Consider the following 70,539-nt stretch of genomic DNA (forward strand, 5'->3'; position numbering starts at 1 on the left):
CAAGCTCTATTATAAAGCTGTAGTCATTAAGACAGTATGGTACTGTCCCCAAAATAGACACATAGATCAATGGAAGAGAATTGAAAACCAAGAAATGGACCCACAACTATAGGGTCAACTAATCTTTGACAAAGTAGGAAAGAATGCCCAGTGGAAAAAACACAGTCTTTTCAACAAATGGTGTTGAGAAAACCAGACAGCAACATGCAGAAGAATAAAATTGGACCACTTTCTTATACCATACACAAAAAATAAATTCAAAATGGATGAAAGACCTAAATGTGAGACAGGAAACCATCAAAAATCCTAAACCTCTTTGACCTCAGCCGTAACAACTTCTTACTCGACACGTTGCCAGAGGCAAGGGAAACAAAAGCAAAAATAAACCATTGGGACTTCATCAAGATAAAAAGCTTTTACACAGAGAAGAAAACAATCAACAAAACTAAAAGGCAGACTATGGAATGGGAGAAGATAGTTGCAAATGACATATCTGATATGGGGCTAGTATCCAAAATCTACAAAGAACTTATTAAAGTCAACACCCCCCCAAAAACAAATAATCCAGTTAAGAAATGAGCCAAAGACATGAACAGACATGTTTCCAAAGAAGACATCCAGATGGCCAACAGACACATGGAAAGATGCTCAATGCCACTCATCATCAGGGAAATGCAAATCAAGACCACGATGAGATACCATCTCATACCTGTCAGAATGGCTAAGATCAACGACACAAGAAACAACAGGTGTTGGCAAGGACGCAGAGGAAGGGGAATCCTCTTGTACTGTTGGTGGGAATGCAAGCTGGTTCAGCCACTCTGGAAAACAGTATGGAGGTTCCTCAATAAGTTAAAAATAGTGCTACCCTATGATCCAGCAATTGTACTATTAGGTATTGACCCGAAGGATACAAACACACAGATTTTAAAGGGTACATGCACCCCACTGTTTATAACAGCATTATCAACAATAACCAAACTATGGAGAGAACCCAGTCCATAGACTGATGAATGGCTAAAGAAGATGTGGCATGTATCTGTGTATATATATATATATATATATGCATACACACACACACACACACACACACACACACACACACAATATTACTCAGCCATCAAAAGAATCTTGTTTGCAAGGACATGGATGGAGCTAGAGTGAATTACGCTAAGTGGAATAAGACAGTCAGAGAAAGACAAATACTGTATGGTTTCACTCATATGTGGAATTTAAGAAACAAAACAGGTGAACATATGGGAGGGGAGTAAAAGTAAAAGAGAGAGAGAGAGAAAGAAACCATAATAGAATCCTAAAGACAGAACAAACTGAGGGGTGATGGAGGGAGGTGGGTGGGGGATGGGCTACACGGGGGATGGGCACTAAGGAGGGCACTTGTGATGAGCACTGGGTGTTGTATGTAGGTGATGAATCATTGAATTCTACTCCTGAAACCAATATTTCACTGTATGCTAACTAAATAGAATTTAAATAAAAATTAGAGAGAAAAAACTCCATGTATACAAAAGTCTTTAACACAATATTTACAAGTTGAATCCAATAATATATATGAATATGTAGAAAACATATTAAAATATTTTCAAGTTGAATCTAACAATATATAAAATATATCTGACTATATGAGGTTTGTCCACTTCATATTTGCAAATCAATTATTATAATCTGCCTCATTTACAGACTAGAGGAGAAAATTCATGATTATTTCAATAAATAATGCACAAAAAATATTTGACAAAATCCCACCTCTTCATGATAAAAACTCTCGGTAAACTAGGAAAATAAGAGACTTTCTCAATCTGATAAACGGCATGACATGAAACCTACGGCTAATATCATCCTTACTGGCAAAAGACTGAACACTTTCTCCACAAGGTCAGGATGTCTACTTTTACTAGTTCTATTCAACACTGTACTACAGATCATAGTCACTGCAAAAGGGTAAGAAAAATAAATTTAAAAATATAAATATTGGAAAAGAAGAAGTAAAACAGCGTGTTTTCATAGATGACATAACAGTTTATACGGAAAAAACCTTCCTAGAACTAATAAGTGAATTTTGTAAAGCTGTAGGATATGAGGACAATTTAAACATGCACAGGGGCGCCTGGGTGGCTCAGTGGTTTAAGCCTCTGCCTTTGGCTCGGGTCATGATCTCAGGGTCCTGGGATCGAGCCCCACATTGGGCTCTCTGCTCAGTGGGGAGCCTGTTTCTCCCTCTCTCTCTGCCTGCCTCTCTGCCTACTTGTGACCTCTCTCTCTGTCAAATAAATAAATAAAATATTTTAAAAAATATTTAAACATGCACATTGTGGGGTGACTGTGTGGCTCAGTGGGTTAAAGCCTCTGTCTTTGGCTCAGGCCATGATCCCAGGGTCCTGGGATCGAGCCCCACATCGGACTCTGTGCTCAGCGGGGAGACTGCTTCCCTTCCTCTCTCTCTGCCTGCCTCACTGCCTACTTGTGATCTTTCTCTGTCAAATAAATAAATAAAATCTTTTAAAAAAACCACGCACATTGTAATTCTGCATACTAGCAGCAGAAAACTAGAAAAGAAAAAATTCCATTTATTATAAATAACAAAATGTTAGAAAACTCTTTAATGGAACATAGGCAAGAAAGTGCACTGAGAATTACAGAACATTGTTGAATGAAATGAAAGATGACCTGTGTGTGCCTGGGCAGCTCAGTCAGGTAAATGTCTGCCTCTTGGTTTCAGCTCAGGTAATGATCTCATGGGTCTTGGGATAGAGCTGGGAGTTGGGCTCCATGCTCAGCAGAGAGTCTGCTTGAAGATTCTCTCCCTTTGTCCCTGTCCCACTCATGAGCCAGTGAGCGTGCATGTGCACTCTCTCTCAAATAAATAAGTCTTAAAAAAGAAGACCTAAATAAATGAAGAGATACATAACATTTATAAAGACTCAACATTGATAAGATGTGATTTTTGTCCAATTAATCTGTAGATTTAATATAATTCCCATCATAATCCTAGAAGGCTTTGCTTGTAGCATTTTATAGGATTATTCTGAGGTTTATGTGGAAGTTCAAAAGAACCAAAATAACCCTGAAAAAGAAAAACAAAGCTCAGGAATTTATAGTAGATCACTGTACAACTTACTATAAAGCTGTAGCAATCAAAGCCATGCTGTATTGGCATAAGGATAGACAAATAGATCAATGGAACACAATAGAGATTCTAGAAATAGACTTGGACTTACTCAGTTAATTGATTTTGGATGGAGGTATCAAAGCAATTCTATAGAGCAAAGAAAACCTTCCAACAAGTGGTGTTGAGACAACTGCCCATCTTTATTTAGGAAAAAAAAATAAGCCTTGACCGCTGAACCTTATACCACCTATATTAAAAATTAGAGTCTGTTGGATCATAGACCTACATATAGCAATTAGAACTATCAAGCTGTTTTTAACACAAGCATAAGAGAGAATATTTTTGAAATCTGAAGGTAGGCAAAGAAGCCTTGAACAGGACCCACAAGTCAATAACTGTAGAAGAAAAAATAATAAATTAACTTTCATTAAATAACAACAACAAATAAAACTGTGTTTATCAATAGACACTTCTGCTTTCAGCATGGCGGAGTAACAGAGACCAGATCTACCCCAACACCTTAACCACCTGGAGAACTGGACAAGATAGATAATTAAAAGTTTTTCCAGATATTAGACAACAGTCAGCACAGGGCCATGATCCTTGAGAGAAGGGGAACAAATGAAGCGAAACTTACAAACACCTTGGTTTATTTCTTGGAGGCAGCTTCCAGATTACAGAACAGGGAATGAGAGGTCAAACAGAGCTTTGTGTCCTCACTGAATTGAGGAGAAAGTGACTGGTGTTTAGGGGAGTCAAGGTGGTGGACTTGGAGGCGGGTGCTCAAGGGGAGGAAGCTACAGAGAAAGAGAGAGCTCTGGAGATTGGTGGGAGGGTCCTTTCAGTGTTTGGCTACTGAACTATAATATGTGAAGGGAAATGGCCTCCAACTAGGGAAAAGATCATCAGAAAGGAGTGAGCAGAACAATTTCTGGAGCCCACACAGAACTTGGAACTTGTGCTCCCTCTTAATGACATTGGCTAGAATGCTCAGGGTATTGCTTTAGGAGTGGGGCTAAATTAGCCCTGGTCTAAAGGCTGCTGTGGGTCCACTTTAATGAAGCTTAAACACAAGGCTTAAAAGGCTCCAACTGCTTACAAGTCACTTTACTGTGCACCAGGATAAAGTGCAACACTACTTAAAAACGAGCAACAAAAACCACCACCCAACACATAAAATTAACAATGCCTAGCACTTAATAAAAATCTCTAAGCATAAAATGAATTAGGAAAATACAACCCATAATCAGGAGATAAATCAACTAACAGAAAAACATATACAATAAAATTAGCAAATAAGAATGTTCAAAGAGGTATTATAAAGATGCTGCCCAGGTTCCAGAAGATAGAGGAAGACATAAACATGGTGTGAGAGAAAGAGATAATATAAAAAGACCCGAATGGACTTCCAGAGATGAAAATGTAAAATCTGAAATAAAAAATACACTGGAAGGAATCACTAGAAGGTTAGGTACTGCAGAAAAAAGGATCAATGAACTTGAAGACCCAGCAGTATCAATTATTTAAAATAAAGCCCAGTGAGAAAAACACTGGGAAAATATGAATAGTGCATCAGCAATCGATGCAACAATGGTGAACAATCTAACGTGCATGTAATTTGAGTCTCATAAGAGGACAGGAAAAAGGTGTTTGAAAAATTCATGACTGAAATGTTTCCAGATATGATGAAAAGCATAAGACCACAGATCAAAAACACCCCAATGAACCCAAGTAGAATAAAAATAAGAAAAACGACACCAAGGCATATTAGAAAACTACAAATAGAAGACAATTTACACAATCTCAAAAAAGGACATCCACAAAAAACCTACGGCTGACATCATACTTGGTGAGAGATTGTTTTCCCTCTCAGATCAGGAAGAGGCAAGGATATCTGTTATAACTATTCCTTCCACTCCCATTTTATTGAGATACAACTGACATATAACATTGTATTAGTTTAAGGTATACAAAATAATGAATTGATAGATATAAATATTGCAAAATAATTACCACAATAAGTCTAGTTGACATCCATCACCTCACATAGTTATAATATTTTTTTTCCTGGGATGAGAGTTTTTAAGATCTACTCTCTTAGCAATTTTCAAATATGTAATATGGTATTATTAACTATGGTCACCATGCTGTGCATTACTTTTCCAGAACTTATTCATACTATAACTGGAAGTTTGTATCTTTAGACCACTTTCACCCATCCTCCCTGCCCCCTACCATTATAAGTTTTCCATTCAACAGTGTACTAGAAGTCCTAGCTAATGTAAAGAAATAAAGGATATGTTGTTTTGAAGGGAAGATCCAAAATGGTCTTTATTTATAGCCAACATGATTTTTTTTTTGTTTAGAAAATCTTAAGGAGCCCATAAAAAACCTAGGGTACTAGAACTAATAAGTGAGTTCAGAAAGGCAGTATCCAAATTCAATTTAGAAAAATTAGTTGTATTTCTTTATATTAGAAATTAACAACTGGAAAATTTAAATTGAAAATAGCATTTAAAATAGCATAAAAAATACGAAGTACTTAGGGACAAATTAGCAAACTGTATACAGACTGCTGAAAACTACAGACTACTGGTTGCAGAAATTAAAGAAGATCTAAATAGAGAGATATGCCATGTATGTGGACAGAATACTTGATATTGGTAAGATGTCCATTCTTCCAAACTGACCTACAGATTTAATGTACTCCTAGCCAAACTCCCAGCAGGTGTTCTGAGAAACTAACAAGTCGATTCTAAAATTCATATGGAAATGCAAAGGATTATAATAGTTAAAATATATATATATAAAGCAAAGAACAAGTTTGGAGGAATTATTACCTGGTTTCAAGACTTATGGTGAAATTATAGTAATCAAGATAGTGTAGTATGGTAGAGAGGAGACATTTAGATCAGTGGAACAGAATAGAGAGTTCAGAAACAGACTTACACATAAATTGTTAATTGATTTTTCACAAAGGTAATTCAGTGGGGGAAATGACAGTCTTTTCAACAAACAGTGTTGCAGGAATAGCTAAATGTCCAAAAAAAAAAAAAAAACCCAAACAAACAAACAAACAAACAAAACCCACCTTGTCTTATACCATAAACAACAATGAACTTGAAATGGAGGGTCAAAGACCTAAAATCTTTGTGATTTAGATAGCACACAGAAAGCCCAAACCTTACAAGAAAAAAAAAAACAAAACACCAATATGTTGGATTTATCAAAATGAAAACCTTTTGCTTTTTAAAAGGCACATTTAAAAAATCGTAAGACGTGGGGGAGAAGCAAGATGGCGGAGGAGCAGGAGATGTAAATATCGGGTCCCAGGAGTTCAGCTAGAGAGTTATCAAACCATTCTGAACACCGACAAACCCAACAGGAGATCGAAGAGAAGAAGAGCAGCAATTCTAGGAACAGCAAAGCGACTGCTTTCTGGAAGGTAGAACGTGCAGAGTAATGAATCCAAGGTGATATATGGGAAGATAGACCATGGGGGGAGGGGCCGGCTCCCTGCAAGCGGTGGAGCCATGGAGCACAAAATCGGAACTTTTAGAACTCTGCTCCTATGAGGGATATCGCTCCAGAGGCTAAGCAGGGGTGGAGTCGTCGCGGGGACAGTGTGGTCTCAGGACCTGCGGGGTCACAGAAAGCCCGGAGGTGTCTGAGTGCAGCCGAGCTGCCAGGAATCGGAGCGGGGAAGCCAACTACAGAGATGGAGCCAAGGAGGGGCTCTCAGCTCAGTGTTACCTTAAACTATGATCCGAGTCACAGTCAAACCACTGTTCTTCAAGCAGGGACCCCACAAGTGGCAGGTCTGGGAAGACAACCTCCTTCCTCCTCTGGGAAGAGTGGCATGGGAGTGCGTGGTGGGAATCTGCTGGGTTTTGAGACTCCAAATGGGACCGTTTGGATAGAAATAACAGACAGAAACACTCGGTCACCGGCCGGGTGAACTCAGAGTGTGTCGGGAGACCAGGGAGATGGGAAGAATTGACTGTTTTTCTCTGAGGGCTCACTGAGGAGTGGGGCCCGAGCTCTCAGCACCTCCGGGGTGGAAGACTGGGAGACCGCCATCTTCATTCCCGACCCGGAACTCGATGGAAAGAGTTCAGGGAACAAAAGCTCCCGAGCGAACCCCAGCAGATTACTTAGCCTGGCCCCTGGCAAGGGCGGTGCAATTCTGCCTCCAGCAAAGACAATTGAGAATCACTGCAACAGGCCCCTCTCCCAGAAGATCAGCAAGGACATCCAGCCAAGACCAAGTTCAATGAGATCAATGAGAACCGCTGAACTCCTGAGACAGAGGAAAGCAACACATAGAATTCATAGGTTTTTTTCCCCCATGATTCATTAGTCTTTCAAAGTTAGATTTTATAAATTTTATTTTTTTCTTATTCTATTTTTAAAAATTTTTCCTCTTTCCTGTTTTAACCTTTTAAAACTATTTTATCTTATCAATACCTTTTTAAAAAATCTTTTTAAATTTTCATTGTTATAGTCATATTCTATCCCTTAATTGTATTTAACTTTATTTCTTGTGTGCGCATAGGTTTTTCTTTCTTTAAAATTTTGGGATACAATTTCTTCTAACAGATCAAAATATACCCTAAATCTAGTGCATGGCTTTGTTCTAGTCTCCAGCCTGATCACATTCTTTTCTCTTTTTTTTCCCCCCTTTTTTTCCCAACCAACTTCTTATCAATTCCCTTTTTAGAATCTTTTTAAATCTTAATCTTTACAGTCATATTCCATCCCTTCATCGTGTTTACCCTTATTTTTGTATATATATGTTTTTCTTTCATTAAAATTTTGGGAGGCAGTTTCTTCTAATGACCAAAATACACCCCATATCAAGTGTGGCTCTGTTCTACTCACCAGTCTAATATACATATATGTTTTTATTTCTCCTTTTTTCTCTCTCTGGTTTCAGATTTGGGGCTCTTCAAATTTGGTTAGTGTATACTTTTCTGGGGTCATTGCTACCCTTTTAGTATTTTGTTCTCTCATTCATCTATTCTTATCTGGATAAAATGACAAGGCACAAAAACTCACCTCAAAAAAAGAACAAGAGGCAATACCGACAGCTAGGGACCCAATCAATATGGACATTAATAAGATGTCAGAACTAGAATTTGGAATGGCAGTTATCAAGGTGCTAGCTGGGCTTGAAAAAAGCATAGAAGATATTAGAGAATCCCTTTCTGGAAAAACAAAATCTCTTTCTGGAGAAATAAAATAGCTAAAATCTAACTAAGTTGAAATAAAAAAATCTATTAATGAGGTGCAATTAAAGAAAAAACGGAGGCTCTTACTGCTAGGATAAATGAGATAGAAGAGAGGATTAGTGATATAGAAGACCAAATGATGGAGAATAAAGAAGCTGAGAAAAAGAGAGATAAACAACTACTGGACCATGAGGGGAGAATTCGAGAGATAAGTGATACGTAAGAAGAAACGATATTAGAATAATTGGGATCCCAGAAGAAGAAGAAAGAGGGGGGCAGGAGGTATATTGGAGCAAATTATAGCACAGAATTTCCCTAATTTGGTGAAGGGAACAAGCACCAAAATCCAGGAGGCACAGAGAACCCCCCTCAAAATCAATAAAAATAGGTCAACACCCCATCATCTAATAGTTGAACTTACAAGTCTCCGTGACAAAGAGAAAATCCTGAAGGCAGCTCGGGGTAAGAGGTGTGTAACGTATAACAGTAGAAATATTAGATTGGCAGCAGACCTATCCACAGAGACCTGGCAGGCCTCAAAGGACTGGCATGTTATATTCAGAGCACTAATGAGAAAAATATGTAGCCTATGAAAATGACAGAAAAAAGACGACAGCCTAGCTTGATGTAGCATATTACATCCAGCTAGGCTGTCATTGAAAATAGAAAGAAAGATAAACAGCTTCCAGGACAAACGAAAACTAAAAGAATTTGCAAACACCAAACCAGCCCTACAGGAAATATTGAAAGGGATCCTCTAAGTAAATAGAGAGCCTAAAAGTAACAGACCAGAAAGGAACAGAGACAATATACAGTAACAGTCACCTTACAGGCAATACAATGACACTAAATTTATATCTTTTAACAGTTACTCTGGGCTAAATGCCCTAATCAAAAGACACAGGGTATCGAAATGGATGAAAAAAACAAGACACATTGATATACTGTCTGCAAGAAGCTCATTTTAGACCCAAAGATTTAAAGTGATTAAAGATTAAAGTGATTTAAAGATTTAGACCTCCAGATTTAAAGTGAGGGGGTGGAAAACAATTTACCATGCTAATGGACATCAAAAGAAAGCTGGGGTGGCAATCCTTATATCAGATAAATTAGATTTTAAGCCAAAGACTATAAGAAGAGATGAGGAAGGACCCTATGTCATAAAGGGTCTGTCCAACAATAAGATCTAGAAGTCCTAGTCTCAGCAATCAGACAACAAAAGAAATAAAAGGCAACAAAAAGAAATAAATCAGCAATCAGACAACAAAAGAAATAAAAGGCAACAAAAAGAAATAAAAGGCATCCGAGTTGGCAAAGAAGAAATCAAACTTAGACTCTTTGCAAGATGATATGATACTTTATGTGGAAAACCCAAAAGCCTCCACTCCAAAAGATACAGGAATTCAGTAAAGTGTCGGGATATAAAATCAATGCACAGAAATCAGTTGCATTTCTAAACACCAACAACAAGACAGAAGAAAGAGAAATTAAGGAGTCAATTCTATTTACAATTGCACCCAAAACCATAAGACAACTAAGAATAAACCTAACCAAAGAGACAAAGAATCTGTACATTCAGAAAACTATAAAGTACTCAGGAAAGAAATTAAGGAAGACACAAAGAAAGGGAAAAACGTTCCATGCTCATGAATTGGAAGAGAAAATATTGCAAAAATGTCTATGCTATCTAAAGCAATCTACCTACACATTTAGTGCAATCTCTATCAAAATACTATCAACTTTTTTTCAAAGAAATGGAACAAACACTCCTAAAATTTAGATGGAAACAGAAAATACCCATATAGCCAGAGGAATGTTGAAAATGTTGAAAAAGAAAACCGAAGTTGGCGGCATCACAATTCCAGACTTCAGGCTCTATTACCAAGCTGTAATCATCAAGACAGCATGGTACTGGCACAAAAACAGACACATAGATCAATGGAAGAGAATAGAGAACCCAGAAATGGACCCTCAACTCTATGGTCAGCTAATCTTCAACAAAGCAGGTAAGAATGTTCAAGGGAAAAAGACAGTATGTTCAGCAAATGGTGCTGGGAAAATTGGACAGCCACACGCAGAAGAATGAAAGTGGACCATTTCCTTACACCACACACAAAAATAGACTCAAAATGGATGAAAGACTTCAATGTGAGACAGGAGTCCATCAAAATCCTTGAGGAGAACACAGGCAGCAACCTCTTTGACCTTAGCTGCAGCAACTTCTTCCTAGAAACATTGCCAAAGGCAAGGGAAGCAAGGGCAAAAAGGAACTATTGGGAGTTCATCAAGATCAAAAGCTTTTGCACAGCAAAGGAAACAGTCAACCAAATCAAAAGACAACTGACAGAATGGGAGAAGATATTTGCAAAAGACACATCAGATAAAGGGCTAGTATCAAAAATCTATAAAGAACTTATCAAACTCAACACCCAAAGAAGAAATAATCCAATCCAGAAATGGGCAGAAGACATGAACAGACATTTCTGCAAAGAAGACATGCAAATGGCCAACAGACACAGGAAAAAGTGCTCCACATCACTCAGCATCAGGGAAATACAAAACAAAACCACAGTGAGATACCACCTCACACCAGTCAGAATGGCTAAAACTAACAAGTCAGGAAACGACAGATGCTGGCGAGGTTTCGGAGAAAGGGGAACCCTCCTACACTGTTGGTGGGAATGCAAGCTGGTGCAGCCACTCTGGAAAACAGCATGGAGGTTCCTCAAAAAGTTGAAAATAAAAAAAAATAAAAAAAAAAAGTTGAAAATAGAGCTACCCTATGACCTAGCAATTGCACTACTGGGTTTTTACCCTAAAGATACAAATGCAGTGATCTGAAGGGACATGTGTGCCCCAATGTTTATAGCAGCAATGTCCACAATAGCCAAACTATTGTGGAAAGAACCTAGATGTCCATCAGCAGATGAATGGATAAAGAAGATGTGGTGTATATCTACAATGGAATACTATGCAGCCATCAAAAAACCCCCAAAATCTTGTCATTTACAATGATGTGGATGGAACTAGAAGGTATTATGCTAAGTAAAATAAGTTGATCAGAGAAGACAATTATCATATGATCTCTCTGATATGAGGAATTTGAGAGGCAGGGTGGGGGCAGGTCATGGGGGGAAGGAAGGAAAAAAATGAAACAAGATGGGACTGGGGAGGGGGAGAAACTGTAAGAGACTCTTAATCTCAGGAAACAAACTGTGGGTTTCTGGAGGTGGTGGGGAAGGGATAGGGTGGCTGGGTTATGGACATTGGGGAGGGTATGTCCTATGGTGAGTGCTGTGAATTATGTAAGGCTGATGGTTCATAGACCTGTACCCCTGAAGCAAATAATACATTATGTGTTAATAAAATTTTTAAAAATGGTAAGGCAAGGGGCAGTGGGGTAATAACTATTTGCAACATGTACCTGATAAAGGACTTGTCTCCAGAGTATTTAAAAAAAAATTCTCTCCACTTAATAAGAAGATAAACTACCTGATTAAAAACTGGGCAAAGGATTTAGAAAAACATTTCATCGATAGATGTAAACAAATGACAAATAAGCACATGAAAAGACACTCAATGTCACTCATCCCTGGATAGACATATATTAAAATTAAACTGAGATATCACTACACCACCACTAGAATAGCTAAAATTTAAAAAGACTGATTCTACCATGTGTTGGCAGGATGAGGAGCAACTGGAAGTTGTATAAGTTTATGGCAATGCAAAATGGCATAGCCACTTTGGAAACAAGTTTGCTAGTTACTTAGAAAGTTAAATATACTCTTCTCTCTCACGACCCTGAGATTAAGACCTGAGCTGAGATCAAGAGTCAGGGGCTTAACCAACTGAGCCACCCAGGGGCTCCTGAAGTTAAACATTCTTATTATATAACCCAAAGAACCCACTCCTAGGTATTTCCCCAGGGGAAAAAAAATAAACACATGAAGGAATTTGTGTAAATATTCACAGCAGCTTTATCTATATTAGCTGCAAACGCAAATACCTAGATGTCCATCAGGTGGTGAGGGATAAATAAATCGTGGGTTATCCATGCAATGGCATACTATTCATGAATAAAAAAGAACTTCTTATATAGGCAACATGAACGAGTCTCAAAAACATTATACTGAATGAAAGAATCACACCTAAATGCTTATATAGTGCAAGATTCTATTTATACGATATTCTAGAAAAGTTAGGACTATAGTGTGGCAAAGTCGATTGATGGATCGCAGGGGCTGGGTTGTGGGATTCACCACAAAGGAACACAAGGGAGCTTTTTAGAGTTCTACATCTTGCTTTTTATGGTGGTTCCAGAACGTCACACTTTTGTTAAAAACTCATTGAATTGTTCCCTTAAAATCAGCGAATCTTATGTGAATTATGCCTTACTAAATCTGATAAGAGGATGCCATTGAGAAAATTAATAGGCAAGACACAGATTTGGAGAAAATCATCAGAAAACATGTATCTGATAAAGGACTTATTGCCAGAATAAAGGAAGAACTCCTATAATTCAATAATAAAAAGGCAAGCAACTCTATTAAAAATAGACAACAAACTTGGACAGATCCTTCGGAAAAGAAGATGCATGAATGCAATAAGCACACAAACCATTGCCTGACATCCTTAATCATCAGAGGGACGCACATTACGACCTCTGCACGTGTTCCTCCAACTGAGCCAGCTGGGCGCCGCTAGAACGGCTAAGTTTTAAAAGCCTGACAACAACCAAATGTTGACAAAGCTGTAGAGCCACTAGAATGCACACATATTGCTGGTGGGAGTGCAAAACAGGGCAACCGCTTTGGAAAAGGTTTGACAGTTCCTCATGAAGGTCAACATACACCTACTCTTTGGGTAATTCTTCTCTTAAAAATTCATCTGCTTGTCTGATCCCTCCTGAGGCTGAGCAGGGGGGCTTAGTCAATGCTGGCCTCCAGCTAATACCATCATTGGGTTCGTCAAACAAGAGGAAATGAACATCAACTTCCAGCAGTAAGAAATGTACGAGGTTGGACCTGAAGACCTCAAGTTGCGTGCTTTTTCCCCGTTGTCTGGATAACTAGAACTATCTGGGATGTCTGTGCAGCATGGGGTTTTTATTATGTTTATCTAAAGATGTCTCTTTTTAGTAATTAACAAGTGTGTGTGTGTGTGTGCATGTTTAAAGTCTGGTTTTTCTCAATACATCTTTAAAGGTTTTTTAAAAAATCATTTTATATCTGGTCAAGTTGAGATTTTTTTTAAGAACCTCATTTCTAATTTGTAATAAAAGTTACAGTTGATTCAAAAAAAAGTCAACAAACAGCAAGCACCTGTTAATAAAGGTCTTAAGTAATAATAATAATAATGATTAAAAAAAGAGATTCGTTTGGGCTGGAGGTGGGTAGTGGGATTGACCGGGAAGGAACACGAGAGAATTTTCCAGTGAGCTAGTAGTGTACATATTATGATAGGGATGTGGGTTACTTAGATGAAAGATTTATCAACATTTCACAGCTAATATTTGTACATTTTAATGTATGCAAGTTTTTCTAAAAAATAGCAATGTCAATAATAAAAACTGAGTGGGTGAAAATGTAGTGGAAATGCAGAGAATGGCACAGCTTGATCATTGTTGAAGTGGGGTGATGGGTACCTAGGGATCTCAATTAGACTATTGTATTTACATTGTGCATTTTTGAAGTTTTCCATAATAAAAAGTGAAATAAAAGGAAAGGATAATTGTGCCTTTCGGGGCTATTGTGTGTTCATGGGAGACAATGCTGGGGGAAGGGTTTTATAGGCTAGTGAGTACATTTTTTTTAAGTTTTTTTTTTTTTTAAAGATTTTATTTATTTACTTGACAGAGATCACAAGTAGGCAGAGAGGCAGGCAGAGAGAGAGGAGGAAGCAGGCCTCCTGCTAAGCAGAGAGCCCGATGCGGGACTCCATCCCAGGACCCTGAGATCATGACCTGAGCTGAAGGCAGAGGGTTTAACCCACTGAGCCACACAGGCGCCCCTGGGAAGTACATTTTCACATGAGTTTTCCTGAGCTTTCTCCCATTGATCTGCCCCCCCACCCCACGCGCCTCATTTCTGCACTGGGGTTCTTGCTATCTGCTGCATTCCTGTTCTGCTTCATCATTCCTCCTCCCTCCGTTTCCCTTTCTCACCTGCCTGGCTAACCCCCCTTTCTCTGCCCCTGGCTCCCATTGGCTGCGGTCTGGGTCTGGGCGTTGTCCTGATGGGGACAAGTGCCCAGCTTTGGGGAGATTATGGAACACGCTGCTGCTTTCTCCTCTCTTGCCTTCACGGCCCTGTCACCTCCCGCCTACCCTGGGAAGAGGCAGGCCGTCCTTGCTGCACGCTGCCCTCTGTGAGCTGGCACTCCGTAACAGGGCAGACAGGCTGCCTTTGCCCAGACATGTCTCCTCACCTGGACTCCCTGAAAACTGTCAGATTTGAGGGGAATTCGAGCCAGGTTCCCAGCCCTGCGCCCCAGTCCACCTCCTTCCCGGAGCCACCGCACCCCACCCCCGTCTCTCATCGGGGTAACTGCCTTATGCTTGTGGTCAGCGTTGTTCCCCGACTGTTCCTGCCCCCGACCAGCTGAGTGCCTGGCACGGCTCTGGAACCCCTGCGCTTTAGGGCAGGACCTAAGAGGCCTGCAGTCGGCTCTCTCTTTTCTTCTGTTCCTACCATCCATGAACTCAACAGGACTTAACTGAGCACCCACTGCGTACGGAGCACTGACTTAGACTCTGGTGGCCATAGACATGGCCCGGAGTGGGTGGAGTGGCAAAGCAGCAGCAGGTGAAACAGCCGCAGGGTGAGTCCTCAGTGGCAGGGCCTTCTGGAAACTTCCGTCTGGTTAGACTTTGAGAGTGAAGGGTGGGCCTGGCAAGGAGAGGAGGACTGTTCCCCCTCAGGAGCAGCCATAGCCAGCCTGCCCTGCGTCCCCTTTCCCCTGGGCCCTGCTGCTGCTGCCCAGACTGGAAGGACTCCCAGGTGGGCCGGCTCCCCTGGAACAGCACAGCTCTGGAGCGGGAGGGTGCTGAGCCGGTGCCTGGTGCTCCCCGTTTGTTCCTCATCCTCCTCCCGCTGGTCCTCCCTCCAGACAGCCCCCGGGCTGGGCTGTGATTCAGGTGGGACCTGAGCTCAACTTCTTCCCTGTGACTTACACCTCTGCCTCTGGGGGTCGGGTGGCCTCCTCTGCCCCCCTTGCCTTTCAGGGGGTGCTCTGGCTTTGGCTCCGGGTCTGGGTCTGCTTGGGGCTCTGTGTCTGGTTCTAGTCCCAGTTCTGATCCCGGATGTGGCTCTGGTTCTGGGTCTGGGTCTAGTTCTGGTGGTGGCTGTAGCTATGGGTCTGACTGTGCTGTGGGAGGGGGGTCTGGCTCTGGTTCCCATTGTGGGCTCAGTTATGCCCACAGGTGAGGCCATCCCCAGGAAGCCAACCTTGCCAGGGCCGGGAGGGCCCATCTGAGCTCACAGTCTCCTCCTGGGGAGGGACCTCCCCCAACCCTGAGCCAGGAGGGCGGCAGGGGTAGCCAGGGAGTGGAATAGAGACTGAAAAAACATGGAAGACATGGAAGGGATTTTGGGACTCCACAGAGGGAGCCGTGCGACTCTAAAATCAGTATTCTGCAGAGTTCAAAACCCACTTCTGTTATTTATTAACCTTGTGGCCTTTGGCAAGTGACTTAACTTCTCTGTCTCAGTTTCCTCTTCCGGAACACGGGGAGAATGAAAGTCCCCGTGTTGTGAGATTATGGGAGTACTGAGTGAGCTGATCCATGTTCAGAGCTGAACACAGTGCCTACTACATAGTAAATGTTTAATAAACAATGATAGGAATACTATTTATTTATATTACTCTGTCCAATGGACAGGTGAGTGACCTTTGTCTGCCATGCACTGGGGAGTTTTTACAGATTGATTGCCTCCCTCTGTGGGGATGAGAGACCCTGCAGACTGAGGGGGGAGGTGTCCTCCATCATCCTCAGGTTTTTTGGGGGGAAATGTTCAGATTTGGCAGCTGGGGTGTCTTCATGACCACTTCTCAGTCTTAATTTTCTTGTTGGTAAGATCGAGATAATGCTATCTCACTGGTTAGTAGGCAAATTTGGTGTGGCAGGGATGGATGGCACAGGACTGAGTCCCAGCTCTGCTGTGTGACTGTAGGCAAATTGCTTCACCTCTCTGGGCCTCTGTTTCTTGTGTCCTCAGCTTCACCATGTGCCATATACCTGGGACAGTTGTGAAATTGGGGATAATTGCGTAACGTGCGGAGCAGAGAGTCTGCCCTCAGAAATAGTAGCTGGTATCATCACTGATACTGGAGATCGGGAAGAAGCTCGGGGGTCTGGGAGGGGACTGGGCATATCTGCATGCTCCTTGGAAGAGAGAGCCACCTCCCACAGCCTCAGGATGAAAAGTGCATTTTATTTTCCTTAATGTCTTTTTGAGATGTTCGCACTGCCGGGACCTGGGCAGGTTCGGGTTGAATGTGTGTGGGAGGGGGATGAGGAAGGCAGGTACCTTCTGAGGTCTTGGGAGCAGCTCAGGGCACAGACTTCTTTTGATCACTGTCCCTGCTCCATGGGGCTTGAACTGATTGACCCGCTCCTAACCTCTGGGCCGGCCTCACCACACCTGTTCAGTCTGCTCTCAGGTTTTTCTTTTCCTTCTAGCTTTCACAGTTCTGGGGAAATTAGTTTCCAGAAATCAAACAACAGGGAGGAAACCCAGAGGTCACCCAATCCATGGCCAACCACAAGGCGGGTGTGCAAATCACCCTCCCAGCCGCCCCCTCCCCCAACTTCTAAAGGAGTAGATGTTAGCATAGGGGAGACCGACACCCCGCTGTCTGACTGCAGTCCCTTTAGCTGTGCTGTGCGTCTGGTCCCTCTTGTTTGCCCTCTGGAGAAGGGGTGAGAAGCTGGCCAGCCAGCGCCCACATCCAAATAACCCTCCCTGGTTATGAAGGGTGTTATTAAGCCACCCATCTCCAGGCTAAATAATCCCAGCGCCTTCACCCTTTCCTCTCCGGTTGTGTTTTCCAAGTCTTTAATTATTTTCACTGCCCTTCTCTGTGGGGTGCAACCCTATAATCATAGAATTTCAGAGCTGGAAGGTACCTGGGAGATGCACGGGGCAGAGCCAGGCGCAGAGGCTTAAAGACCTCACCCCACCCAGGCTGGGGGGAGAGGGGAAGGGAGCCCAGGGTCCCCTAGACAGCTACCCACCCCCCATTCCTCCTCCAGCAGAGGAAAGCCCTCCCTGCTTACGTTTCCTTAAACAGAAACTCGTCGAGCCGTTCTTGTGAACTGTGCATCATCTGGGCATTTTCACAACTCTTACCTCCTTAATCGCTCAGCAGTCCTGCCAAGGAGCTGTGATTGGCCTCATTTTGTAGGCCAGGAAATTAAGAGATTAAGTAACTCGCCCAAATTCACACACCGAGAGAGTCCCAGGGCTCCTCCACCCAAACCCTGCCCCCCATCCCACATGCTACTTTCACCCCAGCCCGGCTGCACCCCCAGACAGCCGACACCCTCAGGCCCTGATGGAGGGGCCCTTCTCGTGAGAAGCCTCTCGAAGCCCCCAGGAGACCAGAGCCGGGCTAAGGCCGGGATTTCATAGAGAAACAGAACCTACAGGATAATATATTTATATAAAGAGATTCATTCAAGCAGTTGGCTCATTTAATTGTGGAAGCTGGTTAAATCCCAAATCCAGACGGCTGGCTGGCAGGTTGGAGAGGCAGGCCCGAGCTGCTGATACGGTTTTGAGGCAGAATTTCTTCTCCTCCAGGAAACCTCAGTTTTGACTCTTAAGGCCTGTCAACTGATACAATGAGGCCCAACCACTTTATAGAGGATAATCTTCACTTAAAGTCAACTGACTATAGGTATTAACCACGTCGACAAAATCCCTTCACAGCAACACCTGGATTAGTGTTTGATTAAATAACTGGGTATTAGAGCTCTGCCAGACTGACACATAAAGCTAATGGTCACACCCTCCTTTATGGGTGTCGGTGGGGAGCCTCGGGGAGAAGTCGGCCTGATCCAAGGGGCCTTTTCCAGAGTCTGGGCGAGTGTTGGGTAGGTGCCAAGCCAGGGGACATGGGGATGGCGGATCCCTCTGTGCACCTCCCCATTCTGAAGGGGTCCTCGGTCAAGGTTATGTCACCAGACCCAGGCCTGACCACCTGCCCCTGGAGAGTCCCCTCCTTGCTTCTGCTAACTTGAGAGCTACAGTGAAGACCCCGTGTCTTTTCAGGGGGCAAAAGGCCTGGAAGGAGCAAAGGAGGGGCCCTTGGAGTAGGAAGAAGGGTAAGCAGACTGTTGCTTGCATCCCGAAGACCCAGGAGGCCAAGAGCCCTTGAAGGTGGGGACAGTGGCTCATTTCTTCTGCACCCCAGGCTGGTACCTGTTCCTTCCCCTTCCATTGTCCCCTCCCCCACAGGTGGAGGCCTGGAACCATGTACGCAGGTAGAAATCAGTCTTGTTCTTAAAGTTCTTCTAAGGAGAGAGATTGAAAGCGAGAGTAGTACTACCCAATCTAGAGAATTCTTCTTAATGTACAGTCTACCCTTTGATTTCAGGATAAACCCCACACTATGAGGATAGCAGAAATGAGAAAGTGAGACCTCCGAAGTTTTCTTACAGCTGCCTTCTTGCTGCTCTTTGCAACTAGAAGTCCTCTAGGACAGAGAGGCCAGGAAGTCAAAAGAACCAGAGAAGCACTCAGACTGGACTAGATTCCCCTCCTGGATACAGTTGCCTCTTATCTTGTCCTTTGCTGTGCCAGAGGGTCTGTTCCTCATCGCTAACAGCCTTCCTTATAGAATATTTAAGTTAGACTCCAAGAAGAACTTCCAGCAGCGAACAGTCCTCCAGCGAGCCGTGGGTGGCTGAAGGGGGGTGGGGAAGTCTCCTCCCTGGCGAGTCCTTCAGAGGACGTTTCTCGGTAAAGTCTTGTTTAGAGGCAGCGGCTCCCGCCCAACCCTGGGATCCCAGGAAGCCAGAGGAGTTTCTTCCTTGTCAGGGGTTCCTTCTTTCATCTGAAGGTGATTGGTGATGGAGTGAGGCGCTACCTGGCCGCAGCTGTGGGTGGGTGAGGCCGCGGCACCTGCTGAATCAGGGGAGGCTTCTAGGAGGGGAACAGCTTTGAGATGCCTCATGAAAGAAGCCTGGGAAGAAGCTTGGGGCTGGCTGGTAGGTGGGCGTGGGAGAAAGGGACTCCGTGGGGGGTGGCGGGCCTGCCTCTTCTGAAGAGGCCGACTTGACCCCAGCTCCATCAGGACACCTCTCTGGAGGCCACACCTTCCAGCTCTTCTCACCTCTGACACCTGCAAGGGCTAGGGTAGGGGCCACAGCCAGATTCCAGCTGTGCCCCGTGTAGGGAGAAGCATCACAGCTGGAGGGCTTTAGGTGAGGCTGGAGAGTGAGCAGGATAAGATGGGAGATGAGGGACGGAGGGGCTCATGGGATCCCTTCCTTTCAAGGCCTTTAGAAACAAAAACGGTCCTTTGCTCCCAGTCCCCTCTCCCAAGACATGGTGGTGGATCGTCGGCCTCTGGGGGGCTTTTTGTCAGTTTGCACATGACACAGAGACTTGGCACCGTACTGGGAAATGTGTTTTTTGGGTTTGGAGTTGCAGAGGGGTGGGTTAAGTGTACTTAGGTCCGTGGATGGGCGCAAAGGGCAGAGCTGGAGTCTGGAGGAGCCCGGTGTGTGTGTTTTGGGGGGGCAATCACTTCCCATGGATGGTCCTCAGTGCCCATCCCAGACCTGACTACTCCGGCGGGTGGAAGTCCTTGCCTCTCGGGTTCAGCTCCCCTGTGCTGATGGGCTTGGGGTACAGTGCAACGGCTCCAGGGAGTCTGGGAAGGACGTTATTTCTTTGGTTGCTTCCCCTGAGGTCTTTTTCAGCCCCTGGATTCTGGGGACCCCCAGAAGACTATACCATCCAGCAGACATATGCAGGAAGCAGTCACCCAAGGAAAGGAAGGGTCTGGGCTTCCTCCCCCTCTGCACCCCAGGTTCAGGAGGATCCAAAAGCCAGTCCACCAGCCTTGACTGCAGATTGAGTCAAGCAAGTATCTGCTGAGTCAAGTCAAATACTGCCTCCGACTGGTGGGCAGGGTATCTCCGGGCACGGGAAGGGAGCCCTGCTCAGCCTACTGGGAGGGACTGGCCTCTGTCAGCCTGTCCTGGACTTCTCTCCTCTGGGCAGCCCGAACCACTCACACACAGAGGTCTCTCGTTCTCTGTACACGCCAAATTCAAATGACTGACTCATTAGTCTGTTTTCTCACCGGACAAACTATAAAGCTTCCCAATGGCGAGGCCTGGGACTCATTCATGTCTGTGGGATGGGTCCCTGTTTAGCGCCTGGCACGTGGAAGGAGGCTCGGGAAATCTGTGTGTTGAGTGAATCATGGACAGCGTTGTGTGGTCAGCTAAATGCCTCTAGCAGGACGGAGCTCAGAGCCGGGAGCTATCGCTGGGGGACCCGTGCCAGAGGGAAAGCCTCATGGAAGAGATAAAATCAATCAGCTTTGGCTTCCGTCTCCTTGAAATCCCTTGAACCTGTCTTCCTCCATCAGGACAATCGAGAGCGGCGTTGTAGGGCATCTGTCTTTCCGCCTTCCCTCCTGCCGTCGGTTTATCTCCCTCAATCAGCCACCAGTGCTCCGTGATGGGCGGGAGCCCGCTCACCCCCGCTTGGGAGCCCATAGTGTGGCTCTGTTTCCAGAACTCCTCATGTTGGAAGCTTGGAAATGGCCAGGTTGGGAGAAGTGGGCAAATGCTACAAACCGGTGCTTTTTTACCCTGGATGAGCCAGGGCTAAAATTTGTCAGTACCGTCATCTACCTACCCACCTCCTTCCTCCCTCTTCCCGTCTCTTCTCTTCCCTCTCTCCTTCCCACCCAATGATCATATCCAACACGCCAACTGTCTCCTCCTCCCTCCCATTCCCCATCCATACTCCATCCGTCTATCCACAAATGTTTTCTGAGCATCTACTCTGTGTTGCCCTGTTCCCAAGGCTTAAAGTCTTTGCTCAGACTTCTGGAAGACAGGTGCATGGATTCTAAGGAATAGCAGAGACCCCCCCAGAGCAGGATCTCAGGCTCAGCCAGCGTCGCTGTGGATCCAGAACCAGAACCCTCTGGAGTTTCTCTCCTGCTCTTTCATGCCCTCCCTGTTCTTCTCTTTTTTTCGTTTCTTTTCTCTTTTCTTTCTTTCTGGAGATTCCTTTTATTTATTTGAGAGAGATCATGAGAGTGAGCATAAGCAAGGTACAGGGAGAGGGAGAAGCAGGCTCCCCACTGAGCAGGGAATCGGATTCGGGGATCGATCCCAGGACCCTGAAATCGTGACCTGAGCTGAAAGCAGACTCTTAACAGACTGAGCCACCCAAGTACCCCACCCTCCCTTCCTTTTCATAGGCTGTTCTTGTAGGATGGGGGTGGAGGGGGGGTAGGGGAGACACTATCAGGGGAAGAGGGAGGGGCATCTCCCCACCCAACAGACCAGTATCTCTCTTGCTCTCCCTCTCCCTCCACACCTCAAGCAAGAGCCTATGGGAATTGGGCCTGAGTTTTAGAGAACGGGTTCTCCACCCAAGAAGGCCTCACGAGTTCCTAGCCAACTTGCCAGTGTGTACCAACAAGAGGGGGCTTAGTAGGGGTCTGGGGACACCACTGCCGTGAAGCCAGCTCGCTCTGCCTCCAGCACCCCCGACAACTCTTCTTAAAACTCTGGCTGCTCTGTGGAAAGCTTGTCTCTGCTCCTGCTTCCAGGGGCTGTTGTCGCCAAGGCTGAGCGAGTTCAGCCTAGTGAGCCAAAGGGGCAGGGATCCCAGAACTTGACCTGGATGGTAGGGGAGGAAGGGAAACTTCCCACCACACAGCCCAGAGCCTGCCACCCTCGCTGGGCCCCATCCAGCTCTTTCCTTGATGGGGGTGTTGGCTCCCCAGGACCATGGCAGTGGGTTGAAGCAAGAGGCGAGAGCCAAGGGTTCTTGTCTTGGCAAGAGCCAAGGGTTCGGTGTTCCTGCGGTGGTCAAAGGGCGAAAGCAGCGGGAGCGGTTTTTCCCACTTTGCTCCCTGAGGTCTATATGTATATGATTGTCAAAGTCCAACAGCTGGTGATCAGAGTGCCACACTTCACCGGTGGCTTGTAGGAGGAGGGTGTCGCCTGTGGCCTGGCCCAGAGGGGGCAGGCGGATTTTCTCCTGAGTCACACAGCAGAACTGCTGCAGAGACAGACGAGAGGGAAGTGTTTGGGCCCTGGGCCCTGGGGCCTCAGCCACCTGGCCTGCCGCTGCCTGCATTCCCCTCATTACTGTTGCTCTGTCCTTTCGGTCCAAACAGGTTCTGACCTGCTCGGAAGGCAGTAACAGAAAGGCCGACAGATACCATATGATTTCACTCCTGTGTGGAATTTAGGAAACAAAACAGACCAGAGAAGGATAAACAAAAAGAGAGAGAGAGAGAGAGACAAAACAAGAAACGACTCTCAATTACAGAGAACTGCCGCTTCCCCAAAAACGGGCATTGGGGGAGGGAAGGGGGGAAGGAGGGTACTTGTCGCGAGGAGCACAGGGTGTTAGACGGAGGCGTAGAATCACTAAATTCGACACCTGAAACGAATATCACACTGGACGTTAACTAACTGGAATTAAAATTAAAAATGTAGTAAAAAAAAACTATTAAAAAATATGAAAAAAATTTCAATTAAAAAAAAAAAAATGACCTAAGGGTTGCACGCATCTCGTCAGGGCTGCTGGGCCAGACAGGGCTTCCAGAAGTCCTTGACATTTGGGAGACTTCATGACACCCTAGCTAAAGAAGGGACTTTGGTATCTCAAAGGTCTCGGGTTCAAATCTCTGCCCGACCTCTTGACAGGCCCGTGAGGGAGCTGCGTAGAGCTTCAGTTTTCTCGTTTATGAAATAGGATAATTGAACAGGTTGTCGGGGGGGGGGGTGAAAGGAGCCCCCGTAGGTGACAAACCTAGGACAACGCCTGGAAGTTGGGCACTGCCCATCCTCCAGTCCAAAGCCAACCAGACCCCCCTTTCTTGTTACTGGCCCAGGATGCGAAATCTCCTCTCTGAAACCCCGGCCTGCCAGTTATAAGGCTTGTGTGACCCAATTAATAGCCCTCTGTCCCGTGGGCCTCGGCAGACACCTCACCCTTCGCCCCAGGGGTCCTTCGGCTCAGCAAAGCCTGACCCCCCTCCCCCACCCCCCCGTGAGGACAGAGGTCCCCCACTTCCTCAGGAGAAGGTGCGTCAGAAAGAAGGAGGCCGACGGGCTGCTGAGTTGTGGAAAATAATTAAACCAGGGGAGGGAAAAAACCCACGGCCTTTAGAAATCAGGCTAGGTATGAATGTGCAGGGCGTGGCCTCTTGTATAATTTGCCCTCCGCTGGCTCTGGGAGCCGCCGCGGGCTCTACTGGGCCCCTTGCGTCAGGCTCGGGCCTGCTGCCCCTCCTCTCTGTTCCTCCTCCTCCTCCTCCCCCTCCTCCTCCCCCGCCTCCTCCACCTCCTTCTTCTCCTCCTCCACCTCCTGCCCCTGCTCCCTATAGGCGTGTCCCTGGGCTCTGGCTACCTGGCCCACTCCCCGCGGAGACGCCAGTCCGAGAGGTCACCCACCTGCGGCCCCAGCAAATCCCAACACACGCCCGCCGAGTGACCTGCCATGGAAGCCTCAGATGCCTCCAGAAGCAATGGGGCCAGCCCGGAAGCCCGGGATGCCCGCAGCCCCCCGGGTCCCAACGGCACCCTGGAGAATGGGGCCAAGGCCGAAGGCCAAGATGCCAAGACCACCAACGGGCACGGCGGGGAGGCGGCCGAGGGCAAGAGCCTGGGCGGCGCCCCGAAGCCAGGGGAGGGCAAGAGCTCCCTGTTCTCGGGGAACGAGTGGCGGCGGCCCATCATCCAGTTCGTGGAGTCCGTGGACGACAAGAGCTCCAGCTACTTCAGCATGGACTCTGGGGACGGCAAGAGGTCCCCCTACGCCGGGCTCCAGCTGGGGGCTGGCCGGAAGCCGCCCCTCTCCTTTGCCGAGAAGGGGGAGCTGCGCAAGTCCATCTTCTCGGAGCCCCGAAAGCCCACGGTGTCCATCGTGGAGCCCGGGGAGGCCCGGCGGAACAGCTACCCCCGGGCGGATGGTGGCCTCCTCCTGCGCTCCAAGTCCGGCTCTGAGGAGGTCCTGTGTGACTCCTGCATCGGCAACAAGCAGAAGGCCGTCAAGTCCTGCCTGGTGTGCCAGGCCTCCTTCTGCGAGCTGCACCTCAAGCCCCACCTGGAGGGCGCCGCCTTCCGCGACCACCAGCTGCTGGAGCCCATCCGGGACTTCGAGGCTCGCAAATGCCCTGTGCATGGCAAGACCATGGAGCTCTTCTGCCAGACGGACCAGACTTGCATCTGTTACCTCTGCATGTTCCAGGAGCACAAGAATCACAGCACCGTGACCGTGGAAGAGGCCAAGGCGGAGAAGGAGGTAACGCACGGGGGCATCTGCTCTCTGCGGGGCTTTGGGCCTCGAGTCTCCGCTGTCCCTGGCTCCTTCTGAATCCATCTGTCAGCCCTCTGCGCCCACAGGCTGGGGGTCAGAGGCAGTTTCCCTAAACCTCAGGAGACAGGGGCATTGCCTTCATGAGCAAACCGAAGCTCGGAATGACTGGAGGCTTGACCAAGGTCACAGGATAAGTTCAAGTCAGATAGAGAACCCACCCGGGCTCAACCCTGGGCTCTGGGCCTGGCGGCAGTGTTTCTTCTTTTTTATTTTTTATTTTAGGGAGAGAGAATTTATACCACCTGAGCAGGAATGACTGCTGGGGCAGGGGTCATGAGTGAGGACAAGGGAATTTGGGGGCCACTTAAATACTCTTTTGTTCCCCAGGCTTTAGGGTCTGCATTTGTAGGGCAAGGGCTCCTTGCTGCTTATCCGTTCCCACTCTCCCCCCAACCCGCCCCGCCAGCCTCTTGACTTCCCCAAAGGCCTCCCCCGTCCCCTTCACTGGCTCCGTGTGCTTCGTGTGTGTGGTCGCAGCGGACAAGCCTATCGGTGGATGCTGCTTGGGTAGGGCTGCAGTTTGCATGTGGGTGCGATGGATGTGCGTGTGCGTGTTGCGTGTGCGGGTGGCTGTTTGGTGCATATGTTTGTATGTGGGGTACGCAGTGCATTTGCGCGACAGCTGTCTGTGTGATCGTGCCTGGACCTCCTTGGGGAGGAGCAGAGGCGTGGGGAGGCTTGTGAAAGGGAGAGAGGGTGTTCTGGGCCAGAGGCTCAGCTGGGGTTGTTACCCTTTGCCCCACAGATGCTGAGCCTGCTGTCCCGCAGCAGCCACACAGCTGGCGGTCGTGGGCGGCCCCCCCACTGGGGTGACCATTCTGGTGCTCAGAGCAGGAGACCTGGCCTTCCTCGTCAACTTCTCTCTACTCCTCTGAATAGGGCAGCCCAGGACCCCTCCCCGTCCAGCCTTCCTGACCAAGAGCTGGCTGTTGACTGTCTTCCTGTAACCCAGACCCCTGGACAGAGAGATGGGTTACAAATGGAAAAAGACTCAAAGATCCTTGTCAGGGGTCTTGTTTGGCCCTGGAAGGTGTTCCCGATTCCCTGGTGCCCTGACCCCAGCCTGCCTTCCAGCATCAGGCTGAGAGACAGTGATGGGGCCAGGCCATGGAACCCATCCTTCAGGAGCTTCCTTGGGAAACTGGAACAGAACCAAGGGGGCAGTCATCTTCCTCCGGTGTAACCCAAAAAGCTGCAGAGCCTCCGACTGGGTTCTGGGAGAGCCGACCGAGTTCCACGCCTGGTTTTTGCCTCTAGTTAGCCATCCAACCACTGACAAGTCCCTTCCCTTCTCTCAGTCCCGGTTTCCCTATGTGTGAACCCAACGTGTTGGACTACATTGGTGGTCTTCAAATTCCCCCGTGGAGTCCCAGGATTCTTGGGAATGTCAGGGATGAGGAGGGGAGCAGATTGGTGCCAAGCGGCTTCAGGTGCCCCCACTTCTACTGCAAGCAGTACACATGCTTATTTGTCTGTTTGTGTCTGGAGCCAGAGTATCACCTAACCAAAGCCCAAGTGCCTCTGGAGGAGGGAAGAGTCTTGGGCAGCCCTCCGTGGAGGCACCGGGAACTTGGAGTTCACCTTCTGGTGCTTGGTGCTGCTGTAGGACTTTGAGACAGAGCCTTCGTCCTTGAGGGCTCACGATGTAGGTCAGGAGGCAGAGCTCAGAGGCACAAACAAGCCTGGGGAGCATCCGCCCAGTTACACAGAAGCAGCTGTCGATCAACATCAAATTGTAGCGGGTGGCAAGGTAGGCTGGGTGGAGTCCTAGCAGTCTCCTCGTCTCCTCCTTCACCTTGCAGACAGGGACAGAGGTCCCGGGAGAGGCAGGGACCTGTCCAAGCTTGTGGAGGATGAGGAAGGAGTCCCCTAATTCTCTTCCAATATTTGAAAGCAACTGAGGGGAAGGGCACTGAGAAGGTGGGCTTCAGGATACGTGTGCTCTATCGGGGATTTCAGGGGAAAATGTCTGATCCACTAGAGTGACTTTAACAGTGGGAGCTAGACAGCCCGTGTGTGTGCACATGTGTGTGTGCACCCCAGCAGTGTAAGGGTAGATGGGGAGTGGTGCAGGGCGGCCAGGAGACGGAGCTGGAGCACAGCTGTTTGTCCACGCTTGGCTCTGCTGGAATGTCGGCCATGGGGAACATTGGCCCAGAGCAGGGTTAGTGGGTTGACTGATGGAAGGGAATAAGCGTGTCAATCCTGGCATCCTTTGGAGGCATCCCCTACAGACCCGAACATCAGCCCACACACAGGTTTTTGCAAGGATCCCTGTCCAGAACCTGTTCAGCAGGTCAGATGGTGAAGGCCCCGGTGAGGTCATCTGGGACCAATCTTGAATGGTTGCACGAGGCTGCAGATGACAATCAGGGCCTTGGGTGCTCGCCTCCTGGGTTTCGGCTCTGCCTGTAGCCTCTGAGCGGAGGCCGTATTGGAGCAAAGGCCACTTGACATGGAAGCATGACCGTCCTTCCTCTGGTGGATCCAGGGTCAGAATGTTCCGGTTCCACTCCAAATGTTAGAAGGGGTCCCCCCGATGTCCACTCCCCTGCCTCTGGACATTTCCCAGGAGGGATGTCTATATCCATCTCCATCTTTTTCTGTCTCTTGGCCCATCCTTCTGTCTATCCCAAGTCTTTCCTGCTGCATCGGGTCAGGATGGATCCTGTCGGGCTGGGGGGGCTCTTGCTCTGGGACAGGGTGGATGAGAGAAGAGAGGGGTGACCTCCATGGAGGCTGAAGGGGAAGCAGTTTATCTGGTAAGCTGTTCAGAGACAGGAGGCAGGGGAAGAAAGTGATGGGCAGGCAGCAGGACACTCTCCAGTTTTTACAGAGCACCAACTGTTTACCTGTTACTCCTGACAACAGCGCCACAGCTGTGGGCTACCGTACCTATTTTAGAGACGCGGACATAACCCCTGAGACGCCAAGAGACATCTCCAGGATCCCAGCACACCAGAGTGCCAAGCAGGATTCTGACTCTTCTTTTTTTTTTTTTTAATTTTATTTATTTATTTGACAGACAGAGATCACTAGCAGGCAGAGAGGCAGGCTGAGACAGAGAGGGGAAGCAGGCCCCCCGCTGAGCAGAGAGCCTGATGCTGGGGCTCGATCCCAGGACCCTGAGATCATGACCTGAGCCGAAGGCAGAGGCTTTAACCCACTGAGCCACCCAGGTGCCCCGGATTCTGACTCTTCTGATGGCTGTTTCCTCTGCACCATTTTACACTTTGTTTTCACAGGACAACAGGCTCCCCTGGGGTAGCGGGAGTGGGCGGGGGAGTGGGGCATCCTCAGACTGGAATCACATAAAGAATCAAGACACAGCTGCCTAGGCCTTTCCCCGGGAGGTTCTCATTCAGGGGTTTGGGGCCTGGGATCTGTATTTTTAAGTCTCCGTTGCCGATGGTGATGAGTAGTCAGGTTGGGAATCAGGCATCTTGTCCAACGTCGCCAGGAAGAAATCGAGGCCTGGGAAAGGTGGGGTGACTTTCTCAAGGGCCCACCACCAGTCTGAGGACAGCCTGGGTGCCAGTCTGTCTACCCCATCTTGTCCAGTCCCTGTCCCGGCACCGGAGGAAGCAGAAGGGACTGTGAGCCCCCGTCACGCAGACTAGTACTGGGCTATCTGACATCTGGGTGGAAATGGGGAAATCTCTCCAGCATTTCAGATTCTTATCCAGATAATTACCATTTGTCTGAGAGTACAAATTTGGCAATTAACTGCCTCATTTGGCAAATATCTGAGCCAACGGCCCATGCGGTTAAATCAAGCCCGAGGAGGATCACGGCCTCATCCCCCCTTCCCTGCAGGCCACGCAGGTGACCCCTGTCCGGGTAAGTGTTCAGATGCATCTACGGCCGAAGGCCCATTGGACTGGGTGCGACCCACCACCGTGCCCTCGGTCTGCTCTCGGGGAATCCTCCACTCCCCTAAGGCCGGAAGGATTTGCAGGCAGGATGGCCTTCCCGGTGCCCATCCCCGGCAGCAGAGCGAGAGGCAACCAGACGAGTGTGGGAGAAGGGAACAAAGGAAGCATTTAGGGACAGGCCTGGGCAGGGTGGAGGGATGGAACCCGGAGTGGGAGGAAGAGAGGAGGGAGGTATGCACGGCGATGGAGGGGTGGGGAGCTGAGGCCCCATCAGATACCAGGGGCTTTCCTCAGATGCCAAGGGAGGAGGGAGAGAGAAAGAGAGAGAGCTGGGACCTCAGGGGGCGAGAAAGAGGGTGTGTGGGGCGGGGGAGGGAAGAGGGGTGATGAGGAAAGAGACAGGATGGCCAAACTATACCATCTGTGGGGTGGGGAGCCTAGGCAGGCTTAAGTTAGAAGTGAAGGGGACAGACAACGTCCTGGAAGGTTCAGAGACCAGCCTAGAGGTTAAGAGGCTGCATGAGATCTGCGTTCTGTTGTGACATCTTGGCCTTAATGGCTTTCCAGCTGTGAAGGCTCAGGCAAAGTTCCTAATCTTTTTTAGGCCTTAGTTTCTGCATCTGTAAAATGGGGCAGCAGCACTTGCAGACGAAAGAAGAAAATGGCTGGCACATAGCAGGTGCTCAGTCATACAATTAGTGTCCTCCTTCTCCTGGTTTTGGGGGAGAACCCAATATCTTGGAGGCTTCCTACGTTATGTTCTTTCCCCACATCCCGCCGTTTCCAGCTTCGCGCAGCCCTGTTAGCAGGGAAGAGCTGTTGGGAGCTGCACAGGTGCTAGATACAGCCCCAGGGGTCTCACCCCAAACCCTCCTCCGAAGAGGGGAGCCCTCATGCCAGAGGGGACAAGGGACTGTTGGAGCCACGAGGAGCTCCCACTCCAAGGCCCTTCCCCAGGGCCCGCCTTCCTGCAAGTCTGGTCTTGCGAGGCCCCTCCCAGCCCGTGTCCGAATTCCCCAGTGCCCGACTCTCTCCTTACGCCCACTGCTGCAGACAGTGCGTCTCCGCTTTCGACCCTGCCCTCACAGGCTTCCAGATCAGCGGCCTCCCCTCTTCCCTCCTGGGTCACTGGCCAACACTCTGGCCCTCCTCGCCACACCTCAGCCAGCCCTGCTGCCTGCTTCCCTCCTTTTCTTCTGCAGCATGGACCACCCCCCCCCCCAAACACTCACCCCAGAGTCTGACTTCCTGGGCCCTTGCCCTGGGCTCTTCCTTGTTCTAATCTCCTTCCTTTGTACTCCCTCTTGGCCGGCAAATCCGTGCTTGGCCGGCAAATCCGTGCTTATTGGGCAGACGTCTCTCCGGCAGGCCCGACCCAGCCTCGTGTTCCCGTGGCTCCCGGCAGGTGCCCCCAGCGCCTCTGCTCACTCCACATGACTCCGCTGGCCTTAACCTTCTCTGGTTGTACCTTTTCCCACTGACAAGGTCGGCCGACCCTCATCCCCTCCCCTCCCTCTGCTCTGTTCTCCCCAGTGTCCTCCAGGCCTCAGTTCCCCACGATACAGGCCTCTGGGCCCATGCTTCTCCCTGCATCCTGGCAGCGTACACACTGTCCCCGGACGCCAGTACAGCGGCACCTGCTGCCCTCACTGCTGAGCACTTCCAAGGCTTTCCGGATCCTGCCTGCCCACTCCCCTTGCTCCCTTGCGCCCCACGGGAATGCTCGCCACACGGCACTCTCTCTTCCAAGCCTGGTGGGAGGAAAAGTGTCCCGCACAGCTCCTAGCCCATGGAAGGTCCCCCACACTACGAGATGCTAGACCGCTGGCCGGGGCTCTCTCTGTGCCAGGTACTTTCTGAGAGCTTCCTTTCCTGGCTCCTGGCTCATCCCATGGCCTCGGTGGGGGGTGGGGGGCAGTCCTCTTACTAGGACCATGAAAGATAGAGCCCCAAGGCCCAGAGAAGTCAAGTCACTTGCAGAGACCATCTGCTTGGAAATGGTGGTAACTGCATTCAGGTGTTTGGACTCCCAGTCCAAAGCTCTGGGTGGGCTCCCTCCAGGATCCCCCTTGCTCATTCATGGGAGGGCTGCCCTCTCCCCCCCTGGGCAGGCCCCGGGGCTGGGAGTGAATGTACTTTGTTCTCTGCTTTCCTCTCCATCAGCCCTTGTTCTGGGGGTGATGATGTAGGGGCGAGAAACCCAGGAGCCAATGCCCCTACTGCAGCCAGGTCAGGAGGGGTCAGCTGCAGCGGGATGGCTTTTAACTGTCCCCTTGACCTGGGGCTTTCCCTGGGAGCGCTCCTGGGATGGGCAGGGTGCCTGGCACAGACCCATTGTCCAGCTGTTTGTTTCTTCATTATGGCTCAGATCCTTCCCGGCCACAGGGTCTACCACCCACTGAGTCTTGGGTTCTCTGTCCTCTGCTCTCCACCCTCCCAGCGCTGTGTCTGTCGGTACCTGACCTCTCCCCAGCTTTCTTCCAGAAACCAGGCCAAATCCCATCCTTACCTCCTTTCACTCCTTTCCTCCTGACAGTCATTTTCCATCTCTGGTGATGGCATTTTTCCATGTTGCCGGATTTGCAGCCCGTTGCTGCTGGGCCAGATGCTTCCTGAGAACCTGGAGTGTTTTTGCCAGGAGAGCCCAGGACTGTGGGCAGAGAGGGGATGCGGGGTTGGGATCAGGGGCTTTCTGTCTGGGACCTCTACAGTGCTTGGCCTGGCTTCCCTATCTTCTCCACCAGCTCCCTGAGCCTCTGGGCACCCTTTCCAAGAAAGCCAAGGAAGCTCTCTCCACTCCCAATCCACTTCCCTGGTGTCTGGGGAGGGACCCCAGACAGCACCCCATCAGCCTGGTGGAGCCCTCCAGAGGTGCGACCCGTCTGTACCCTGCGCAGGCCTCTTTACCAACAGAGCTCCCATTCCTAGTGGCTTGTGGCCTCCTCATCTTGACTTTTCTTGTGGGTTCCTCAAAGGGACAAATGGAGAAAGGTGTGGAACTCTGCTCAAAATCCAGAGTAGTGGGGAGACTGTGAGTGCCCTACAGCCTTGCGGGGTGGAGATCACCCACCAGTCTTTCCAAGCTGGAGAAGGGGCTTTGAGATCCCTGGCAGGGGCCCCGGCAGAACACAAAGGTGCCTCTTGGCTTGCCTGAATCAGCTTGGCCTTAGCTTCATGCCTCCCCTTTGTCTCTGTTGTGGCTGCTTTCCAGAGAAGGCATTTCCCCAACGGAAGGAAAATATCCATACTTTCCGTATCCATTAGAGCACCCCTCATCGGTCCTCTTTGCACCCCCCCCAGACCCCAGCAGCCCGCGTCCTCCCCTGAGTGGAGACCCCTGGAATCTGTCTTCTCTCTTCTCCTTTCACTGCCTCACTCACCGCCAGCCCTGCTCCCCCAGGGGCCCCGAACAGAAGTCCCCATCTTGCCCAAACTGCGGACTGCACTCCCTTTCCCATAAACAGGTTTATAGCTGTGCCTGTCCAGACGGAGTCCCTGCTGGTTGCAGCCTGGGCTCCGGCTTGCAACACAGGCCCCACGTCATGGCATAGAAACGCCGCACACTGTCACTGCCACGGGACACTCCCTGGGCTGGGCTGTTGCTGAGCTGGGCTGGGTCCCCCTGAATCTTGAAGGAGGTAGGAGCTTCCTTCCCTCTCCCTAGTGGCCTCAGATCCATTGAGAGGAGTGGGAACCCCATAAATGAACAAACCATCCTGCTCACTTTGGGTGGAGGGACCTGGCAGAAGTTTTAGTCCTTACAAAGACCTGGCTGGGATGGACTAGCCCCAGAGGCCCGAGTTTACAGTGACACAGTGTTTGATCTGTTGTCAGATCTCTGGTGACAGGCGTTGCGCCCGGCCTATCCGAGGTCCCTGGGACGGTTTGCTGAAGACAGGCTGAAGGGTTGAGGAGTGAGCCCTCCCCACGCTGGCTCCCTGCATGGGGCCACTCCCTGATTCTCTGTTGCTCTCCCACCTCTCCCCGGACTTCTCCAACCCTGCCTCCTTCCCTGCAGACAGAGCTGTCACTGCAAAAGGAACAGCTACAGCTCAAGATCATCGAGATCGAAGATGAAGCTGAGAAGTGGCAGAAGGAGAAAGACCGCATCAAGGTGAGCCGCCCCCGGGGCCTTGGCCTTGCTGTGTGTTCACCCCGCCTGTCCTAGCTGGGAGGAGACAGGCGTTCTCTCCTGCTCCAGGCCCCCCATTTATGCCCCACACTTCTTCTGGGTTCTCCCACCCCTCTGGCATCCCCACCAATTCCCCTTCTTAGTCCAGGCCGGGCATTCATGTGTGATCTCGCCATCCGCTAAGGCTCCCTCCCAGCAAATAAAGACCCTAGATTGACCTGTCTTCCGGTGTGTCCTCCAGTGTGCTCCATTGTCTACTCTGGCCAGCAGACCACCCAGCCACCAAGGGCATGACATTGTCCTTTCGCTGGGGCCAGGATGGCTGCCTGTGTGTCTGCCATGGTCTGAGTAATTGCAGACCACAATCTGAGATCGCTGACTCTTGACCCTGGCTCCATCAACAGTCTGTCCGTTCACTTTCTGAATGTTGTTTGGTGCTAGTCGAGGTTTACTGAGCACCACCTGACTCGTGGGGGGGTCTTCTGGGTCCATGGAGTCACACAAGGTTGGAATGATGGCCAAGTCAACTCCCCCCTGGGAGGAGTCACAGATAAAGAAGAGTGGGCTGTGAATGGACCTGGCCATCTCTGTCCATAGATGGCATCGCTCAAAGATGCCTTTGAACGAGATCCTTAGTCAAACAGACTTTCTGGGTTGGGGCAATGGAAATGCCCCGGCTCTGACTCTGGGCTGGGAATCTAAAGATACACCCCACTTGGGAGGTTTTTAAAATTCCTGAAACCCTCCTTCCTCTCTCCTCTCACTCTGGACCCAGAGTTTCACCACCAGTGAGAAGGCTATCCTGGAGCAAAACTTCCAGGACCTGGTGCGGGACCTGGAGAAGCAAAAGGAGGAAGTGAGGGCCGCACTGGAGCAGCGGGAGCAGGACGCCGTGGGCCAGGTGAAGGTGATCGTGGATGCTCTGGACGAGAGGGCCAAGGTGCTGCATGAGGACAAGCAGACCAGGGAGCAGATGCAAACCATCAGTGACTCGGTGCTGTTTCTGCAGGTACAAAGCAACTCCTCCACCATTTGATCCCTCAGTTCTTACATTCACTGTCCCAGAACCTCCATCCATCCATCATCCACCCATCATCCATCCATCATCCATCCATCCATCCATCCATCTACCATCCATCCCTCTATCCATCCATTTATCCATCCATCTATCCATCCATCCATCCATCCATCCATCCATCCATCCATTTATCCATCCATCCATCCATCCATCCATCCATCCATCCATCCATCCATTTATCCATCCATCCATCTACCATCCATCCATCCATCCATCCATTTATCCATCCATCCATCCATCCATCCATCCATCCATCCATCCATCCATCTTTCCAAGCTCCATTCCATCTGCCCATTTAATTTTTCAATCTAAGCCATTTCCATCCCTTCTCTAAAGAAGGCACACAAGTATGACCTTGTACCTGCTTCAGTTGATATGTACTAACAGTGCTCCAGGCTCAGTAGGAAAGAGTTGTGGGATTGATTAGTGAGGTCTGCTTTGGGTATGAGGCATGGCGTGGAAGGGCTGCCTAGGCGTGATCCTTGACCTTACCTGTCTGTCTATTCATCCAGCTGCTAGAGTGTTTTGGGCACCGCTGCATGCCCCAGGACTCTGGTAGGTGCTGTGGAGACTAGAGAAGTAGAAGACATGGTATTTGCCCCCGAGAAGCTGCAATCCGGCTGGGAAGATAAGACATGTACAATTAGAGAGCAATAGAGAAGAGCATGTAATTAAATGATAAAGCATGTGGTTCTGGAGATAAGTGCCCATGGAAGCCCTGGGAAGGGCAAGCGTGCTGGAGTAATCGGACACAGCTATGTGGAAGAAGTGGAATTTGAACTGGGTCTTGAAGGCCCATAAAGGTTTCAGAAAGAGGAGGGACTCTCCAGGTGAGGGAGAGGGGAGGCGAGAGGCAGGCTTTGAGTGTAGTTTGTAAAGGTGGAGGTAGCACCGTGACTGACCCAGAACGTTCTAGAAATACCTTGCATCTCCTTAGTGCTTTCACTCCCAAAGATGTCCCGGCTCGTGTCGCTCTTGGAAACCCCTGTGAGATAGAACGACGTGTCCAGTTGAAGAGGTAGGAACCACGGAGTCACATATGTGACTATTAACACCATCAGGGATGTTAGCATCTAGTGGAGTTGGGCCAAACCCTTTCATTTTACAGAAGGAGAAGCATAAGAGGACAAGGGGGCTAGTTGGTAGCCCAGCTGTGTCTAGAACCACAAGGCTCCCAGCGTTGACCCTTCCAGCTGGACGGAGAGCTCCCTGCAGAGAAGTGTCCCCTCGGCTACTAAAGACCTAGGAAGTTAATGGCTTCTTTCCTTCCTTGGTAGGAATTTGGTGCATTGATGAGCAATTACTCCCTCCCCCCACCTCTGCCCACCTACCATGTTCTGCTGGAGGGCGAGGGTCTGGGACAGTCGCTTGGCAACTTCAAGGATGACCTGCTCAACGTGTGCATGCGCCATGTTGAGAAGATGTGCAAGGCAGACCTGAGCCGTAATTTCATCGAGAGGAACCACATGGAGAATGGTAGGTCTCTTCTGTGGGCCGGTCCCACGGTCATGGGCACTTGGTGCTTTCCATGTGCTGATCCCTGATGCCTGGGCTGGCATCTAGCCAGCCGACCCCTCATTGTACCGAACCACCCGTCCTACCCAAGGTGTTGGGACTAGGACTCGGGGATTGTTACCCTCCACTGAACCAGCTGCCAAGGTTATGCTGTGTTACATGGGCTCCCAAGGGCAGTGAGCATCTGGGCACTGGCCGCACAAAGGCCTCCTCTCTGTGGGTCATCCATCAAACTCAGGATTAATTTCATTCCGAGCTACATCTGATTATGGGCCCAACCCAGCAGCTGTGGGGAGGCTGCCACTTGTAAGGGCCAGATGCTAACCTGGTGATTTTTTCAGACTCCCGTAGACATGACCTAGAACTGCATCGTGCTGGGAGGGAGACCTTGCCTGTCACCATGGCCCCACTGAGTGGCATCGAGCCCAGAGGCTGGGCTGGGGCCAATGGGACCCATGTGTCTCAGTGACTCACCGGCTTCCCTGATGTCAGCTTCTGAGTCACGCTGTCCCCCACTGAAGCCAACTGAATCACCTCACCGAAAGCCTCCTCATCTGAGAAACTAATCCATTAAGTCTCTTCTCACCAGCCCAGCCCCGTCCCTTTAGGGCCCTAAGTGGGAGCACTTTCCCCAAGGCCCCACTCGGTGATCCAGGCCCAACGTGGGGCTCTAAGGACACTTCCGGCCCCAAACATCCTAAGGAGGCAGACCCTGTCTTTTGTCTCCAAGCAGAGAAGGTGATTCTCTGGGATCGAGAAGCGGGTAGTAGTGTGCTGACGTGCTGGGCTTTAGGGGGAACCTCTATATATCTCGGAGATGGTGACATCACCCAGTGTCCCTGTGAAAGGTGAGGGACATTCAGTGACACCTGAGGATCCATGAGCCACTGCAGAAAGACAGTCATTTGCTTCCAGTGGCCTTCGGGTCCTGAAATCCCCGAAGCGGGATTTCAGATGTCAACGGTGATGACATTAGCGGTGACGGCTGGCAGGGACTGAGGACGCCCAGTGTGCTGGCTTTGTGCGAGCTCTTTGCTGGCCGTGGCTTACTTTCCCCGCGGGATGCACTGCGTTTCGTAGATGAGAAGGCCGAGGCTCGGAGAAGTAGCTTTTCAAAGGGCACACAGCTGAGCGGGGGATGTGGTTAGGATTCACACTCTGACACTCAGCCTCCCAGGTCTTCCCGGCCGAGAAGTTGCTGAGGCTGGCAGCCGGGCAGAGCGGTTGGGAGTGTGATGATCACGGTCCCTGGGGTACAAACCCAGGGGTGGGGCCCCTCTGCTGAGGTCAGGGCAGAGAGAGGAGGATGGCTGTGATTGGGCCAGGCTGGCCCACGAGCCTCGCAGGACTGCCTGCCGCCTGTCCACTGGGTCATTTCTAGGTAATGATTGCGTTGACCATGACCTCTGAGCAAGTGTGGCCCCGTGCCCTGTGCCAGGTGTGCAGGGAGGCGCTGCCAGGAGCAGGATGGGTGCTGTGATGTCAGCAGCCTTGCCCCTGTGCCTGGGGCCCTGGGCCTCCGCGTTGGTTTGCTGCTTGCTGCTGTGTTGTTGGGAGTGTGTCTGGCTATAGGGCAGGGTTGGGGGGAATGGGAGGCCAGTGAATCAGACCTCCTCTCCTCCTGGATGACAGCCTACCCATCAGACCAGGGACTTAGTTCTACCCCCAAAGGCCCAGGGACTGACCACCATCATCCTGAGCTTGCAGAGCAGTCGGGGCGCGGAGCAGTCGGGGCAGGGAGCACTGGGTGGGGAGGCGGGCAACACCGGGAGAACGCGTGTTTGTGGTGGAGTGCGCTACAGTCTGTCAGGCCCCTGCTGGGTGCAGGTGATGAAGATGAAAGTTAAGGACCTGAGCCACTCATTCCTTCTCTTGCCCAGGGGAGACAGAGAGGGAAGGGTGGAGGGAACGGAGAAGATGGAGAAGTCGCAAGAGGAAGGAATGGGGTGGGGGGGCAGCTGGGGGAAGGCAAGCGTGGCACCACCGATTTGTCTGGGTTTGGGGGTATACTGGTGGCTAGGGGTGGGGTGGGGAGTCAGTGCCCGTCCCACGCAGCTCAGTCCCCTCTGCGTGCCTCTGCTCAGCCGGCTGGGTCCCTGGCCCTGGAGGCTGACGCTAGGACCTCGTTCCACCCCCTTGGGCTGCCGACATGGCTGGGACAAAGTGAGGAAGTAGGAATGAGGGCTCACACCCCAGTTCTGCCCTCACTGGCCATGTGACATGGGGCAAGTGGCCTCACTTACCTCCCGAGCCTCAGTCTCCTGGTCTGGCCCGTGGGGATCTCCATGCCAGCCCGGGGGTTGCGTACACAGCAGAAAGGAAAGGGATGTCAGTAGCACCTTCTCAACGGCAAAGTGCTGTGCTTCTGGTCTTACTCACAAGGGTCAGTCCAGGGAGGGCGCTGGCTCCCTGCCGACCGTCTCTCACCTCCCAGCGGCTCAGGAGCAGAGGAGCTGGGCAGGGCATGGCCTTCCCCGGGGCTCGGAGAACCTCGCCTCTGCCTGGGACAGAGGGGCTGTGGGCTGACTCAGCAGAGCCCAGGGCTGCCCCCAGGGGCCCGCTTCTCCTCTCCACCTGCCCCTCTGATGGCCGGCCTCTGTCCCTCCCAGGAGCTGACCATCGCTACATGAGCAGCTACGCTAACAGCTACGGCAACGAGTGGAGCGCGCCCGACACCATGAAGAGATACTCCATGTACCTCACGCCCAAGAGTAAGAGAGAGCACCCCCTCCCTCGGGGCCACCGACTTCGGGACTCGGCTGGGTTCCGCCTTGCCAGAGTGACCGTCACTGGGTTTGCCCCGGGGAGTCCGGGCACACACCTGCTGTCGCTCTGGATCCAAGAACAGTGCCCCCTTCCTCCCTCAGAAGCATCCGGGTTGGAGATAAACTACAGACACCTGCCCCTCCTGACTCCCCCCTCCCCAGTCCCTGCCTCCAGTCCCCATACGTCCTGTGCTTCCCTTTCCTTTCAGAGGGTCTCCGGGCTGCTGTTTTCACCAGCAACCATCTGCCAGGCCTGAGCCGTGTTCTGCTTCCACTTGCCTTGTTGTAGTCCTGGGGGAGGGCCAGCCCCTCCAGAGCCATTCTGCCCCTCGAGGGCAGGGAGACGGACGGCTGGTCTACCTTTCCTCCCCGATCCCTCCTGGCAGGCCGCCTGGCCCTTGGCCTTCCTCTCTGGGCCCTGGATGGTTCCAGCTTGTGTCAGCCTGGGTGGAGGTAGAGACCAGAGCCCGCCTGTTTTCGCCCCAGGGGGAAGCCTGTTGCGCTCTTTTGCACCAGCAGCAAACCGCAACAACGCCCGTTACATAAGGGTGGGCGTGCCAGGCGGGTCAGCCCTCGGAGCGAGGGGGTGCATTCCTGGGGACGTGCCCACGCGTGGGGGTGGTCTTCAGAAGAGTGGGGCTGTGGGGAAAAGGGAGAAAGGAGACAGAGAGATGTGTGGAAGGAGCTGGGGACCGAGGAGCCCCCAGGCCTGAGCGCTGATTCACACACCTCGGACACACACACACACACACACACACACACACACACACACACACCCATGGGAAGGGCGTAGGGGCTTTAGAGATGAGCTCAACGGGAGGAATCTCTGAGCTCCACCCAATTTGAAAACAACACCTGGGCCCTGACAGAGGCCTGGCGAAGCACCTGGGCACCCGAGTCCCCCCTGCCCCACATTCCTGGTGTGGGCCAGGCCATCAGTCTGGCCCCTTCCCCTCCCAGGGCGCTGTTCTTGTGGCCCCATCCTTGAGCGGGTGAGCAGCACTAACCAGCCTCCCCAGTGAGGACCCCGATGTGCATTGGTCCCCTCAGCTGGGCCCTGCTCGGCTCCCCCAGCTCCCTCGGGGGAGTGGGAGGGTGTGGGGAGCAGAGCAGCAATGGGGTTAAAGAGAAGAGCACAGACCTGCCAGGATGTTGCCCTCCAGCCAGGACCTGGGGACTTTGGGCAGGTCACTGCCCCTCAACACCCCCATCTGGGAGGAGAGAAGTTCAGCTCAGATGCTAGGAAGGCTTTCAGCTTATCTGGAGTCAGGCGGTGCCATTTGTAGGTGGAAGAAACAGGTTCATCCGGTGTCCCTGCCCTTGCACTGAGGACAGGGGGAAGGAGGAAATCTGCCCTCTGGGAGCTCCCAGGCTCAGGGTAGAGGCAAGGGAAGGGCCAGGAAGAGTCAGAAAGGGGATCAGGAGACAAGGTCATCCAAGGGTTACTGGCATGAGTCTGGGGGCTCTGGGGCAGTGGGCTCGTGCTGGGACACTTCCCAGCGGAGGCTGGTTTCCAGGCCCCTGAAGGAAGGGCAGTGTGTTCAATAAAGAAGCAGACCAGAGCTGGGAGCAGGGTGCCTGTGAGGCGGGAGGGGAGGAGCTGATGGAAGGACCGGACACGTGTGGAAAGCACGTCTTCTTCACCTGTAAAGTGGGGGAGGGGTATGGAGCCCACTCCGCCAGCCTCTCAAGATTGTTCTGAGAATCCGAATGTGGAGACTCCTGGGCAACGTGAGGTCTTACCCTGGAGGCGGAAGCACCTGGGAGATATTTGTGGCCCCTGGCTCCTCATCATAGGCGAGCCCTCACCTGGACCCCCCAACAGCTGCCACGACCCTCCTTCGTCCCAGGGACACCACCTCGCAGCCTCTGGGGTCTGTCTCCATCATGCAGGGCCTGGCTCAGGACGGAGGTGTGGGCTTCTCAGGCCTCGGTGATCCTTAGGGCTGCCCGCGTAGGGAAACCATGCACTCTGAGTCTCTGCAGAAGCTTTCAGACTTACACCTAATGCTCCTGTGTACTTACTAACAGTCTTCCTTTCACCGTTAAGTGTCCTGATTTGAAGCGCAAATTAAGTGGCTGCCTGATCTAGACCCAGACGAGCTGTGTTAGTGGTGGGACCTGGGTCCCAGGACAGGTAGTGGGCGCTGTCTGGGGACAAGGAGTCCCGCATAACCCCCTTAAGTCAGAAGCTATGGGCCTGCCTTGAAGCAGACCCAGCTCACTGCAGTGGGGACCCCTCATCTCCTTCCTAGGTGGGGCCAGGACATCGTACCAGCCGGGGTCCCCCAGCCGCCTCTCCAAGGAGACCAACCAGAAGAATTTCAACAACCTGTACGGTACCAAAGGTGAGGGAGCGGCTCAGCTCGGGGCTGGGCAGTAGGCTGGGGGGGCTCCCCCGTGGGGGGGTGATGTGGGGAGCTGAGATGGGCTTAGGGGCCCAGAGACAGGCGGGGAGGAGTCCTACTGAGCTCAAAGTGTGTGTGTGTGTGTGTGTGTGTGTTAGAGTTTGTGATGTCGTTAGTTAGGCTGCAGAGGAGCAGCCTGGAAATCCCTGAGTCCATAGGCTCTTTTCTCCCCCTGAGGGTGAGTCTGGGAGTGGGGAGTGGGGCTTAGGTGTGGAAGCTTCCTTTAGTATGTGTTGCAACACAAGGACCCGCAGAGGACGGGGCCCTTTCGTGAAGCGTGCACGTCTGCGTTGAGAAATCACTTTTAAAACAGACGAGTGTAGCTGTAAATGGGACGGATGGCAGGACAGGAAGTGGGGCTGTCCCTGGAGATCTGGGATGGGACGTAGTGCTGCCGGGTGAGGGACATGCCCTTAAGGCCCAGAAAAGGTGAAGGGGGGACACCTGGCTTCCTCAGGGAGAGAGGCCGAGTGAGCGCAGACACCCCTCTGCCCCGCACACCAAGGGCACCCTTGTGCCATGCGTAGGACCATGCACTCGAAGACCCAGGTTTTTGGGGGCTCCGGGCAGCCAGCCGTGGGCAGGGAGGGCGGGCCTGGGGCAGCTCTACCAGACATGGCCCCGGGAGGTCTGAGGAGGGCTTGGGGGACCTCTTCAGTGAGGGCACGGGCTCCGAGAGATCTGGGTGGATGGGCTCACTAGGGGCCGTGCTGGAGACCCTCCCGAGGTCCCCGTGGCAGGGGTTCACAGTGGGGCGGGCAGAGCACCCCAGTCCCCCCTGACCACTGAGCCCCAGCGTCAGGCCCCCGCCCTCTTGCAGGCGGCTGTGGGAGAGGACCATCAACCAGGACGGCCCTCGGCCACGGAGTCAGCTGACTGGGGAGAGCCCCAGGGCTTGGGGCTGCTGAGAGGTCGGCCCAGGGCAGGGGTGTCGTCCGTGGAGGGCTCTGAAGCCCCCAGACTCGAGTGTCCTCGTGGGGCTCCTGCTGTTCCTCCCGTACCCGCCCGGCTGCCTCTCTCCTCTAGACTGCAGGGGCGTCTTCCCAAACCGACCCTCATGAGCCTCTTCCGCTCTGCGAGCAGAGTTTCAGGACTTGAACCAGCTGCCTCTGTGCCCAAGTTTTACTATGTGTTTCTATTTACTTGTTTACTGGTTCTTGCGCTCACCCAGCAACTGTGCAATGGAATCTTCTAGGGACCAGGCTCTGCGCCGGGCGCTGGATATGTGATGCTGGGTCAGACAGCCGTGTCCCCTGCCCCCAGTTAGACTTGCCCTTATAACCCAGGGGGACAACAGGGGAGCAGAGTGACATGAGGCCTGAGGCTGAGGCGCGCACAGACTTGGGGGAGATGACAGGAGGGCTGACCACCAGAGGACCCAACACGTTTGTCAAGGATGGGAGCGGAGGGGGAGCTGCGCGTGCCGAGGGCAAGAGAGGGCCTGGTGTGCTGCTCGGTGGGTGCAGGGTGGGCTGTTGCGGCAGAGCTGGGGGAGGTGAGGCCAGAAGGTGGAGGTTGGAGAGGGGGGGGGGGCGTGTGCCGGTTAGGGACTCGGAACCTGAGTCTGAGGACAGTGGGCCTTGAGGTGCGGCAGGGACGAGCGGACACTGTGCTTTAGGACAACTTTGATGGCAGGAAGGATTGGCAGGAAGTGTGCTGGGGGTGTGGGAGGGACTCACATCTCCGGCTGTGCCCCGCCAGGTAACTACACCTCCCGGGTCTGGGAATACTCCTCCACCATCCAGAACTCAGATGATGGGCCCGCAGTCCAAGGCAGCTCCTCCTTCTCCCTGAAAGGTGAGCTCTCCCCACCTTGCCCTGCCTTTCCTGCGTCTCTCCAAGCTCTGCGCTGGCCTCCGCTCCCTCCCTCACCAGCTGCCCACCCTGGAAGGGACAGACCCTGGCCCGAGAGGTCTCCGCTGTCCGGGAAGGCTGGGCTTGGGGCTGGTTTCAGCGAACACTGGGCCGTAACTGTGATCCGCATGGTCAGGGAGGAGGGGACGCCACCCTCTCGAGACCCCTGCCCCTGACCCCCCATCCTGTTTCCATCAGGCCTAACTTCTGAGTCCTCCTCCTGCAGAAAGCTTAACTGCTCAGTCTGCGCCGGCCGGCCTGTGTCTGGCTCTGGAAGGCTGTGACCGAGTACCAGCAGCCAACATCCTGAGTCCCGTCAGGCCCTTTCTCAGAGAGGCAGGACTAGACCATGTCTAAAGTGTCCCGAGTCCGACTCCGCTCTCCAGACCAGGCGGAGTGGGCCAGGCCCCTCCTGTCTCTTCTGAAGGACCCTAGGGACAGCTCTGTGGGCTGTGGTGTAAGCCATTCTGTCTTCTGAAGCCCGAGCCATCTGGCCTTGAAGCGAGGGTACAGGGACTGGCCGGGGTCCGGGAGCGGGAGGAGAGAGGGCGGGGCAGGCAGGCCCCCAAGCAGTGGCCTTGGAAGGCGACTTATCATTCAGCTGTGCCTTCCAGGCTAGAATCCCACCCTATCTCCAGGGCAGAGACTGTTGGAAGGACCGGCTCACCTTAGAAGGTGAATATGACTGAAGGGTCCCAGCCTATAAGGCCCCAGGGGGTGTCCTCCCCCCAAGCTAGGCCTGGGAAGCTCTGGCTGCCAGCGGTCCTTCCCAGTGCTCTGGTCAAGCCTAGATCAGAGGCTATGGGGCAGGGAAGACGGGCATCCCCCAGTGTGATTTGGAGCTTCCACACTCCCCAGGATCTCCCCACAGGCTTGTACCAACCCACCATCCACCCCCCTGCCCTGGTGAAGGCCTTGACCTAGGAGAGCCCCTCCTCAAATACTCCGAGCCCCTGAGGACTAGCTCAGGGACAGTGTGGTCACCCTCACACAGATCAGCTCATCAGTCAGCTGGGACTGGCCTTGGATGGGGGGGTGCTCTGGGCAGGGGTCTGCCTGTGTGTAAGCAGAAGCCCCGCCCATGAGGATGGCCCCCACCGGCTCCTACCCAGCAACCCTAGAGGGAGGCAGAGCGCATGCTCAGGGCGGCCTGGCTGGGCTCCCAGCATGCGGGCTCCAGGGCAAGGTGTTACTCCCGCTGGCCCCTCCCGGACCAGGGTGTGCTGCTAATGCCTCTCTCTCTCCCAGCAGGCTCTGGGAAAGCCCCCTATCAGTTCACCACCTTGGGACAGGCCACCACAGAGTTTTCCAAACCACTGGACGGCAGTGGGCGATTTAAAAACAATCCTGGTACCGGCCTGTCTTCCCTCCCCCTTCTCTCTCCCACAGCAGGGCAGATGGGACACCCTCTGGGGCTCTCTGCCACTTCTAGGGCATCCTGGCCCTCCTCCCCAGAGTTGTTGGAAGAGGGATGCCTCCCCCCTCCCCCGGCACCATCCCTAGCTCCCCCTGCCCTTGGACTTCTGTCTGCTGCACGAGGCTGGTCTTCGGGACCACACCCCCGTCCCCATCCCCTCTGCACCTCTCTTGGGGCTGGCATGGGTTTTTCTTTCTGGGAACTGAGAATTGAGATCTGAATTCCCCCCTCTCTCCATCTCCCACTCAGGACCTGGGGGACCCTCTCGTGCCAAGGTGCCCCCACCCCATCCCCAGGTGCAGGGAGAGACCTGAGTCTCTGCTCTGTCTCCATCCTCTTGCTAAATGCAGATGGAGGGAAGGGCCAGCCAGGCCGGCTCATCCTCCCTCAGAGCAGCCAGAATGGGGCTCCGGGCTGCCCCAGCGGAGGAACTTCTCCTATTGGGGTCATAATCTGCTCCTTCCCAGGCCCCAAGGCCTGACTCTGCAGGCTGGTGGCTGAGACAGAAGGTGCTTTCCCCAGTTCTGTGGGCCGGAGCTCCTAACAGATCCCGCTGGGCTGAAGGGGAGCACGGTGGGCAGGAGGACCAGGCCCGGACAGGGCCCACGTGCTCTGGGCCCCGTGGGCTTGTCTTAACTGTGGACCTTAGCCACATGGCAAATGACGGCCTGGCCCTGGCCCCAGCCTCCTGCTCCTGGAACAGGGGAGAGGCCCTGGACCTGGGCAGGAGGACCATGAGGGCGGGTTCTGGTCCCCCGCCAGACCTGGGTTCACATCCTGACTGCTGCTTCCTGGTGTGCGGCTCAGGGCAGACTGCTTAGGGGGTGAGGGTTAATGAGGAAACTTGTGGGAAGGGGAAGAGGGCACACTGGCCATGCAGCACGGGCCCTTGGAAAGGGCGCCTCCTGGTGGATTCCTTGGCCGCTTGTGCTCATGGGGAAAGGTCAGTGGTGTGAACCTTCAGGGCAGGTGGGGGGAAATCCTTGTGGAGTAATGTGATTCTGACCTAGATTTGGGGGCTACAGTCCAGGACCACCTGGCCCAGCCCACCTGGCCTCTTCCTCCTCCCTCTGTTTGCCTGGGTGCCTCACCCTTTTGGCCAGCTTCCCCAGGATTTTCTGCGGTACCCCCGTCCCCCACCCCCCAGCTGCTGCACGCCTCTTCAGGGGTCGCTGCACTTGGTAGTGGGCTGGCTGGAGCTTGGTGGTCACTTTGGAGATGGTACCTGTGCTGTTGTGGCCCCGGAGGCCCCGATGGCCAACCTCGGCTCCCTCCGACCAGCGCCTCCTGTCTCTGCAGGCTATCCTTCCCTCATCAGGAGCCAGAGCCCCAAGGCCCAGCCCCAGACTTGGAAATCTGGCAAGCAAACTTTGCTGGTGAGTGATGAGCTGCCAGGACAGCCTGTCTAGGCATAGGCATGTCCAGAATGGGCACTGAACGGGGATCCCCAGGGGCAACTGGTTATCAGTCACCCTGGGGAGGTGATGGGAGGATGTGACCTCTCTGGGCCATGGGGGCAGCAGTGGCCTGAATTCCCACATCCTGCATTCAGCAAAGGGCAGCAGAGACCCAGGGCTAACAGTCAGTGGATCTGGGTAAGAATGCACTTTCTGGGCCTCAGTTTTCTAATCTGTAAAGTGGGCATCCCTGATTCTTTCATTTGGCAAATTGTTGCCAGGTGTCTATACTTGCTGAATGAGGACTGTGTCCCCATCAGCTCTGGGCGTGTGAAATTCTCCGTCCTGGGGACGGACGTCCTAGTGATGGGTTCCACCTTCTTGGGGCCATTCCCCAGCTCTGACAACACAGAGGCCATTGGGGTGATAACATGGTGAGGCAGAGGTGGTAAAGTCAGGAATAGAAATATTTCAGGGTTCAGTGGCTAATGCCCCTGAACCAGGAATTGAAGAACCACACAAGAGGAGAGCATGGTCTTGGGATCTGGCCAGCTCAGGGGTTTCCCTCTCTGAGGCTCTGTTTCTGCAGTCTTATAATGCAGTACTGAGATACGGGGATCCCTAATGCTCCCCCCTTTTAAAAAGATTTTATTTATTTATTTGACAGACAGAGCACAAGCAGGCAGAGAAAAGGGGGAAGAAGCAGGCTCCCTGCTGAGCAGAGAACCCAATGCAGGGCTCCATCCCAGGACCCTGAGATCATGACCTGAGCCAAAGGCAGAGGCTTAACCCATTGAGCCACCCAGGCACACCCCCCCCCCCATGCCCTTTTGACCTGACCCGCACCCAGGACCTCCATGAGCAAGGCCTTCCTTCACAGGCTGGGCCTCCATCTCCCTGAATGCTTCTCTCTTGGAGCTGAGGGAGTCAGACAGCTGCCCAGGGGCTCGGCTGGGGACAGGGGCAGGAGTCCTCAGCTCCCTGCTATCTTTGCATTTGGAGGTCAGATCGTGGGGAGGTGACTTGCTCCGGGCCCCAGCGACTGGGGCTGGATTAATTGGAGAAAATCTTTAATTTGCTGGTGATGGGAGCTAAGTGATCGTGTGTGTAATTTGTACCTGGGCCCAGGGGCATCGCAACAGCAGGACTGCAGAAAGCAGATATGGGGAGGAAAAAAAGGGTTTTTGTTCCTGGACTCAGGCCTTGCCCTCCCTACCGTACAGTCCTCCACCTCCCAGGGCCTGGGTCCCGGCAGAGAAAGCTCATTACCATCTTGAGACACTTGCTCGGCAGGGCGGGGTTCCGGCTAGAACCGACGCAGGTGCTCGCTCGTGAGGGAGTCTGTCCTGGGAGTCAAAATGCCTAGGATGTGGCCCTCGCCTTCCTACCCACTTGCTCTGTGACCTCCCGTGAGCCATTCTTCCTCTGCTGCCGTTCTCACAACTGTAGCAGGAGTTGGGGGGCCTCTGACATGCTGTGACCCTGAGCCAGGAAGGGGACAAGGGCAGGCTGGGGAGACAGGGAGAGCACCCTTCCCAGATGCCCCGGAACTCTGTTTCTGCCCACCCGTCACTTCTGGGCTCTTCGTGGGACAGCACCCTTCACTGACCTCTGATCTGCTTTATTGACCCCGCCTTCCAGAAAGAAAGGCGTGAGCCATTTCTAGGGCTCTTATTGACTACTCTGGGGTCCAGACCCGTTCTGTCACTGAGTAACTCTGTGGCTTTGGCTGTGGCCTTCTCCTGCCTGGGTGCCTCTGTATCTTGCAGTCACTTCTTAAGGCGGCCAAGCAAGGTCCGAGTTAAGGACTGAGCTGCTGCATCCGGCAGCCCCCCAGGTCCTGCTCTGGGCCAGATATGGCTAAGGAGCTGCTAGGTGACCATGTCTCCAGGCAGACAAGGTTGAAGGCAGGGGCAACCTCCCCCACATCTCCTATGGGGGCATCAGTGGACCCAGCTCAGGCACAAAGCCACTTCCAGAGCCCCGCGGAGGGCGGGGCGCTCTCACGTAGACTAAGTCGCAGCTAACCCCGCCTTCTTGTTGCTGGAGGCTGATCTCTCAGGCTCCCGGGAGCAGAGCTGGTGGGAAGGTGCTTCTGGCTCTGTGCTGAGGCCACTTCCTGAAGGACGGGCCAGGATGAGAGAGGCGGAGGGGCTGGAGTTGGGGAGCCCACCTCTGTGTTGGGCTGGGCACGTTTTTGCCTTCTCTGAACCCTCTCTGTCAGGGGAATCATGCAGAGAGACCAGAAGCAAATGCTTGCAGCCCTTGAGACTCAAGGAGTGATTTGGAGATGTGGGTAGGATTGTTGCCGGGGCGGGGGGCGGGGGGGAGGCTTGGGAGCCGGACTATGGGGGCTTAAATCCCAGCTCCACTACTCAATAGCCAGGTGGCCTTAGGGAAGTGGCTTAGCCTCTCTGTGCCTCGATTTGTCTATGAAATGGGTATGATGGGTATGATGGGTATGATGATAGTAACCCACTTAATTGGGTGGCTGTAAAAACTCCATGAGTCCTTCCATACAAAGCATTTGTAACACAGGGTGCAGCTCTGGAGAGGAGAAAATGCTATGAGACCAGGAGCTAGGGCGGTGCTAGGGCGGTGCTGCGGTGGGGGGCGGCTCCTAGGCCACAGAGAGGAAGTCTGATGAGGGGCTGAGGTTCAGGCTCACCAGCCGAATGGCGGCAATGAACTCTGAATAAGCTATGAACCTGGAGACTGATAATGTTGAGTAGATAGAGCCTGCGGTTTGGGCCACGGGTCCCTAGAACCTGTTAGGGGGTTCAGAGGACTGCTGCTTCCCTGGGGGGAGGCAAGGCTAGGGTAGGTCTGGCCGGTCGGCTCTGCTGCCATCTGCCCTCCCTAACCACTCTTGTTTCCCTCCCACAACCGACAGTCTCACTACCGGCCGTTCTATGTCAACAAAGGCAACGGAATGGGCTCCAACGAGGCCCCGTGAGTTCCAGAGAGGCAGCACCGAGGCCCTGGCACCCCTGCCCTCCCCGGCTGATCCTGCTGCTCTCGCTACTGTGCTCATCAGGGTGGAAGGGAGCCACCCCCCTCTGCTCCGTGCCTTCAACCAGGCCCCATCCAGGCTCCTCTCCAGCTTTGGGACTTCTAATGGCCACCGTCTTTCCTGTGCTCAGAGGCCAGCCACCGCAGGGGTGGGAGATAGGTGGGCTTCTCTCCCCTAACCCCCCGCCCTCTCTTGGGTGGGGTTATTGGGGCCTACATGGGGGCAGCCTGCCTTTCCTGCCCATTCCCTGCCATCTTGAGGCCTCGTGGCCATTTCTCTCCAAGCCTCCTTCCCCAGGATGTGGTCTGTAGATGCCTGCCCACCTCCCACCCGCATGGGCCCACCTTCTTCCCAGCAGCCCAGCCCCGGCAGACCACTGGCCCTAAGTACCCAGCCTGGCCGAGCCCGCAGCGTGGGGCCACCGTGGAGGGGAACCTCTCAGCGTCTCGGCATCATCCTGACCGTGTCAGGTGTCACTGTAACCATATGGAGTCCGAGATCCCTGGGGATGGGCTCTCCTGGCTGCAAGGATGGTCTTAGCCAAGACAGGTCCCTCTTCTACCTGCTGGGATAAGCAATTCCCTCAACATGATAGGATCCATCCATGAAAATAGTTCCTGGCCCAGCTGCCCAAGAGACATGTCATTTCCCCATGGATTCCTGGGTATCCCGTTGTTCTGTGTTCTCTCTGGTGACGGCAAGTGAGCAGGCCGGGGACACTGGGGCTCGGTTGGTCACTTGCAATTTCCAGGTAACTGCTGCTGTTACTTCTAAGGGTGGCTGATCCACCGCCAGCCCCCCTCAGCCTCTGCCCCCATCCGTCTCCCTCCTCCCTCTGACTACCTTCCATATGGCACGCCGTCATGGGGCTCAGGTCCTAGAGAGGGACCAAAGCAGGAGCAGCAAGGTGGGGCCCTTCCTCTTCTGACCATCCCTCTCAAGGGCCCCAGGGACAAGGGGGCGGGGCCAGCTGGCCAGGGGCGGGGAGGGGGACACTTAGCTTGGGCTTTCCCCTCCTGAATAAACCATTGATCACCGACTTCTTTTGTACTGAACAAACATGTTCCAGCAGGACTGCCTGTAGCCCTTCTGAACACTTTCCCAACACTGATTAGTGTGGGGTCACCTTTCTTCTTTCCTCCAGAAGATGTGGCTCCTTCAAGTCTCCCTGTCACCCCGTCAGAGCCCCCGGGGTGAAGTACAGGAGACTGGACCTTTGTTAGGTGACCACGGCTGACAGTGAACAGGAGGGAGGATGGGGCACCTGGGGTGCGGTGACTACCCTGAGGGCTGTGTGTGCTCAGACTGCCCCATCCCCCATCCCCAGCAGGGAGCAGGACCCCAGGAGTGGCTGTACACAGGCTGGAGTAGAGACTGACCAGGGGCTTCTCTGTGGTGGGGAGAGCTTCCTGGGTGGGGGGACTTCACACCCAAGGCCTGGCAGGAGAACCAACAGGCTCCTGAGGGCAGCACCCTCCTGGGCTTGGGGCATGCAAGAAGGAGATGAGGCTCTCCAGGCCCTGGGAGCCCAGAGAGGCCTGGAAGGGTAGTCTGGGAAGGCTTCCTGGAGGAGGCAAGCAAAGACAGGAGGAAGCATGACCTGGAAGAGAGGGAAAGAGGATGCAGTTAAAACACACCCTTTCCCTGGTGTGGCTGGGGACCTCCCCTCCAAGCCTCCTTCATTCTCACTGTCCTTTACTCTGCTCCTCACCTGAGGCCAAACTACACTAGGGGAGCAGCCCTCTCTCCTGCCCCCTAGTAAATGAGCTAGCTGCTGGTGCATCATGGAGGGGCAACCCCCTTCCTCCTCCCTCTCCCCACCCTGCTGGGCCAGTGGCCAGGCTTCTCAGATGGGGAGGGGGTCCTTGGAATCAAAAAAGGGAAGGGAGAAAGGAGCCAGAAGAAGAGGGCAGAGGGGAGGGGGGAGGAGAGGAGAGGATGGTGAGGGGACCTGGTGTAGCACTGTCAGGAAGGAGGTTCCTCCCATGGAACCAGCATGCTCCCCCACCTCCGTGTCTTCCCTTGGGAGCCGCAAGAACAGTGTCCCCTGGGTTGGCTACTGTTCCCCGCAGCCCCTGACCTGGGTCTGGTTCCTTGAGCGGTGCTCTCTGGAGCACCTCCCCCAGGCCAGCACTCAGTGCCCTGCACCCTCCTGACCTGTTTTAGGACCTGCAATCCGCATGGCTGTGATGGGGAGGAGGGTCACGCTCCTAGACTCCAGGGATGCCCAGTTCTCTGGGAAAGGCCTTGGCCCCCCACATTTGGGACCCTTCCCAAAGCCGTTGGCTCTAGAGGAGGGAAGAAAGAGAGGGACCCAGTCTGGCTGAATTCCCTGGACCCCTGCCTGTACTAGCCCAGGGCCTGAACAGGAGCTGCCATGGGCAGTGTGGAAGCTGGCATGGTGGGAGGACAGGAGGACAGCCGTGTCCAGGAGCCCTGGGCCTGTTGCTGGGGCCTGGGTGAGGATGTCCCCTGAGCACATGCTCCCTCCATCCTTCCCCACCGCTCCATTACCGTTGGAGCTGTGATCAGAAAGCAACTGGGGGAATCCTTTCTTCCATTTCTTGAGAATGCCTCCCTCCTCAGCATGGGTGAAAACATTGGACCGTTGTATGCCCCGGGTGGCTCAGGGACCAGAGTGGAGGGGAAGGGAGATGTCTCTCCCCAGAATGGGAGAGAAAGGAGAGAAGCAAGACTGTTTCCATTCTTGTTCCTTCAGCCCCAGCCAAGTCCTGGTCCATGCTCCTGTGTCTGGTCCTCAGCATCTCTGGGCTTTAGGCAAGTCCAAGCATGCTGGGGGTAGCCTGCTGGCAGATGGGGGAGGACCCTCGGGGGCTGGGTTGAGGGAGAAGGGAGGCAGAGCGGGACTAAGCAGGGACCCTACCAGGGACTTGGGTGTTCTCATCCTGGCTCAGTCACTTGGGCTGTGTGATCTGGGCCAGCTGCTTGCCTTCTCTGGGCCTGACCTTCCCGATGGACACAAGGAGGTGGTGTTCGCACTGGGTCATTCCTGAGGTCCTCTCCCAGCTGTGATAGTTTGTGGGGTAAGGATCACAAGGGTGGTTGGGAGGGACTGAACAACTGAACTCCCTCCCAGCTGGGACTCCGTGACCAGGATTGATCTCAACCAGGGTTGAGAGGCAGGTGGAAGGGATTCTCAAATCCCGGAGGCGCCCCTTACCCAACCCAGCTGCCCCTCCTCAGCACCGCACCCTGTGGGTCAGGCTTGGGTCCCTCCCCAAGCAGAAGCCTTCCCTGTTCATAAGGGCAGGCGGAGGGGCGGTGGGGGTTGGGTGGGGGTTGCTGGGGAGCCTCAGAAGCATCTGAGTCCTGCTTTGGGCCTGGATCTCCAGGACCCATGGCAATATGGACTCCATGTCGTCAGGGGTATTCCTTTTTGTTCTAGAAGGGTGTGGGCCTATGGGCAGGCCTTGGAGGCTAAGAAGCAGTTATGGGGGAGGGGCACCAGTGAGAGGGCATAGGGCCGTTCCTGTGGGGGAGCTAACACTTGGAATTCAGACTTTGGGAGACAGTTAGGAGCCAGACTGCCCGAGTCAGAATCCTGCTTGTGGCACTCACCAGCTGTGTGACCTCGGCAAGCCACCCAGCCTGTCGGAAGCAAACAGCATCTTAGAGGATTGCTGGGGACAAAACCAACAAGAACAATGTGGGAAGCACCTGGCCACAGCAAGTGCTCAGTCACTGAGAGAGTAATACTACGGCTGTCCATTAACAAGAGCAGCAACGACAGCATCCCAACCTGGGACCAAGCTCCTTTCTCCGTTTCTCCAGCCTCTTTACCTCTCACCCTTGGACGCCGGCCGATAGGTGGCGGGGAGTGGGGAGAGCTCTCAATTCCTCTTTTCCAGTCCGGAACAGGCCCCACAGCTCCCTGCAGTTCTGAGACATAGCCAGGAGGTGGCAGCATTTCACTGCAGTTTATGGGTCCCAAGCCGCTGTCAGGACCCAGGCCCCACAGCCTTTCCACAAGGGAAGCCCCTTTCTCCACTCCTTGTGCATTAGCTAAATAGACCTTGCCCTAGACTGTGGAATGTGTGATTACAGGCCGGCAGTCCCCCCGCCAAGCAGGAAGAGGCTTGCTGCTCACCCGCCCCACACCCTGCCCAGCCTGGCACGGGGACTGCAGGCTGGGGCACCGGAAGGGTCTCCTCCAAGCTGCGGGCTGCTGCCCTTGGGCTCTCCCTGCAGGAGGGCAGACCAAGGGAGGGGGCCTGGTGGGCATGTCAGGTTGAGTTCTGCAGCCCCTGAACATCGAGGGTAATCTGCACAGGGCAGGCCACCAAGCCAAGGGGTACATGGAAAGTCAGAGCCCTCAAAATCCAAGAGAAAACTGAGAGGCAGAGTCCCTCCACTTCCTTCAGCCTCAGATTTCCTGACTGCACAGTGGGGAGATCTGTATCTTGTCCTCGTGGACGCTGCGGGGAGATCAGAAGGGGAAAGGCTGAGGCCAGGAACGCACTTCCGGAGGGGGCGGGGTCTTGGAGGAAGGGGTGTGGGTCTTGCCACCAAACCCTCGAATTGCTTCCCAGGAGGGACCCAGGCAGTTTTATCTTTCTGAGTACTGACTGTTAAGTTTGAAAACGAGCTGTTGTTCAGCCACATAAATGAGGGAGATAAACACTAATTGCTGGGTGCCTGAGCCAGCTCCTGGTTCCTAATCACCCTGCCAGGCGAAGGCTGAGAAGAGCAAATGCAAGAAGGAGGGGGTGGGGATGAGGGTCGTGGGAACCACAGCTTCTTGCAGGAGCGAGAGTGGTGGGGAGGCAGGAGCCCTCCCCAGGGGCTGAGAACGATGCCCCAGTCCCTGGGGCTCTCCAGGGAGGACAGAAGCCAGGCTGGGGAGGACGGGGAGGTCTTTGGCTTATATGTGGTGAAGAAATTATCCTAAGTGACCTGCTAAATTGTTTCTCCACTGGTTTCGTGGTTGGCCTTGGAGGGCAAACTGCATTTCTCTGAGGTTGGTTCCATCCTCATGTTAAGACACTCGATGGGGGGCAAACCCTGGTCCTTGCTGGTCCCTTGGCGAGGGCGGAGCTGTCAGTGGAAGGTGTGGCCTTGAGAGCCTGTCCCTGAGAAGGACTCATGCTTATTCCTGGGGAGGTGAGGCTGTGGGTCTTTGATGACTCAGGTGGGCACCTGCCAAGAGGGCGATGGGGACTGGATGACCTGAAGGCCAGGATTGGGTCCACTGTGCAAGGCCAGGTGAGAGAAGGGCTGGGGTGAGGGTTCAGGATGGTGGGACAGAGGGGGCTTCCTCATGGAGTCCCAAATCTTCATGGCGTGCCAGGACCTCAGCACAGGGAGACAGGAGGCGCTGCTCTCCATGGACCTTCCAGCCCATCCGGGAAGCCAAGGATAATAAATGAACACGGGCTGATTTAGATGCGATGAGTACCCTGCAGAGGGCCATGGGGAGCAGGGCTGAGGGAGGAGGGCTCTCCTGGTGGGTGGGGGCGGTGAAGATCGTCCAGCGGGGGACCTGTGTTGGAGAGTGTGTTCTGCAAGTGTGGGGAGGGCAGGAGCCAGCTGGCTGGGGCTGCTGAGGAGGGGACATTGGGCAGCGGTGAGGCAGGCAGGGTCCCATCACACAGCACCCCATGAAGAGTTGGGGGTTCCTGTGAAGGCGGCATTACCACTGCAGGCCGGGAAGGATCTAAGAAGAGGGCTCTGGGATGGATGGGGTGATGCTGGAGTGGAGAGCGATGGTCCAGCTGGACAAAGATGGCAGCCGGAGACGTGGACGATCGGGCCGACTGCGGCTGGGGGAGATGCCAGCGGCATTCCGGGCGGAGGAACAGGTGGAGACAGGGGCAAGGGGTATAGGAGGGACGGGGCAGTCTGGGGAACTGGCTGACGGCAGAGGGCCCCAGGGGGGCGGGGAGCTGAGTGGGCGAACACGTCCCAGCTGCAGGGGGAGGGGAGCCACGGCTCATCTGTGCAGGTTATGGCGCGGGGAAGGACTCCTGCCACGGGGCGTAGAAGCAGAGAAGGCGCGTTTGAGTGACATGACCCCAGAGATGGTTCCTTGCCTGTCTGTCTTCCTGGGAGGCCGGGTGCTGTCCGTAATCTGAATCCCCATGCTGCCAGTTAGCGGGCGGGTCAGTAGAACTCGTTCCTTCTTCCTCCCAGTTCTTGGTTTTCTCACCTATATGATGGGGCTCATAATAGAGCCCATTCGGGGTTTTCGTGAAGATCAAATGTGAGGAAGTAAAAGGTCACCAGAGTGACCGGCACTTTGTGTCACCTGGTAAATAAGAGCTCAGGTGCCGAGAATAGGACAAAAGGCAGGCCCTTTACCCCCGCCTTTCCCCATTCTCTGCTGACCCCTGCTTTTGCTGCTGGTGGAGGCAGAATTCAAGCTCAGCATCCCAGGGAAGGACCCGCTCATCCGGCAGGACCAACCGGCTCTGGTTCAGGGCCGGCTGAGCTGGGGTCCTTCCTCCCCACCCCTCCGGTGGGTGGGCAGCCAGGGGCCCTCCCAGTGGCAGCTGGCGGGGTTACCAGCCCACAGGAACGATGCTAATGCTTGTCTTCCCTGCGTGCAGGGCCGGCTACTACATGCACGGGTGGCCGGGGTAATTAATTTACACATTTCATCCTGCTTAAACTAATAAGCTGCTATATCCTCCTTCTTCGCTGAGCCGCAGACTTCATGCTGGGCCTGCTAGGATGTCATCTGGCCGTGACGGCCACCATTGCTGACATCGCACGGGCTCGGCCCAAGCGCTCCGAGACCCTGCGTCCATGCTCCCAGGCCCGCTGCTCCAGGTCAGCCTCAGAGGCCATCTCAAGGTGCCTCGATCATCATCATGCCCATCTGGGGGGAAGAGGGGGACGGAGGAGTCCATCCCCACAGCACTCTGTCCCAGTCGCTCCCCGTCCTGGAGCTGCAGGGCCCGCCTGGTTCAAAGACGATGGGAATCTGTAGATACCCCGGCAGGGAGGAGAACAGTGGCCAAGAAAGGCGGTGAGGGGGAATAACATGGGATGTGTCCTGCTGTTGTGGAGAAAGGGGGACACGTACGTCCCCAGCTGCTTGCAGGGTGGAGCCCGGAGGGATACGCCAGACGCTGGCTACCCTGGGGAGAAGCCGGGGCCCTGCAGAGCAGGGTAGAGGGAGACTTCTGCCCCAGATCCTTCTCGACTCTTTGGGTCCCAAATGCTGTGAATGTATCACATACTCGAAATGCATCGGCTGTCCAAAAATCAATACGAATGTAACGTAAGTAAGCACCCGATTCGCGCAGCCCGTGTTTGTGGGATCTCCCTGTGCACCCGGGAGGGAGGGTGCTGGAGAGTCGATCATGTCACTCCCTTCGTAGAGTGAGGGGGGGGCACGAGGTTGTCCTTGAAGAAGATAACCATCAGTGAAGGCAACACCCCGAAGTCCAGGCTCCCTGGGCTCAGGGAGGAATCCGAGTGGAGTTCAGGGCTTCCTGGAGGCGGAAGGCTTGAGCCCTTTTGAAGGTAGTGTAGGAGTTGACCAGATGGAGAGGAGAGGAAGGGCTGGATGGAGCTGAGGTGTGAGTTCCGATTCTGATGGTTAAAACGTGGGGTGCACTGGGGCCCTGGCGTCCGCGCCTGTAACGTAAGAAGAATTTGCTCAGGGAGCCCCCAGAATGATCCCCGGCCCCCCATCGCCATCCCGGAGCCCCTGGTAGGAGCTTTAGGACCCCGGTCTGTGCTGGCTGTGCCTTCCCAGAGAGGCTTTCTCCTGAGCTGAGGACAGAGTACCAGCTCCTTCCGGCTGCCTCCCCCTACTTACGGATTCCATTTGTACGCTCCGATTCCAAATCCCGCAGGATTTAATATCCACTCTGTAATCTACTGGCACCAATAGGTATTATCTAACTAAACCTTAAATTGAAAATGCTAGGCTTCCATTTTCCCCACGCCGTCGGGAGAAGTCGGGGCGCTCTACGTCTGAGGTAATTGACTCGCGCGCTAATTAAAGTGTGTCGCCCTGCTGTCCTCAGAGGCCCGCAGCCTGCTCCCCCTCCCCCCACATATCCCATGGTCCCGCGGCCAGGCAGGGACTCGGATGGGCCAGTCCGGTGGCCCCAAGGTCCACCCTGTGTCTATCCTAATTATCTCTTGCTTTAAGTCCATTTCATTTCCTCCCCTGAGAGGTTACTGGTTGACTTGCATTTATTAGGCACTCAAGGCAGGCAGGGAAATAAAGAAATGCTAAACACCTAGTCAGGCTCTTCGAACCTCCCCCTCCCCATTTGCTATGATAGTTTTATAGGATGCCAGTTCCCAGGCCACATCCGTTCAGAGAGGAACCCGAGGGGATGGGGAGCATGGAGAGCAATGTTACAGATGCTCACTCTTTGCCAGACACAAAATAACTCTTTTCAAAAAAATGGAGCTTTTGGAGACAGTTGCAGATTCACGTCTGCAGCTGTAACAAATAACACAACGAGATCCCGCGTTGCCCCAGCCCCGCCATCTTGCACAACCTCAGTACACTCTCCCGGCAGGCTGCGGATGGTGATGTGGTCCAGGGGCAGAGCCTTTCCTTGGTTTCCTTTCTTTTTTTATTTAATTAGCTTAATTTATTTATTTGAGAGAGAGAGAGAACATAGCACGGGGTGGGGGGTGGTAGAAGGAGAAGCAGACTCCCCCACTGAGCAGGGAAGGGAGCCCGACCCCAGGACCCTGGGATCATGACCTGAGCTGAAGGCAGATGCTTAATGAACTGAGCCACCCAGGCGCCCACTTGATTTCCATTCTTTCCCTGAGGGTCTCTTCTGTTGTCCTTCTGTGGGGGTCCTCGCCTCCCCTTCCCCCCTCTTCCCTGACCCCGGGCAACCACGGACCTGTGCCCTGTTTCTTTCATTTTGCTCTTTCAAGAACACCAAATAGATCGAACCACAGGCTGTGCTGGCTTTTGGGATTGGCCTGAAGGACTCCTGTGACGTGGCGAGGTGCCCGTCACTCATCCACAGTTCACAGAAACGCAAGTTGAGGCCGGGGCCGTGAAGTGACCTGCGGGGGCGGGATTCGAACTCGGCCCTCCCTGGCCACGCCCGCTCCCGCCCCAGGCTCACAACTGTCATGCTGACTGGTGGGTGTTGTTAGAATGGATGGCTCTCAGTGCTCCCGGTGCCTGGGGGGGAGATCCCTCGGCACCCTGGAGGGTCTCAGGCCCAGAGGCAGGAGGGAGGATTCCCAGCCTGTCTCACCCAGCCTGACGCCTCAAAGGCAGACGGAAGGGGCCCCCAGTCCCGGGACCCCTGCTGGGGTGAGGTGGTTGGGGCAACAGGATTTCTGCTGGCAGGTGGGCTTCCCATCTTGTCTGGAGGGGCCAGGCTCAGGGGCGCTCCCCTGCTTGGCTTCGTGCGACAGGCTGGTGGCCCTCCTTGGTAGGGGGTGGGGAGGCTCAGGCCCTGGAGTCCTCCCCCACCCCCACCTACCTGCCCCCCCCCCCCAAGCCCTGCAGAGTCCTCACAGCCTGAGACTGGGTCTCACAGCCCCCTAGTCAGGTCAGCCCCCAGGCCCCAACTGGTCAGCTCTGAAGCAATGTCACTGGCACAGCTAACCAAGCGTGGGATTGCTCGGAATGGGCGGCTCCCCCCTGGGCACCCCCTCCTGTCCGCCAGCTTTCACCTGGGTCCTGCTCCTGCTATAACCTGGCCCGGTGGCTGAGGGGGTTACAAAGCCAGTCCCCGTGGCTCCCACATCAGTGTGACAAGAGCTTCATCTCCCCGCAGAGGCCTTGCCCTCTGCTCCCGAGGGAGAGGATCTGGCTCTCTCTGCACCCAGGGGGAGAGGGTCGCTCCCGGGACTCAGCCCGGTGGTCCCTGGGCAGGCCTGGGCTTGTGCCTGAGACTGTGAGTTGGGGAGGAAGGGGCCCCACTGGATCCCAGGAGTGGAGTTCCCCTGGACTGGGATGGGGCAGAACAGGGGCCAGGGGGAAGACCATGTTTACTCAATGAAAGAAAGAATTTTGCAGGAACTTGAAGTATCCAACAGGAGCAGACTGCTCCGTGACGTGGTGAGGTGTCCCTGTCTGTGCAGTCACTCGTTCATCCAACACACCATGCCTTGGGAAGGCATGACTCCGCTGTGGCTCTCTGCTCCAGAATCCCAAGGATCTGGGGTCGCGCATCTTTAGCAAGTGCTCTGGACCTCAGTTGCCACATCTGCAAAATGGGAATAATACCAGTTCCTTACCTGTCACAGCAGGGCCCGACCCTGCTTCCTATGGTGCCCACCGCACCCCATCCTGCCTGTGCCTGACAACACCCTCGAGCACAAACTCCTGTCAAAGTGCCACAAACACTCTCATTTCACCCTCAGGGCAAGCGTCTGCTTAGGTGGGAACCAGTATCATTCACCCCATCTTACAGGTGATAAAACTGAGAGTCAGCGTGGGTCCCCAAACATTCGGAGTACCTGCCTCCAGCTGGCTTTGAAGAGCAGCCATTCCCACATCCTTGGAACCTTCTAGACTCCGAGATGCCGCAGACCCAAGGCTGTTCGATCAAAGTGGGACCCTGGGTAGAGGCTGAGGAAGGAAGAGGCCGTGAGGGCTGCTGGGTGGGTCTGGGGGAGATGAACGCAGGTGGCCCCCGCGGCCTCTTCAGTGGACGCCCACACCTTTCCCTGGACCCATGGGCAGAAGAAAACTGGAGTCTTCTCTGCCCAGGGAAGGTGGCTGCATATGAGAAGGGAGTCACACAAGCACTCTTGATAAGCAGCAGGGAGCCCCGCGCCCGCTAGCTAACAGGACTAATCTAACCGCACAGACGCAGCTGCGCAAAACCAAAACACAAAGCCCAGGCTAAAGTACACCACTTAACAGGGGAGCCCTTGGAGTCTCACAACACGTCACCTGACTGGCTGGCCCGCTGCAGGGGTGAGGACGGCAGGAGGAGGCCACGTGCGATGCCCAAGCGTGGCATGGAGGCCAAGGGGACCCTGGAGGAGGGCCAGGGACCAGCGCACTCAGGCAGCCGTGGAGGGGGACAGGGCAGCGCCTGAGGGTCATAGTGTCTGGTGGGTGGGAACATCCGGAAAGGCAGAGGCAGCTGCCATGCCCTGAAGAAGTGGGAGAGGCCCCTGCATAGTCCCCGACCAGCACACCCGTCTGTCAGTCCCACCTGATGAGAGGGTCCCGGCCCTGGGAACCCTACCCAGCGACATTCACAGAAAGAGAGCCGGGTCTTTAGCTAGCTCTGCCGGCTGGTCTGGGCTCTTGAGCCTCAATCTGGCCTCCACAGAAAGGAAGGGAGGGGACCTCTTTACCAGACAACCACATTCGACCCTCACTCTGGTACTATAACCCCACTTTACAGTTAAAGAAACTGCGGCACCGTTAGCTTTCAGATTACCCGGGACCCAGAGCCCGTGCTCCTGGCACTGCCCCAAGCTTCCTCCCTTCCATGGTGTTGGTAAGAAACAGATCTTTCCTGCGCCTGCCATGGGCTCAGATCAGCTCCAAACCCGGGGTGAGAGCAGAAGCTTTTTAACTCCCCAGGGTCTAGATCCCTGCTTCCCTCTGCTTCCGCTCAGGATGCCCATCACCGTGGTGATGTCCTCTGGCTCTCTGGTGATGCCAGCTTTCATGGGTCTGGAAGCCCCCAGGATGGGGTCTCCAAGGGAAAGTGAGAAAGACCGTGGAAATGACTTTCTGGGCCCCTCAAACGGGGAGAGAACTGGGGAGGGCAGTCACCACATCCATCCCTCGGCCTCTAGTTGGCAAGCAAACCAAGGACATACCCCCCTTTCTTTAAGGCTGAAGAATGAGAAAGTCAGGTGCTGGTGTTCACTGAGCATTTACTCTGCGCTGGGAGTTTGCTGAACCCCTGATCCATTATTTCACCTAACCTATCCAAGGACCCTGGGAGGCAGGGGTTGTGTGACCTTCATCATACTGGGGAGTAGCTAAGGCCACTCCACTGGTAAGCAGGACATGTGGGAGCCACACCTGGACCTCAAAGTCCCAGGGGACACCCCCTTCCCAGGATTCAGCTTGTTCCCTGTTCCCCAGTGTCCTGTGTTGAGGCAGTGGAAAGAGAAAATTCTCATTCCTGCTCCCCCAAATGACCTGGTTTGGTGGCCTGGGGCAGCCCCTTTACCTCCAGAGACTGAAAATTCCCCATTTATAAAACCAGGGGCAAGGTTTCCACCTCACCTGCATTGCTGCCTTGTTATGGGAATCAAATGAGAAAAGTACACCTGACTGGGGTTTTCATGCTGTGAGGTGTTACATAAACATGAGTTATGATTCCACACCCTAGAGCAAGCATGTTCCTGAGCTCGGTGTGACTTTTTTCTTTTTTTTTTTTTTTTCCCACTAATGCTGTCAGGAACGATAATCACTAGTAACAACCCCGTTGCTTCTGTACACACGTCCGTGTGGGGACCTCGGCGCTCCTGGGGACATCGTCTCTGCACAGAGCCTAAGAGGAGGGGGCTCGCGCTCCCCATTTCGCAGTGGGTCAGCTGAGGCCCGCAGCAAGAACAAAGAGCTGACCAAGATTCCCAGCCCTCCCCAAGAATGTTCTAGGCTTAGAATCTGGGATTTCTAGACTCTCCTCCCTCCAGCTGTGAGGGCTCGCAGGCCGCTCCTGAGAGTGATTTATGGCAGAAACTCGCAGACTGGGTGCTGCGTCAGCTCCGCCTTCCCCTCCTACCTTCCCGTTCTGGTGTGGGCCTCCCTTTATCTGCCGCTCACCTCCCACTGCTTCTCCCCTCCAGGAGTTGCCCAAGGCTGAGCTGGGCCCGATTTCAGCTCCTTTCTGGAGCTGGGCTGTCACTAGTGGCTGGGAAACTCGAGGGGGTGGGACGGGCAGGAAGGGGAGAGCAGGATGGAGACGCACCCCCCAGCCCCAGGCAGGCAGTCCTCTCCGGGGTCCCAGGGGATCTCCCACAAGGCCCCTCATGAAAAAGGCAGGAGGGAGACTTGGGGGCAGAAAAGCCACATTGCCTGCTTGTGTTCAGTAACCATTCAGCATCAGAAACAGCTCCGAGCCCCACGGTCTGACGGACCCCCAGGCCCACGTGTTCCCTCATCCCCAAGGTCAGGAAAGCATGGACCCCAGGAGGGGGTGCAGAGCTGGCCGACTTAGGGCCACGCAGACCCCAGTGTGGAGCTCCTGCTGCTTTGCCGTCGCTACAGCTACAGGCGTGAGCTACAGGCACCCCGATTCCAAGCCCCCTTGCGGGAGTGAGCTTCTGGACCGAGGAGTGGGGAGCAGGAGACGAGGAGACGTTGGGTGCTTCTTCCCAAGCCTTCATCAGGACTGGCGAAGCAGGAGAAAAGGACTTCTGGGAAGGCAAACAGGGCCGGTGAGTGGGTGTTTCCCAGGCAAACAGGCAGAGTTAGAAACAACAACAAAGGCCATATATTGAATTTATGAAATCCACGGGTATATTGTACTATGAACTTATTTTTTAACACGAAGAAACTGGAAACTCAGAGAAGTTTTTTAACCTGCCCACGGTCACACAGCTAATGGATTCAGAAGAGATGGCTTGGGCTGGGTGACTGGAAGCTGGGGTGTGGGCCACTCTCTGGCCAGGCCCTGGTTCCACTCTCCCCACAGCCCTTACCTCTTACAGGATCCAGACCCTGAGGACACCTGCCGTGCCCTCGGCATCAGACTCAGCATGAGTGTGCTCAAGGCCACTGCTCATCCTTTCCCGTGCTTTGGGATGACACACTGCTCTCCCTTCATGTTCAAGTCCTGGGTGGGCCTGGGGAGCTCGGGAGGGCCTGGCATGGCTACCACGACTCTCACTTCGGGGACCCGGAAGGTCAAGTTTGGGGGCACTGGGGAGTAGAGAAGGGACTTGGGGAGCTGAAACAGGACTCTGAGGGCTTGAGGGGGACGAGGTAGGGGCTGCCATGAGGGAGAGCAGGTCCTACCAGGCCAGCGCAGCTCCTGCCTCTCGACCCCTCTCTTGGCCCTACAACACTAGTGCCTTGAGCCCACAAGGCGGGGCCCTCCACCTGCTCCAACCTGACTCCCCGGGCCCGATCCGCACAGGCTGACGCGGTCAGCAGGCTGGCACGGCCAGAGCTTCCATCCCAGGGACGAACTTGTCATGTGTGTTGATTGGCGAGTGATTTGCAGCTAATTTGTTCATCAACCACAGCCTCCTACGCGGGTGTGGCTGCCTCTCCATGAAGATGCACTGAGAAGATCCCATTTGGAGGGACTGGCCTAGGCAGCTTGGGGGGTGCTGGTGGTGGCGATGCGAGCTTGAGCTCCTTCGCACGCACAACCTCCGGGGACCTCACCGCCCTCGTCTGAACCTGCCTGTGGTTCTCTAGGACTCCCCGCACCCTTCCCCACCCCGGACCTGCCACTCTTCTCTGGGGCCTCCCCTGGTCTAGGACCCCAGCGGCATCTCACCTCACCCCCCTCTGCCTCAGTTTCCCCGTCTGTTTGACAGGTAGCTACTGGCTCTCTTGGTAGGGAAGATGGGTTATATCTGAAAACGCAACCTACAGCCGACGGGGCGCTGGGGCGGCCTTGAATTGGCTCACGAGGGCCGATTGCTTAAACTTTCAGTGATTTTGCAAGCTGGTTGAGAAACACGGCCATTATTAAACATTAAATTGCGCGAACTTACAGCTGAGTAAGTTATATTAAACACGAAGGTAAAAAATACTCAAAACTCATTACTAAGTTCTAATTATTATTTTTTATTTTTATTTTTTTAAAGATTTTATTCATTTATTTGACAGACAGATCACAAGTAGGCAGAGACGCAGGTAGAGAGAGAGAGAGGGGGAAGCAGGCTCCCTGCTGAGCAGAGAGCCCGATGCGGGGCTCGATCCCAGGACCCTGGGATCATGACCTGAGCCGAAGGCAGAGGCTTTAACCCACTGAGCCACCCAGGCGCCCCACTCCATTTTACTATTATCTGTGCCCCTGAGGTTATTTATATCAACTGTATCTGTATGTTGGAATCGCTATACAATGGCCCATGGCTAAGCATCTCTTTCCAAACCCGCATTCAATACCGTGACATTGGTGGATTGAAATCAGCCAGAGCGGGAGTCTTCACAACATGGAAATTAGCACACGCTTTGAGTCAGGTCTCCATTCATTGTTTTGTTATTTGTTTAGACTTAAACAGTGATGGGGAAAATCTTAATAATGCAGACTGAACTTAAAAGTGTTTTTTGTGTGTAGCTATTACATTCCAAATGGCACCCAAAATCGAGGAAATATTCTTGCAGTAATTGAAGACTATTATCAGTTCAAGGGAAGAAGTCGCTCACATCGGTGACAAACAAAAAAGTTCCCAATGAACATCTTTGTGGTTTCTCTCTCTTTTTACCCATTAATGTCAATGCAAATATCAACCAACACCCAGGTGCGAGCTACTCTCATTTGTCAATTGCAACCATAGGTTGGCTACAGATACGAGTTTATCGGCACACCACTGACTGCTATCCCGTCCCACCCCCCCACCACCTGGCTCTGGGACTTGAATGGTACCATCCAGCTTTAATGGCTGCTCCAGATGTTTGGGAAGAGGATGGAGTGTGACCTTCTCATCCTCCCCAACTCTGTCCATAAAAAACTATTCCTAGCTGTGACTAGGGATATCCTCTGGAGGGGGACCTGGGGACAAAGTTGTCTTGAGGGCATGTTCCTGAGCAGACAGTAGAAGGACCCAAGATGAGAACTTGCCTGCTCTGCTCTGGTCGGGGGGCCTCTCCACCTGCTGGCTGACTCCCTCTGGACACTGACAACTGACACCACCTTGGGTGGGGCCACCGTCATCTCTGGTCTGGATTTTGGCAAGAGCCTCCTGATTCAACTTGACCCCCCTGCACAAGGGGTCCATAGACAGCTAAAGAGATCCCTTTAAAACCTAAAGCAGATCATCTCCTCTTCGGTTGGAAGCCCTGCCGAGACTCCCCTTTCCAGGCTTTCTGATGACCCTGTGCCATCCTGCCTCTGTGACCTCATCCCCATCCCCTGCCCTTCTGTCCTCACTGTGCCAGCCACACTGGCCTCTTTGCGGTTCCTTGTGCCCGCCAGTCATCTCTCCTCTTAGGGCCTTTGCACTGGCTGTTCCCTGCCTGGACTGGTCTTCCTCCAAGTCGCTGCTGGGCTAGCTCCTCGGCCTCCTTCAGTTCCGCTCAAACCTCACTCCCCCTGAGGCCTTCCTTGATCAACCAGCCAACCCAACACTCGTCCCCCCACCTCCCCACACCTGGTCCCCCTCACCCTGGGCAATTTTTAATTTTTTCAGACTATTTCTTGTCTTGTAATATATTCTCTAATTTCCTTATTACATTTGCCATGGAAGCTCAGTGTCGTGAGGTCAGGGACCTTTGTTTCATTCATGGATATACCCGTCCTCCAAAAACAGTGCCTGCCCCAAGGCACGTGTCAATAAATATTTTTGAAGAAATGCTTTGTGGGAGAAAGGGCAGTTTCTGAGGAGGAGTCCTTACAGCAGAGCAGAAAACACTTCCTCTCTTGATCAATGCCAGGATGGGAGGCCGGCCTGCCTCCGCTCAGCCGGCCTCTACAGCTCATCTCCCCACTCAGAGCCGTCTAGGAACCCCTAAGTGTCAGGATTCTCCGGAGAAACCACCAATAGGCATCGATGCGGATACATCCAAACAGAGAGTTACTTACAGTCAGGAATTGGCCCACGTGATCACAGAGGCTAAGTCCCAGATCCGCGGGGGGCAAGCTGGATCTGCCAGGGAGCCCGTGCCCTCGGTCCAGCCCTGCCAGGCTTAAGACCCAGGGGAAGCCAATGTTTCGATCCAGTCCAGAGCAGGGAGAATGGAAGTGCCCGCCCCAGGGCGCACAACGGGGCTTTCCTCTTCCTCCCCCTTGTTGTTCTATTTACATCTTGGATTGATTGGCTGAGGCCCACCCACGCTGGGGAGGGCAGTCTGCTTGATTCCCTCTAGGGGTTCAGATGGTAATCCCCTCCTGTACCATCCTCACAGACACACCCAGAATAGTGTTTCACTACCTGTCTGAGCTCCCTGTGGCATGCAGAATTAGCAAGGCAGGCCCTTTATGTGCCCCAGCCCTCACAGAGTGGATGGCGAGCAGAACACAGCAGCCTTAGCCACATGCGACCTTCTCCCAAATGCGCGATGCGCTGGTGATGTGGCCTGTGAGCACAGCTGTCTCCTGCTCTCCAGGGGCCGAGAACCTAGGTAAGGAGGAGAGGAAAGACGGCTTAGAACACCTTTGTGGCCTTGGCCTAGCCTCTGTGTTCTTTTGTTTTTTTTTTTTCCCCCAAAGATTTTATTTATTTGAGAGAGAGAGAGAACAAGTGGGGCAGGGAGGGGCAGGGCAGAGGGAGAAGCAGGACCCTCCCTCACCCAACTGAGCAGGGAGCCCAACGTGAGTCTCCATCCCAGGACACCATGATCTTGACCTGACATTTAGCCGACGGCCCCACCCAGGCACCCCCCCAGCTTCTGTGTTCTCTCTGTAATATGGACTTCTGATCTCGCAGCTGCAGGGCTCGAGTGAGAAAATGCTTTGTCAAATATAAAGCATTTTGCAAGCCCAGGGTATTTATCTTGCAAACTTTCTGCTCCTACCCAACTCTGGCAAATTCCTATCCTTGCCAAGGGAGAGGTTAAGCCTGCCTTCTTCTTTATTCAGTATCTTTTGTCCTTGGAGGAGGAGCAAGGAGGAACGGATGTATACAGTCAGGGTCTTTGAAGACAGCCCCAGTAACAACACACACTTTGAGAAGCTAGGCTGAGAGTTGATGCTGGCTCTACCCTGAGTCCTGGAGGGAACCGTCAGATTGTTGGGTTTTCCCACTCCTGTGGCCTTGCCCAGAAGGAGGGACCACAGTTCTGAATGTGGCAGATAGACATGATATCAGAGAGTTTCCTGTCTGGGGGCTTTGGAAGAACAGGTCTGTCCCAGGTAAGCTGTGTGCAGGCACCCCGGAAGCAAGGGGATGAATGGGAGACCATCCGTCCTATCCGTCCAAAACAGGTGTATTCCCACTGCCCTTTCCCCACTGCCATTAGCGCGTCCCTCTTTCCCCGGCCCTGTGTGGTTGGGAATGAGAAACCCGAAGGCTCCTTCCTTTCTAGATCTCCCTTCTGGCTCCTCCATCCAGTCACTGGCTGAGCAAAAGTTCAGGTAGAAACTTGTCTGGCTCGATTGCCAAGATCGCCAAAGCCATCTGCTGTCCGGGCCTCACAGCCGTTTTGTGAAGACGGAGCGTGGCTGCCTAGGCCACGAGAATGGGCGTTCCAGCACTAGAGCCTATCAGGGAGACGTGTGGCTGATGGGAAACTTGCACCACAGTACGGTGAGAGCAATATCGAGGAGACAAGATGGCAGGCAGTCTCCGCCCTCCTGTACCCTGCAGAGAGCAGAGGGCATGGGCACACCTCCCTCCTGCCCCCCGGGAGCATCGCACCTCAATGCCCATCCTTAGCTACTCTGTGCTGGGGGCTTCGGGTCAGTGGGCAGGTATGAAGCTCTTCGGTTTTATGACAAAGTGATGATGGGGCTCATTCATTAATACAGTCAATCTTTTACTGACTTAGGAGATAGTCACTGAAAGCCTATTCTGGGCCCATATGCTGGCGCTGGTTTAGATGTGGGAATCCAGACCCCTTGGCCTTGGAGCTTGCCATCTAGCTGGGAGACAACTGCATCCATGTAAGCAAGTGTAAAGAGGGAAACTGGATGGATATGGGTCTGGGCCTTGAATATGTCACTTACTAGCTGGGTGATCTTAGGCAAGTTACTCAACTGCTCTGAACTTCTGTTTTCTCAGCTTTAAAGTCAGGATGATGGAGAGGATGGTGGGGTTATGGACATTGCGGGGGGTGTGTGTGCTGTGGTGAGTGCTGTGAAGTGTGTGAACCTGGCGATTCATGGATCTGTACCGCTGGGGCCAAAAATACACTATATGTTTATAAAAAAATTTAAAAATTTAATTTAAAAAAAAGTCAGGATGATGAAAATACCAATTTCCTAGAGTTACGAAGTTACTGGGAAGAACACACACGGAGTACGCAATAGAGAATTGGCTGGTTGTCGACACACCCGGTAAGCATTCTTGTGATTATTAACGTTGCATCTTCAGACATGAAAGCAGGAGTGGCCTCCCATTCAGCAAAGTGACACCCCGAAGGAGGTGGGTCCAGAGCATCATAACCTTTCCTTGGTAAAAACATCAAATTCAGCCAACTCCTTGAGCGTTTGGTTAAGAAAAGCTCTAACAACTAACTTTTTCTTTCCCACCTTGGCGGGATCAGGGTATTTGGAGTGGATGAACCGACTGGTGGCTCTGATTGGATGAATCGATTCATGGTTCTGGCATCATGGGGACCCAGTCTGAGATTGGTCACAATTGGATCCAAGGCCCTGAGTGCTTTGTTTCACAATGCATCTTTTGGCTGTGGTTTTGTCTTTTTTTTTTTTTTTTTGAGTTTTTATTTTAAATTGGTTAGTTAACATACAGTGTCACGTTAATTTCAGGTGGCCTGGTTTCCTCTTAACTTTGTAACTGCTAAAGCTACGTGATTAAGCATGAGGACGCGTGTGTGCGTACACACACACACTCACAAACTCACACAAGGAAAAACCTTGCCAGCTCATGATTATCCCTGCTAAGCTGGGACCAAGAGAACCCAAACTCCATCGTTTGCCAACAGAATTTACCTCTTCTCGGCCAGTTCTTTTTCCCACCGCAGAAGCCCGAGAGCCAAACGGCATCATCTGAGTTTGGTCACTTTCCTGCCAGTCACTGGCCAAGGCTCTGGTTGTTGGCACGGTGCTCTGCTGCCCACGGAGAGGGGGTATTGGCACCTGCCCGGCACGGAGAGGGGCGCTGGCACCACCCAGCCTCTAGGTGCCTGCAAGAGGAAGCAGAGGATGCTGGGTACTGGCAGGCAAACCTGTTAACACTGAAACTTGGCACGTCTGGGTGGCTTTAGCAGTCCAGACAGAGAATTAGCACGGAGGGAGAACCTGCACAGCCATGCCAGCCCGGCTCCTTGGGGCCGCCCGTGGACAGATATTTCTTCCTTGGCAGAGAGCTTGGGACATCTCAGAGGCAACGTTATGTGAAGTGGGATAAAGGCGATTCCAGCGCGGCTATGAGCCTATCCTCTGGGGAGGTTCTATACAGTACTTTTTGCTGCATGGGTGGGAAACCTATATTTTCTGGGTTTTTCTAGAAAGCAGGGTAGTGAATGCCGCTTCTGAGTTCTTAGAAATTGGTAAGCTGGTGCTGTCTTGAGGATGACTCCTGTCTGCTCTGGGAGCAGTGTCTCCCGTTGTCAGCCCCAGCCCCGGATGGGGGGCACGGGCACTCCGCCTTCCGGGGCCAGCTGCTGACAGATGGTGCTGGGAGACCCACATTCTGGGACCAGCACTGCCTCTTCCCAGCCGTGGGATGTGGAGAAGTTGCTTAACTTCTCCGGGCCTCAGTTTCCATCGGCCCTAGCCACTGTTGTGAGGACTGAGCACAGGAATGCAGGATAAATGGTATACCTCAAACACATGCGAGGCCTTAGGTCATGCACTCCAAACACAGCCTTCCCCCCAGCCTAGCCTCCTGTGCTGTTTTCTCATTGCGTCTTCTTAGAAAACTGCCTACTTGGATATAAAATGCTCAGGAGAAGCAAGATGTCCATCCTGAGGGATCCCCACTCCCATCCTGCCCGTCTGTGTTCATCCAAAGATCTCTCTGTACACGGACGTCCTCCACCTACTCCAAAACCTGTCCCCGGGCAGGGCAGGCGCAGGCTTGAGGAGGAGAAGGGCGAGCCGGAACAACTACGGAAACCAAAGATCAGGGATTCTCTTTCTATTCCTTTCTGGGTTTCCTGTTCTGAGATGGGCAAAGCAGTCTGATTTATTTTTGACAAATGTATCTGCATCATGAATTATACTGGGGATGGAATTGTTACATTAAATCAAAGTTAATTTTCGACTTCTGTTCAGGGCGCCATAAATAATCAACTCCAGGGTAAGGTTATGGACTGATGTCACCCAAATTATGCTAATGAGGGTGATTAAATTTTTGAATGCTAAGTTTCTGTAAGAATAACAATCAGTTAGCATTTACATTTCTGCCATGCCCTAGGATTTGCAGGTTTTTCTGAAGGCCCTATTAAATATAAATAAAAATACCATTTTTTTAAAAGCCAAGTTGAGCCCTATGGGGCATATTCAATTCTCTTTCCTGGAGCTCAGCTCCTGCAGATGTGGGTGGGGGCTCAGGCTGGGAGTCCGGGGCGCACAGATCCGGCAGCGACGGTGGGACCAAGTGCCGCAGGACTGTGCATTTCCATCTGCCTTGGGACCGCGGAGGGATTTTCAAGTTCTAACAGAGACGATAATTCAATTCTGCATTGGTCTATTTGGTGAGGGATGCCGGGAAGTCCCGCTGAGCCTCCGAGGTGCCACCCCCCCCACCCCCCCACCTCCCCGACCCCTAGCCGTGAGCGATTTCTGAGGTTTTGAGTTTAGGGGGAGGTGCCAGCTCTGAGGCCATGCTGTGTGTCTTTGGGCCCCTTGCATTAACTCTCTGTGCTTTGTTGTCCCTTCATAGGCTCCGGGGACCTTTTCTAGGAGGCCGCTGGATTCCCTTCTGGAGCCCAAGAAGGATCAGTTGGCCCCACTGATTTCCAGCCACATGTTTGGCCACCTGTTATGAAAGCCTGCCCCCGAGATGCTCATCTCCTGATGCCTGCCGGGGGGCCCCCCAAGCAGCTGCTGGCGTAATGACAGGTCAACTCGCAGGTGAGGCTGTGGGCTGAGAGGCTATTGTTTATCCCAGTTTCAATTTCATCGTCATGACAACCCACACATGTCATTGTCCAAGCCGGTGCCTCTGCGCTGAAGGCCTGTGAGGAACTGTGGTCCGGGTTTGCACGCCACCGCCACACACCGCCCCCCCACCCCCCGGAGGGCCGAGGACCCATCTGCACACTCGTGGGGCTGCTCCTTTCTCTGCTCCTCGTGTTCAGGGTGACCTTATTTTCTCTACCACTTACCCAGAAATTGTTCTTGAAGAGTGGTCTCATTTCCACTGAATTTGGTCCAGAATGATTGGGCCGTTGCTAGGCCTGGGTCTGTTCTCCCTCGTCAGCAGTCTTGCAGACTCTCTGGGTGCCACGGGG

General features: G+C 53.2%; 1 protein-coding gene across 1 annotated transcript; it reads left to right on the top strand.

The window, feature by feature from the left end:
• Positions 1-23,871: 23,871 nt before the first annotated feature.
• On the top strand, positions 23,872-49,445 carry TRIM29 (tripartite motif containing 29). The gene is made up of 9 exons (XM_046017470.1): positions 23,872-24,875; positions 32,844-32,939; positions 33,733-33,966; positions 35,313-35,511; positions 38,160-38,261; positions 40,571-40,663; positions 42,425-42,520; positions 45,294-45,370; positions 48,285-49,445. Exons 1-9 carry the CDS (start codon positions 24,072-24,074, stop codon positions 48,345-48,347), a joined length of 1,764 nt encoding a protein of 587 aa, XP_045873426.1. The 5' UTR covers positions 23,872-24,071; the 3' UTR covers positions 48,348-49,445.
• The last annotated feature ends 21,094 nt before the right edge of the window (positions 49,446-70,539 follow it).

This window comes from Meles meles, chromosome 8 (assembly GCF_922984935.1).
Source record: "Meles meles chromosome 8, mMelMel3.1 paternal haplotype, whole genome shotgun sequence".
Classification (NCBI taxonomy): domain Eukaryota; kingdom Metazoa; phylum Chordata; class Mammalia; order Carnivora; family Mustelidae; genus Meles; species Meles meles.

Bases quoted from the DNA above. Each gene is read 5' to 3' on its own strand.
- TRIM29 (XM_046017470.1), top strand. From the start codon at position 24,072: ATGGAAGCCTCAGATGCCTCCAGAAGCAATGGGGCCAGCCCGGAAGCC. The intron at 33,967-35,312 runs GTACAAAGCAAC...CTTCCTTGGTAG, and splicing joins ACTCGGTGCTGTTTCTGCAG to GAATTTGGTGCATTGATGAG. The intron at 45,371-48,284 runs GTGAGTGATGAG...CACAACCGACAG, and splicing joins CTGGCAAGCAAACTTTGCTG to TCTCACTACCGGCCGTTCTA.